Genomic DNA, 72089 nt, shown 5'->3' with positions numbered 1-72089 from the left:
TTTTTTGTTTATATGATATAAAGCTTTATATATAACAAATAAGCATTTTGTATGAGAATATATTGTATTGTATATTTGTGTGTGCCTTTAAGAACTCATCATGTAGGACAGTAGATGAGCAACTAACAGCACAATTACTGTTTGATGGGGTCTGAGTGAGTCAACAGCAGCAGTTGGGACAGAAGGGTCAAGATAAAGACAGTTGACCGTGCAAAACTCAGATGCTAAAGAGGAATTTAGTGCTGTTGCAAATAGAGTTGTGCCAAAAGGCCAGTGGCCAGGTGAACAGTCCGAGCCTGTAGTGCAAGTGCCCCTAACTATTCCAGATGTAACTGAAGAATATGGTCAAAGTGACAGTGATATCGAGGGACAAGTAGTCTGGAGATCAAAACAAAGGAGAGTACCTTGTCAAAAGTATGCAGTACCTGAACTGACTTATTTTGCAAGAAATGAATGGGAGAGGGAGTTTGGAAACCTTTGTTTTAACAGTTCACATGCTATTGAGAGTTCTTAAATTTATTATTTTGGCTGATCTTGACTTTGAACTACCATTGACACTTGATAGACTTAGACATTCTATCTTGGATGTGTTCATTACTGATTTTGAGCTGCTCATTTATTAGAGAGATTTGGGCATTTAGTAGTTAGAAACACTTGATTTACTTTGTAGGGAGTCAAAAGAGATTTCTGCAATTAACATCAGTACTTTGCTGAAAGACAATTCCTTTCTATTTGCTGTGCTTACAATGAAAAGACTGAAAGAGACAGATGCTATTTTTGCTGCCGCCATTTACAGCTTTGTATTTTTCCATTTTGAATACAAGTCTGAAATAAGAGAATTCATTGAGTCTAATAGAAACAGAAGCAGTACATATAGGTACATCTGTGTAGGAATGGTAGTTGCAATAGTTATCCTGATAATTACACACTTATTGGGTTGAGCTTACCTCCACCTTTTTGAACAAGAAACATTAGATCAACATGTGCCCCAAGTTCCACAGTTCCTGCAGATAGTAGAACGTATAAACTAGATGATAAGGAGCTGCATGTAGATAGTCCAAGAGAAGATCTTTCTTCAAATTCTTATTATAAATTGCTTTAGGAATACGCTGATACAATGGACACTAAGAACTGCTACTTCTGTAAACAAGTGCCTGCATCATTTAGTGTGGGACTTACATATCAAAGTCTTCCCTTATCATATGGAATTTCATCTAGTTTGTTGATGAGCCTTTTGTGTGAACAAAAACATGTCCAGTATTATTATTCTAATTATGATCTTGTATTTTCGGAAGTACCCATCATGAGACACCTGAATAAGGTTTCCAAAGGAAAAAAGTATAGAGACAGTAGAAGGATTCTTTGAGCCCACCTTGACATTTGGTACAGTTCATGCCTATAGAAATAATTTAACATGCATTCTTACCCCAGTAGAAAAATATTTTTTAGGAAAAGTTGAGGATAGAGAAAGAGGAATAAAAACAAAGGCAAAGAGAGGAGTAGTGTATAAAGGGTTAAAGGAGGAAAAAGTTGCAGGGAATCAAGCTATACTAACACTAGTTTGGCAACATGTAGGGAAATGATGTGTATATAGGCCCATGTTGAAAACTGACATGAAATTAGTAGGTACAAGTGATTGTAGACATGTATTTATATTTCAGAGAAGTTGGACATTTATGTTGAATGGGCAAGACCCAGCAATTCCAGAAGTTTATTTCATTAGTGGAAAACATGCTTATTTTAGATTGCTGGAAGGATGCTATGATACATTTTAATTAGGAATATTGTTTACAAAGATGTATCATGTGGAACATTTTGATGATTTTGTGTGGGATGAAAATTCAAAAGCTAGAATCAAGAGAGGTACCAGTGTTTCAGAGATTGTAGGAGATATATTTGGTACTATGAGTACATCCGTAGGAGTGATCCTAAATAATCTGAAGATAAGGAAGTTGTCAACTATTGTAGATAAGTTGTCTACAGATACAGTGGGTGCCTTCTTGTTAGTCAATATTGAAATGGTTGCCATAAGATCATTGGTTTTGCAAAATCATCTTCCTGTGAAAGAAGGTAGAGTTTTCAAGATACTTTTATTTCTGATTTGAGTTTTTCTTGTGTGGCCAAATTAGTCATACTGTAAATTTACTGTTGACAGATTGCGATGTTAACCTCTCTTACCCCCTGATTTGAAAAGATTTGTCAACCTTGTTTAGAGCATATCTAAATGTGCTCCACCATTACCAAGCCACACAAGGCCACCTTGCGTGGACATGCGTGACTTGGTAAATAAGGAGTAATGCATGGCAGCGCAAGTCACTGCTTTGCGATGCTATGCCCTGAAGAGGCATTTTATGGGTGAAGTGTGGGCGTTCCCATGCATCCACCCACAGATTTTGGCACATTCCAAGATTTACCGTTAGTGGTAAACCTGGGAATGCGTCCATATGCTATGCCTCCCCAGGTGAGGTATGAGGAGAAAAAATATGTTTATTCTCATCGTGTTTTTCTCTTTGGATGGGTGCTGCATTCTGAGGAAGAAGCCTAAGAGGATTGTTTTTGTGCAGAAGGTGTCCCCCAGCGCAAAAACAATCCTGCCTACAATGCAGGCACCTTTGCATCATTGAGCAGGGGTGGCTGCATTGGTGCTAGGAAGCAGTTTGTGCACCTGCACAGGCAGAGAGCAGGAATGTGCTGTATAATGTTAAACACTGCTCATTTCTGTCCTTTCATGCAGTGCAGCACCGCAAAGTGGCTTGTTGGTTTACATTGAATAAATATTTGCTAAAGATGCACCCGAGTGTATAGTAGATATTGGCACTTGCGTATCTGAGCCCTGATACTCATCAGTCTGTGGAGCATTTACAGGTATTTCCATCCAAGAATGTCAAGTGATTTTTATGTGTACAGAGAAGCTATTAAGGGAAGAAGACTCTCCTTCTACTACACCATTTCCAGCTTCCATGTATCTTAACCATCTTAATTATCAACATTTCCCTGCTAGCCAATGTGAAACCTAAAACAATGCCCATTAACCATCGTTTCATTCTAATAAAGTTCATGCTTTGGTTTAATCTACTGCGAAACAAAAAAATAATCTCATGTCAGACAGTACTTTCTGTGTGTTTACACTACTCAAAGCGTGAGCAATCCATCTGTTGGTTTCAAGTCATACATATGGATTTTGAAAAGTAGGGGGCACAAATAAAAGTATAAATTATGTGCGGGAGATTACCATTCACAACAGGGAGTTCTGCCACCCCTGGTGTATTTTTGTCAAGTTGAGGCCACTTTACGAATTAATTTCTAATCACAAGTGGATGGAGGAATCAGACTTGTGGTGAAGGGAAGGGTTTGCTTTTGCTTCAGATGTGTCATTGTGAAATAAAAAACTGGCCTAGTTGCCATTAGTGAAAAATCTCAGGCAGAACTTTGTACTACATCTGTTTAAATTGTCCGGAGCAACCATTACGTGCACCCAGGTATATTTGTAATTCATGCAATGAGTTCTTGCATCCAGAATTTCTTTAAAATAATTCATTGCCACATCAGTTGCTACCAACAACGTTTTTTGCTTGTTGGAAGAGATCACGTTAAAGCTTTGATGTCCGTGTTGGACTCAATTAAACTGATGAGTTGCAAGTGGCAGTCATAAAAGGTTAATTTCGAGTGGGGGTTACGATGGTGCAACTAACCTTTGGCTATTCTCCTCACCTAAACACTTAAGACAGGCACCATGCTCAATTTGGTCATGATATTGTGGAACATGCCTTAAATCGGTGACGTATAGTTCAAAATAGGGCTTTATTTGAAAGAGTTTACAACATTTATTTATTTTTAATGGGTGAAAAAATATACTATGGTTACAAAAACACAGATAAAACTAACCCTGCAGATTCGACACAACCACACAGAAGCATTACTCCGAAATCTCCGAGAAATTATAGTTGTTCATCACGCTGGTTGTTTTGTAGAGGAGGGGAGGCTTTGCATCGAAATTTGATGATTTGTAATTTTAAGGTGCATTGAAAGATGTTAGAATTAGTATTGATTGCATATTGCCGCATTTGTATAAAAAAAAACCTGTCTTATCGGTGTGAGATATTAAGGGTGCTAAGGTAAAATTGATTAACTGACATTATTTAGCTTTTGATAAATTAAATGTAAGAAAAGTAATTTAGCTTCAATCTTAGCTTTTGTACTATGAAAGGGGATTTTAATTTATTTCCCTTGTTTTCAGTTGTGTTGCATAGAGGGCCATGTTTCATTAGAAGATGCAAGCATGGACAGTCTTACCTTGTATCTGGATGAGGGATCGTGGGTACAGAGACCTTATAGACCTTTTAAGCAACATCATATTTTATTAGAATTATGTATTTTTATTTTTAGACCTTGTCATGCTAGTTGTGCCATCAGGCGCTCTGTGATGATACACATAGCTACAAAGGTCACAAGCTGTGGTTTAGTGGTTAATATATTTGGTTTCGATGCATGGTAAAAGGTTGGCATGGTGTTCATATAAGCTTTGTGTTAATGAAAATATCTTTACTTCTATTTGCTTTTTTTCATTGAAGAAGCTGAGGGTTGCTATTGGCTCTCTGCAAATTGTGTGACTCTCTAAGAAAGCTACGACTGTGTGTCTGGTTAAAAATGGGCGGACATGGCATTTACAGCTTTTTTGCACAAACATCATTTAGAAGCTGAGTGCAATTTTGAGTCATTCGCTTTGTTGCTCTTGCTATTACGACGGGCATCTTCATGAGACAAATTTAAACAAAAGCCATTTAAAATTGGGTAGTACTGTACAAAAGGGTTGCAAAAACCCCGTGTAATAATACGTTCCCATTTTTGGCACATTTGGTGAATTGGGTGCAGAAACTGATCACATCATTTGCAGAACCTGACAGCGCTTCAGAAGTGTTTTTTCAAAGGGGCGTTTGTACTTTCTACATTAACAATCCGATACAAAAACACCAATAGCATGTGGGTTTTCAATAAAAGAGTTGACTGATTGAAATGCTGCTATGAGTAACATTATAGCGCCTAAATATGTCATGTTTTAATGCAATACACATGGGTACTCCATGAATCAATTAAAATATTGACCAAATATAAGTTTCGCCCCATTGCTCAAATGCCTGTACTGAATGCTGCTTCTGCATGCTTACTTAAGCTAAATTTACAATAAGATAAAGTTTATTTAAAAAATCTGAGCCTGATTGTATATTGAAAGGGGCAAACACTTTTGAATCACAGTGCGATGCAGTGATAAAGCGAGACATACGGTTAGACTTATTAAGTACTAATTAATATAAATGTGAAAAGATGAAAACACGCAGAGACTGCAAAATGTGGTAATTGCAGATGTTCTTTATGCAAATAAGTAGGAAGTTTATATTTTAAAAGATGAACAGACGTGTGGCCACATTCAGGCAATGGTCCGTGGCATTCTTGCACTATTATCTAAATCACATATGGAGCAAACATGAACGTAACATTCTAATTGGCAGGTAGATGCAATACATTTTGAATGTGGACAATGATTAGCATAGTAAAGGGCATAGCTCACACATGTATAGTTTTCTTTAAATCATGAAATAGCCACTGATACTTGTACTGATTTTCAAATGACATATGGAGCAACCTTGAACATATAATTCTAATTAACATGTAGATACAGTGCATACTGAAAAAGGACAATGATCAACGTAGTCAAAGGTATTTAGCAAATTAAGGGTGCAGTACTCCAAAATTAAAATTGTCATTCCAGCACACGTATGTTTCAACCACTCTTTTTTGCTTCAATTTGCGTCCAAGTCCTGGTCCTGAGTTTCTTCAATTCAACAAAAGTTCATTCACACCAGGAGAGTATTTTTATAAAATGTTTTTCTATTTATTCTATAATTAAAACTGAGTCAACTAATAGACAATGGGCCTCACTATGATCTTGAAGGTTTTTAGGCAAGACCGCTGCAGTGGCAGCCGTCAAAAGACCGCCATGTTGGTAGTCACCCGACCCCCGTATTACCACCCATACTGTGAAGACAGCCAAAAATCTGAAACCGTCAGGACACTGGTGGGCGGGAAAGAGGCGGTCGCACCACCAGCACCGCCAGCCTGACACAAATCCACCCACAAGATTACGAATCACAAATTAGCACAGCGTTTTTTCCGTTGTGGTAAAACATTGGCGGTACGAGCTGCCACAGTCACAATCCACCACTGACAGAACACACCACCACATTAGACAGTTTAAATACCCGACACCTGACACACATCCACACACCTGACACACCTACGCACACCACTACATAACACACCCCCACACAACCCACAATCCTTTGCAGCAAAAAAGGCCATATAGAGACAATGAGAGCAGGCACATATAATTCAAGAGAGAGCGCCATAACAATATAGGCACACACACATCACACATCAAATAAACAAACACAACACACACAAAATGACCACACACATTCTGCTACAACCATCTATCCCTCACAACGACCCACCCACACCTCATCAATCACACAACACTGCACCCTTTCATACACAACACCTGCCCAAACCATAAACACAATCCCAAACATGTCCCCAAAAAAGCACCCATGATTCACTGACGATGAGTTGAGGGCCATGGTGGATGAAATTGTCAGGGTACAGCCACAACTTTTTGGAACACAGGTCCAGCTAACGTCACTTGCCAGGAAATAGAGTTATGGCAGAGAATAGTTGACAAGGTCAACTCAGTGGGCAGCCATCCATGCACAAGGAACGACATAAGGAAGAGTTGGAACTACCTATAGGGGAAGGTGTGTTCCATGGCATTGAGACACCAAATAGCTGTGCAGAAGACTGGCGGTGGGCCTCCACTTCCTCCCCCAAGGTTCACATCTTGGGAGGTGAAGGTCTGGGAGATACTGCATCCTTAGGGCCTGACTGGAATACTTTGGGGACTGGAGTCTGATAAGTACCCCCTACATACATGTTACACAATTTACATGTCCTGCATGCTTCCTTACAACCCAAATACCCTATATTCACTGAATGTTCCACTACACCTACCCGCCAATCACCCAATGCCACTCTCCTGCATGGCACAACCCCACACAGTCCTACTGCCCACACAGCCCTTGCCAAGGGCAGGGATACTACAGCCTAATGCTATCACTAAGACTCCAACAATGCACCAACTCACCAATGGGAATACCTGCAATGTGCACATAATGTCACATTTCGTGCATGTATGACTACTGCACTGTTACACCAACTAGAATGTATGACTGAGGACCAGTACATGGCAGTGGCTGCAATGCATTGGCACACCACAATGGTAAGGAATGCAAAACACAGCTACAGCCCAGTAACTATTCCAAATGGACACTGACCCCTATCCCCAAGCCTGTAATGGAATGACCATGGGTAGGAAAGTAAGATGCCAGACTCCATGCACATTTACAAGATCCAGAGGCAGGAATATTAACCTTGCATATCCATATACTCGGTTCCCTATGGGACATCAAGGTGCAATTTACAGCCATATTGTGTGACAACAACCAAGCCTGACTACTCACCAGGCAGCATAGTCAATTAGTCATGTCAAGTATCAGATAGTAACAGAAACCCATCAGCAGTGCCATATGTACCAATCATTGATGACAGCACACAGCATGGAGTATGGCACTCCTGTCATAGACTTCTTTGTAACACCAAGCTATGCCGTTCAGCAACTGTCATTGTCATTGCTGGGAATCATTCTAAGCCATTGCCTGTATCACACAAAGAGAGTACCAAACACACTTTCTAAACTGCACTCTGTGTCTCACTCCATCCACAGGTAACCCTGTCATTGCCACCATGAAGAGGACGCCAGACACTGTCAGCCCTCTTTAAGATGAAGGCCCCAGTGAGGACAACATGCTTGGATATCTGGACAGTGATGACATACCTAGCCCATCCAGGACATCTGGTCAGTCGATGAATCCCATCCTCACCCTGCCCATTTCTTTCCCCCTACTACAGTTGCTCAGAGATCCCAGCCAAGCAAGTGGCCCAAAACCTGTGTCCTAAGGACTGTTCAATCTATAGTGTGCCCCACAATACAGGGTCCTGGGTTGGACCTTTACACCCTAGACAATGATGGTTCTGCTAACAATGGGAGTGGACACACCATGCCAGGGGCACAGGCTCCTGGGGGTAGGGGGCATGCGAGCTGTGCTGTGGGCCAAAGGATATGTCCTCAAAGGGACTCCACTGACCAGGAAACCATCTCCCAAGTCCTCGGAGCATACCAAACTTCCCAGGGCAGGATGGGCCAGATCATCATCATGTTGGGAGAAAATCAAAGGCTGCAGAGGGAATACCTCCAGGAGGCCATGCAGCAGTGGCAGCCACACAGTGCCACCATGGCCTCCATAGTAGGGGTGCTGAGGGACATCAACACCACCCTGCATGATATAGCTACTCACCATCAGGCCCCTTCCATCAGCAATGTTACATCTGCCCCCTCTACATCAGTGGCAGCTAGTGGAATGGAGGCCCTGCCATGGGAATCCCAAGCCTCAGACACCGCTCCCTCTGTAGCACAAGAACCCCACCGCAAATGTGGACTTCCATCCAGACATCTGGCTGCAGCAGATGCCAAGACCAAACCCACTGCCAGGAAGTGAACCTCTCCTGCTTTGTCACGCTTGTGTGCCACTGAGACACCCTGTTAACTGTTCTGAATCCTAACTCCATTTTCCCATTGTACAAGGACACAGGACCTGTGAGACCAAATGTTGTAGCAGCTACTCTGATCAATCTATCTACCATGACTCCAGTCATCACCTGTTTGTTAGGTTGTTCACTTTTATTTACCTTCTCACACAACCGATATGCACAATAAATCACTTATGGACACAGCTAGTGTACATGTGTGTTTAATGGTAAAACAACACATTTCCTTCATCCCAAATGTGGTCTGTTAATGCCCCCCTGATTCCAACTGGTAGTGTATTGACCATCAGACAGAGGCCCCCTCAGCAGGACACACATAACAACAATAATGTCACTGGACAGATGTCACAGTATGATTTTGAAATCCACAGTAACACCAGGGTCTAGACCGTTGAGCCATCTGCAATTAGAGCAAGACAGAGAGTACCATCAGGATGCAAGGCACGATCACACAATATACACATATACAGTTAACCGACTGCGTGCTTATTGTAGTATGATTCAAATTTATGGGTACCCAGAAAGGACCTATACAGCACAAGGCGCACGGCCTTCTAAATATCATTTATACAAGCTGTCTGCCATGAACACCTCTCAGAACTGTACACTTTTGGGGTATACTGACAATGTATACCCCTAGGTAGTAGACCCACTGATGATATACACATCCTGTCAGTGGGAGGAGCTGGCAATAGGAGAATGCAGGAAATCCAGCTCTAAACTGGTCAGTCCATGAGAGAAGTGAATGTTGGAATCAGTAGCTACAACACATGTTAAGGCTGAATCTCTACTACTGTATGCTTCACATTCCTACTGTCTGCTACCACAACTCACACACAGGCATTGGATATCATTACACCATCACATATGCTAAAGGTCAGGAGTTGTAATGTCAGCTACCCACTTCTGATTGTGCACTGATAAGACATGAAATGGTCCACCTCACATACCTGTACATCACTGGAAGTACTGATTGATGAGCTCAGTTCCACAGTCAGCTGCTTCTTCTTCCTCTGGCTCTTCATCACTTTCCCTATCACCATTTGCAGGCACAGGTGCCGCTGCCTCTCCCTCATCAGCTAGCAATGGTATCCAACGTCTCAGGGCTAGATTGTGTGGCATGCTGCAGGCAGCGATGATTTGGCAAACGTTGTGGTATGACTAGAGGAGGGCACCTTCAGATAGGTTCAGGCACCTGAATCTTGCCTTCAGGAGGCCGAAAGTACGCTCTATTACATGCCTTGTCCCTCCGTGGTCCTCATTGAAACGAAGTTCCCCTGGCAAGTCTGGGTACCTCACAGGTGTCAACAGCCAAGGAGGGTTTGGATAGCCTGTGAACACAATGGTAGAGTAAATCAATTCAGATACTGCAAGTGTGCAGATTGTGATGACAGGTCACATTACATTCAAAGACATGACAATGCACACTCACCAACCAGCGAGACCCTCTCTGTGTGGAGTCATGCCATCATGGCTGTGACATTACTTTTCCGCATAATGTAGGAGTTATGCACTGATCCAGGAAATTTGTCAGTCACCTGAATGATATACTGGTCTGCCAGACACACCACCTGCTCATTGATGGAGTGGTAGTTCTTCCTGTTCCTATACACATATTTCTTGACAGTAGGAGGAACAAGGGATACATGGGTGCCATCAATGGCCCCTACCACATGAGGAATCAGAACCATCTGATAAAAGTTACTCTTCACATTGGCCATATCAGCTCTTTGGGGAAACCTGATATAACTGTCCAGGATTTGCAAGAAAGCACACATTACATCCCTCAAAACCTGACTGATAATGGACTGAGATATCTCTGTTGTTAAGGTGACAGTATTCTGGAATGAGCATGTGGCCAAGAAGAGTAGCACTGACAATACTTGAATGATGGGAGGTGTGCAATAAGGATTGCTATTGCCTGGCTTCAGATCTGGCTCCAACTGTCTACATAGATCCATGATGGTCTGGCGATTCAGATGGTAGGTCTGTATGACATGGCGTCCTCCATGGTTGCCAGGTCTACCAGTGGTCGGTACACTGGTAGGTGTCTCATTTCCTCATGGCAGGATATCTAATTTGAGAGGAGAAAATGTACAATAAGTAATGCTGTTGGCACACGTCACCAGCACATGGTATACTTGTAGACACTTACACATGTGTAGGGGATGCGTAGCAGTGCTGATATAAACATTCCAGAGGTTAGGAATGCACGTCATACACTGACATTACAGCACATTTGCTGGAATGTCAGTTGGATAGGACATATGACACATATGTATGTGAAAATGTGTGAGTGACTTGAAGTCCTGCACTGATGACACATATGTAACTAACTAAACCTATATTTATCCAATGCCTGTGTACCCCAGAGTAGCTAAATAGAGCTATTCACATAGATGTAGGCTCAACACCTCATATTCTCATGATTGTCCCACTATGTGGCACAGTCATGAAGTCATAACATTGGGTGACATAGATTTGTGGTCACTCAGGTGTCTGACACACTTATTTAAGCAGATGCAGTGAGTACATGTGCCCAAAATGGCAGGCGACTAACCTACTGTTCTGGACAGTTGGAAGTGACCTAAGTCTGCTGGCGGAAATCATCATGGCGATAGGCGGTCGCAACCGACGTGAAACTTGTCACAGGTTAACATTGCTGCCTATGGAGGACTAGGGCCAATGGAGATGACCGCTGGTGGTGACGGTCTTGTACGTGGTGGTCGTGACTACCATTTTCTGCAGTCTTGTTCACTTGACTCCTGGCACTGTTGCTAGCAAGTACGTCACTACATGAACTACTGTGTACTGCCTCTGGGAGCCATCATTCAATGTTTTGCAGGTGACGGGCCCCTGTCTTCACATAGGAAGAGCTGGAGAAGCTGGTGGAGGAGGTCCTACCCCTGTATGAACAGTTATATAATGCATCAGAGGAACAGGTGAGCCCAATGCCCCAGCCATGTGTGATTGGTGTTGTGTGTGACGGTGACTTGCCCATGTGAAATGTTGTTGGTGTAGATGCATGCATGTAGCATACCGTACAAGTGTGTGGTCAGGGATGATGGGTATGTGTGCTCACTTGCAGTTACAGTTGTGTTCTGTCAACTACTGTTGGTATGGTGCATGTGTACATGACTTTCTCTTTTTATTTATGTCATCCATGGAGGTGAATGCCCATCAGAAGAAAGGGCTCTGGCATGCCATTGCCAACGAAGTGCGGACCCTGGGGGTCCACAGCCTGTGGAGCACCCATTGTCGCAAGCGGTGGGAGGACCTGAGACGCTGGGCCCGGAAGACCACGGATGCCCAGCTGGGATGTCCTCCCAATGAAGGAGGGGTGCCCATCGGACACTGAACCCCCAAATGGCCTGCATTTTGGTCTTGGCCTACCCTGAGGTGGATGGGCATTTGAGGGCAGCACAGCGGCCACAAGGGGGTGAGTACTGACTGTTACTTGGTATTTGGCTGTGGGTGTTTGCTGTGTGCTGTCTCACTGTACCTTCTTTGACAATGTAGTAGCTAACTAATGTTTCTAGACTAGTGGTAATCAGTTGGAACCACCATGCCAGTGTAGGAGATGTGGAGCTGGAATCATGGTTTGCTAAGTGTAAGTTTTGGAATCATGTATCAAGACATCATTCTGACTGCATGTGGAGATGCCCTAATGTCAATGGCACTTATGTTCCACATCCTGCCATTCCTATGCATGTGAGCTGGTGTTTCACCATACCCTTTTACACTATCCCAGTCCATTCCTCTGCATATGTGCATCAGTGGCTCTAAGATGTCTGACCACACCCATCTGTGCTCATCACCTGTTGTAGCAACAGTTAGAGTTCCTTGTTTGGTACAGGCTCCAAACATAACTTATACTGGTACAGGTCTGGACTCCATGCGAGGCTGCCATCTCATGTACAACACAGATCTGGCAACCACAGAGGACGCCATGTCATCCAGACCTACCATCTGAATCGCCAGACCATCATGGATCTATGTAGACAGTTGGAGCCAGATCTGAAGCCAGGCAATGTAGGTGGCAGAACCATCAGGGACCACACCAGCACCATCTTTGTCTGCCACCCGCTTACTACCACTGCCCTCCCTGCAGCTCGCCACCCAATTGTCCATGCCCGCTCACCCAGGAGGGTGGGTGTCTCCTTCTCCACAGGCATCTCTGCCTCTAGCCTTGTCAGCCCTACTGTCCTCTATGAGGAGGCTATTGACCCCCTGATGTCAATCTCTGTGGGTCAGGCTACCATTGTGAATGCCATCCAGGGACTTGCACCTCAATTCCAACAGAGTGATGCATTCCTGGAGGGCATTCACGGTGCACTGGCTGGACTAGCAAGATCCTTTCAGGCTCTGGCCTCTGCACTGATGGCAGCCAGTCACCCTTTGTTTTCCGCCCCGTCCATCTTCCTCTACCCATTCCCCCTCCCAGCCAGAGCACAGAGACAGACAAGAATGCATCCATCTCAACAGACAAGGATACAGCGGTCAAACACAAGCACTACAAGACGCACAACTGGTATGCACACAAACAACACTCACCTACAGACACACCCACTACCTGCACTGACGCCTCCTCCACCACCACCCCCACCCTCCACCTTCACATACACTACACCTGACACACCAGCAGACACCACACCAACATTCACCAATCCAGCCACAACTCCAATCATACCCACAGTCAGCACAATAGCAGACCCTCAGATATCCACCCCAGTCACCACATCCACAGCTACCACAGACACACCCACATGCAGAATGGCATCTCCCAGCCCCTCCACCCCCCTTCCTCCAAAGACAAATAAACGCCCACACTCACCCACCCAACAGACACACAGCGCACACTCAAGCATTCCTCACACACACACCTACACCCAAAACACCCACTAAGATACCTCCTACAATCACTCCCTCTCCCTCCACTCCCAAACCCTTTTGTCATGATCGTCCCTGTGTGTCTAAAAAGTTTTTCCTCTTGCAGTTGAACCTTTTCCCTACTCCGCTCCCATCCCGTGTGACCCCCAAAAGATCTGTTTTCCTCCCCAAGTCCAGCCCTACCACCTCCAGGTCCTCCCCTGCCTCCCTGCAAGTTCTCATGCCCCTCTCCATCAAGAAGTCGACCCCTCCTAAGTCTTCCCCACCCTCCTCTATGCCACTTCTGCAGCCCCCACCTCCCAAGCCCAAAGACCCCCTCCGAAACCTAGGTCAAACCCCAACCTCTGCCCCCCATTCCCTAAAGTGCCTGCCCACCCCCTTTATGGCCATACCCGTGGAGGTAATTTAGTAGTCAGGAGTCAAGTTGGGGCAGTCTGGCATGCCAGCTATGCATTTTGCACTTTTGGTTTTGGGACTAACCTAAGGCCTTTTATGGTTGTAAATACTGATAGCTAATCTGTTCTTTTCATTATTTATTGACATACATCTGGGCCAACCAGTTGATGGTTGCAACGTTCTCATCTTTGTACTACCTTTTATTCCTCATGGCTGTTATGGTCTTGCCTGCTTCATATTGTGTGTGAGTGAGTTATGTGTGTGTGGTGGTTTTGCTATCTGTTGTGTCAGAGCTGCTTGTGTGGATGTGTGCTTTTCATTTCTCCTGCAGTGATGGCTGGGTATGGTGTGTTGGGCATGTATGTGTGTGGGACATACATTTAGGTTTATATTGTGTGCATTAAATGTGTTGGCTATTGTTATTTGGAGTGTGGTGTGCCTTTGTGTGGTTGTACTGTGTGCATGTGTGTGTGTGTGTGTGTGTGTGTGGTGATTGGTATGTCTGAAACGCTGTGTGGTGTGTTTGCGTGGTGTGACGTATGCCTCGTATGGCTGTGTGATTGTGTGTCTTGATACAATGGTGTTGTTACATTGTGTTGTATGTATGTATTGTCAGGTGGGGTGTGTGTTGTGGAGTTTGTGGTGTTGTGGTTGTTGTATAGTTGTGGAGTTTGGTGGTTCTGGGTGTTGTTGTGTTTGACAGTGCCGGTGCTGTGTGTCTGCAGCTCGTATGTGGTTTTGGTAGTGTGTTTTGGTTGTGGTGTCCTGAGTCTGTGCGTGTGTCTATATGGCTGTGTGTGAATGTGTATGTAAGTGTAGGAGTACATGTATGTGTCACCCCCGCCACCCGAGGAGGCACCTACCTTCTGGAGGTGTATGTTGTGTGTGCGTCGCAACCTTGCCATTCTGCAACAGTGACAGGTAAGTGTGTGTGTACTCATGGTTGCTGCTGTTGTTGTTGTGACTGGATCCGGAGTCGTTGGGTGAGCAGGAGCAGTGGGAAGATGTGTAGTTCACGTTCCATGGTTGCTCCAGACGGGTGTGGCTTCCTGAAGGTGGGTGTCTCCTTTTATACTGTTAGCTTCTGCCAGGGTTTCTGTGGTGGTGTGACCACGGCAGAACCTTGGTGGTGTACAACTTCGTAGTCTGTCTGGCGGTAATATGGTCTCCACTAGTCTGAAGGTGCCTCCCGCCGTCTGTGGAGGCCTGATCACTCTGGCGGTGCCGGAGGTGGATTGGCTGTAATCTGTTGTGAATTTCGACAGGGTCATAATTTGGCGGTCCTCTTTGCCAGCCTGTTGGTATATGCAGATCAATAATCAATAATTAATCAATATCATCAATAATCAATGATAATCAATACCATTAATAACCAATGGAGTTAGTAATTGTCACACACCATGACTTCAGTCATGAATAACCACACCTTTGGTAAAAGTAAGAACGTTTATTTCCCTATATTAACAATGCTAATGTCACATAAATTAATCTCAAAATCAGTTGGTAGACATTAAGAAACAATACTGGATGTCCAAAGCGAAGAAAGAAACGTAATCTAATCAAAGCTGGAACTATTACACAGTCTAATGTTACAGTGAAAATCAATAACAAGAATAATTGTGCAAACAATAGCACATACATTTAGATTCAGCAAAGAAATACATCAATGTTATTTCCGATGGCAAATTCTCATTAGTAAGGATTCCTTAACTAACACCTGATTGGCATCAGCATGTTGGGCTTCATGCAAAACAATTTAGCAAACACAAATTTGGAAAACATCTAACTACGGCTCTATCAAAACAGTGCAGTTGGTACCTATAAAGAAAAAGCAAATAGACATAACAAAAACATGGGTACAAGAATACCTCTCCTCAATAGGGTCAGAAAGCTAAGATAGTCTTCGTCATGAGGACATCAGTCAGTCAGCAAGGCATCAGGATTCAGCATCAAAATTCAGAAACGCAAAGTCTCTAAGCGTTAAAGTTAAGCACTTCTCTCATCAAGATGCATAAGAAATTATGACCTTTCGACCAGCAAGAAAGTAAGCAATGAGCTAAAAGGCTGCTTCTTCTTAGTGCAGTCCCATTAAGTTAAATTCCCTAAAACTATTTTCCAAGTACCTATTGGTCAAGGGTTCACATGTTCACACCTTGTCCGATAAAACTAAAACTTCAAATCAATGAATTCTACCACTACTCTGTTCACATGTCGCTGTTTGGCTTCTCCTGTAATATCCTCATCATCCGGGTTGTCAGGTAACAATATTGTTGCAGCTTATACTCCAGTCAGTGTCTCAATTGTTCTCATCCTGAGAAAGTCAGTCTTAAACACATTACATTCATAATGTTACATTTTAGCAAGAACAGCATCTTCTAGCAGTCGGTTCTCATGAGAAAGACTTTTAGCTTCGAGCACATTTAGACAGTACAATGGAAAATCACAGTTTAATTCTCTAGACAGCCATTTTATTAAACGTTAAGAAGTACATCTTGACATGAGACTGTGCAACTAGGCCAAGACATCCACTAAGTTAAGGCCTTCAACTAATAAAGCTAATATATTATGCACAACCCTTAATATAATGTATTACTATGTTAATCAAACATATACTCCACATTTCATATTAACAAGCCATTAATAAGTATAGTTCATGAATTTTGGCGGCCGCTCATGGTGATCATATTTTCAAATGCGTGCATTATTTTTTTACGTTATTACATTTTCTACACAAATCCATTACTCAGAATACATGATTACTCATTAATATTTTGATTTAAACACATGCACTGTCATCCCTTCATAAGCAAATTTTGATACAGCCTGTGGTAAGACCAGAATTGACTTGGTTATACAAATGGATGTGTGTCATTGCGATACCATTAAGAAATGGCACCCAATTTACCAGTTTATAGTACAATGTGAAAATAGACTCAAATATCTACAACAACATTTTGCATGTGTATAATTTTCCTCAACTTTATTTCTGACCACACCCTACGTTTAGGTCAAAACTTCACACCGAATAAAGTCAAACACATCCTATTGACAGCTCATGGTCCCTTAGGCCCTAATTATGACCTCGGCGAATGGCGTTAATATGGAGGAAAGCACTGCCAACAGTCTGGCAGTGCTTTCCTCCATATTTATACATTGGCGGGTTTGCTAAAGCCAAACCGCCAATGTACCACACCGACCTTCACGGCGGTAATGAACGCCAGGCTGGTGACTTCACTCTCTCGCCCGACGGCCGTCACTTGCCAGCCTGCAGGATTATGACCCCCCCTACCACCATGGTTTTAGTGGCAACCTTACTGCCACGAAAACCATGGCGGTAGGCACTATCAGTGACAGGGAATCCCTTCCCTGTCACTGATATGGGTCTTCCCTGCCCCTCCCTCCACAGGTTCCCCCCCACTCCCCCTTCCTCTCCAGACCCCCTTTCATACACGCACCTTCATTCACACACGAATACACACACCCATTCCCACTTTCAACAACGCATGCATACATCCATTCACACACACATCCACACACACTTCCATACATACAAGCACACACACATTCACACGACACAACATACACGCACTCACACGTCCATACATGCACACACATACAACATGCAACACACACCCGCATACACGCACACACAGACATTCACACCCCCCCATACACACAGAACACCCCCTACCCTTCTCCCCTGTTGGAGCACCTGACTTACCTGTTGTCAGGGGGTCCTCTGGCAGGAGACGGGACGGGGAGCTGCTGCCAGCAACAGCGTCCACCAGCAGAACACTGCCAGGCCGTATCATGTGTCATGATATAGTCGGCGGCGGTCTACTGGTGTGGCGCTGCTGCTGGCAGCGGCGCAGACTTACTGCCATCCACCAGCATTGTTACAGCCGGATTTCTGCCATCCTTCTGGCAGAAATCCAGCTGTGGTCATGATCCGACGGACTAATGGTAGCCGCGACAATGGCCTTTTGGTGGCTGTCATCGAGGGGGTAGGCGGTATTTACCGCCATTGTTGTAATAAGGGCCTTAATGTGCTTGTTTAATTGTTGGTGCCATCTTACAGTGACCCAGTGCTATTTTGATTTTAACATGTAGACAAATCCATAAAGGCCAAAATCAGTTATTTCTCAAATATGATAAAGGTACCCTGGTGCCTTTGGCAGCGGGTCACATAGACTGCTGTATCAAAATAAATGTAACTTTACTCTTACTTATAACCAGCAACATTCACATTTTACCCCAGGCACAAAATTATAATAGCCCAAATATCAAAGCCCAAATTAGCCCAAGGAGCTTCGCCTGCACTGTGTGTTGTATAAGGTAACAGAAGTAAGACAAGACCGTGGTGTGCTAAACAGCTGCCATGTTAAGCTAACCCTGCTTTATAGATGCAGGTACAATCTAACCAGGAAGTCTATTACTTGGTCTGTCTTTTTTGCTTGGGTGTTAAAACTGCTCAGGTTGCCATAGTTCAGCAGTGTTAAGAACCAATATTTGAGTCAAAACTGAAAAGCAGCACTTATGTTGGTTTCTATAATTCGTATCCAGATCATGTATTAACACCCAGCCTAATTGTATTCATAATGAATAATATTTGCAAGTGACCCATGTGATATATATTTAGACTGCATTAAGTGAGAAATATGGCACATTAGAAATGGTCGGCGTCTCAAAGTAGAGGTATTGTACTGGAAAGAAGCAAGAAGACCCTATCAGTCAAGCAATTTTTCCATGAGTGAGTGCACAAGAACTACAACAATCAAACCGATATATCATGTATGTATTGTTTTAAAAGAGAACAGGACAATTATTATTATTATTATTATTATTAAACATAGTACCCTCCTTGCATCAGATGCACATCAACTAATGAGACACATTTTGTTGTGTATTGACATTTTAAAATAAACAACCATAAAGGTATACACATTCAATGGGGAGCTGAAAGGCCTTAATGATAAAAGTTTGATTTCCACTATGGCTGTAAAACTTCTTTATGCACTTGTCAAGGTGTAGCTAAGGTGGGCGCCATCTTTAAATTGTGATACATTAATATAGGCAAACTAGATCAAACCAGAGCTTATTAGTTATAGCACCAAATCAGATTCACTTAGACTAAAACAACAGAACCAAAAACCCACCCATTAGCATATGGAGTTCATGGAATAGGTGAAAATAGCTGAAAGGAACTGTTTAATTTTCACTATGGCATTTCTATATGCACTGGCCAGGCTATAGCTGTAGTAGATTCCACCTTTAAATGGTAATACCAGCACTTATTAGATCAGACCAGAGCTTAATTATAGCCAGTGATTGCCTGTGGCAGCCACCAGCATAGATATTTGGGGACTATAACTTATTCATCCTCCTCTGACATTTCCTGAGTGCAATAGGGGAAAACACACAAAGGGGAAAAATGGAGGAAGAGAAAGATGGAAAACCCATCAGAAAGGGGGAAAGCAAGAACCTGAAAGAGTGAGATAAAAAAATAAAGTGCGTATGGCAGTGCTTTAAAGAAGCATGAGGTGGACTACACAGCCTTGTTATTTGGGGCACTGACATTTAGGAGCACTGGCCACAGTCTTCTGAGCAGGGCTTTGGGAACCAGCACTAGTTAGTTTTCAAATTATGCACTGGATCAGATGTAATCAATACCTCAGACTGAGTTCACATCAACTGCATTAACTCAACCAAAACTCTTCTCTGCTATTATTTCTTAGATCCACACTGCTTAACAGACAAGATCAGTGTTTTTTATAGCTGTCCTTTTCAACTGAGCCCCTAACAACTGTGGTTCACTTAAAGCCTAACTTAGATGTTGGTGGTCTCACTGCCAAGCCGCGTTGGAGGTGGGCCTGAAAAGACCATCACGTTGGTAGTCTCCCATCCACCATATTTAGATGTATTACAGCTAAGCAAAAGACCGACATGATGGAGTTTACTCCCTCGCATCAGTTGCATTGCACAGCCGATGTGGTGGACTCCAATACTGACAATTAGCACTCCATCACCATCTCGAAGGCTGCTTCCCACAAACCCTATTTAGATCACATAGAGGTGCTGGCGGTGTGTCAGCAGCAGGCCGATGACGGCGGGAGTTCATGGTGGGAATCTGTTCACTATAGTACCATAGCTGTGGCCATTGGTTGAAGGCTAGTCGCCCACACCTGTTGCAAATTGGATAATTGTGAACACCTGAAAAACACACTATAAAACACACTCCATTTCAGACCATGATCCTTTGCCATTCTACTGCAGAAGACCAGACAGCCAGTCAAATCCCCAAAATAGGAGACAGGTTTTTTTTATTCTGTTTCCCTCTCCATCTGTGTTGTTTTTGTCAAATTCACTTATTTACAGTACCCTTCTTTTTTGTTGAGCACTAGCTTTTTAAGGAATAATTTCACAATGGCATGGAGAATAAATCCCCATTTCACAGAGGGATAATTGTCTGCATTGGTGGATGAAATCATTAGAGTAGAGCCACAATTGTTTGGAGCACAAGTCAAAAATACTACAATTTCCCAGAAAAGGCAAATGTGGTCCAGAAAAGTTGACAGGAGGAATGCAGTAGCTATCAACCTGTTCACACAGGTGGAGATTAGGAAGAGGTAGAATTACCTGTGGGGGAAGGTTTGTTCACTGGCCTCCAAGCGTCACCTGGAGAACCAGGGAACTGGTAGTGGTTCTCCTCTCACCTCATTACAACTCTTTCCCTCGGAGGAGAAGGTCTTGCAAATCCTCCATCCTGAAGGCTCGACTGGAATCCCTGGTTGAGTGCAGACTGGTAAGTCAGACCTATGTATGTCTCACTAATCACTGATGGAGCCCTACCTTTAAGGTAGACCATTAGAATGCTGCAACAACCTTAGCAACACAGATGTAGCTACTTGTGACTAAACAAAATATGTTTTGTCATACAAATTTCCAGCAGCTCTCCTCCTAGCAGAATGCTATATGGCTAGCAAGATTGTGTGTAGTACCCCATGGATCACCCCTTGCATGGGCTCTGCCCATTACTGTCTATCAATATATGTTGTTGTCCTATCAAAAACAGGCCCAAAACTACATCCATCTTCACAGGAGAGTACAGTGTCTCTAAATTGCATTGCCTTCCGGTCACATGGTATCCATATGTGTGTTCAGTTGCAAGCATGTTTTCATATCTAATGGAGTGATTGAAAGTGATCTGTGGAATCTATTTTTAAAGCAAATATTGTCCATGGTGTCAGCAGGTGACTTCAACTACCATGATGCTCTGTTACTGGATCTGGAACAATGCTAAAAAATGGGTGGCAACAGTTTTCTGATCATCAGGAGAGGATGGGAGGAGTCCAGCTGCTCTTCAAGTAAGCTCCAGTATGAGCATATGTGTTTTCACATCTTTTACCAGTGTGTGGAATGGAAGCTCTATGGAGTTATCGCTTCACAGTGCATCTGCCTCTCTCATTTAATTTTTTCAGCACTAGGCTACTCACAGGAAGGAAATTGGGCCCATGAGATGGAAGTAGTGGAATCCACTATAGGAACAAACAGAAGACAGGCTGACACACACTGATCGATTTATAGCCCACTTGTTTAATGTGCCCATGGCTAGAACAGCACTTCATCTCATGGCACAGAAAAGCCAACAGAACAGTTCCATCCTCGCCCATCTGAAAAACTATTAGCATATGGCATCTCCAGAACAGCAAGGAAGCAAGAATCAGGCAGACAGGGGTGTATCTTCCTTTGGTGATCCAGGTGTAGTGGCATCAGGAGTCAGAAGCCTGAAGGGGCAACTGAACTCTGATTATTGCTGTATTTTATAGCTGAAGCAGCAGTCAGAGTACCCAGTTCCTAACTTTCACCAGGGTGAGTGGCACACAGGCTACACTGCGACAGGCAGGCTGCTAGTGGACGCATGGGCGCCTGATCTAAGTGAAGTGCACCAACCAGGGTCATTGTTGTCCACTTGCTCTCTTCCCCTGTAACCTCCAGTGGACATCAGTGCTGCAGTGAGTTTAACTGCTGTGCCCACACACCTCCTAAAGGAGGTGGGACAAGTGTATCCTGGTGGCAGAGGACATCGTAGACTCCAATGTTACCCACTTATTGGAGTGCATGACCCTGGCATACAGGTAAACACATCTAAAGATATATTTTAGAGATGGAGGGCCAGATGGAAGAAACAGAAGGAACAAAGTGCAAGGGAGAATGCACCTCTCAAATAACCCTCCAGCCTTTCTCTGTGTAGTGTGCATCTCTTGTCCAATCATTTCTAATCTACTAGTGAATACTTTTTCCCCATTTCCATGATATATAGCCATAGGCCTTAATCAACAGTTCCACACACTACTAGTTTGCCTGCTTTAACCGCAGCTACAGAGGAAGGGGGAAGCGGGCCCTTAGAGGCGGTTAAAATGACTGAAAAAATTGCACAGTGAAATTTTGTAAATTTCACTGTGCCATTGTTTTTGGGCCTTCCTGCATGGGAACGCCCTGGCGTAGATATAACGTGGTGCAAGGAGTTACACAGTGGCACAATGCATGCATTGCGCCACTTTGTAACTATGGTGCACGTTTGGGGCCTCATAAACGCCTCCTTAGAGTAAAGAAAAATTATGCTAGGGCAGTGCAAGGAGGTGCAAGGGGCTTGCAAATATGCCCCAATGTGTAGTGTGTAAGGTGTCAGAAGTGTGGGTTCAGCATGTGGGAGGCAAGAGACTGTTTCCATGGCGGGTGGCAAGAGAATGTTTACATGGCTCTTCCGTAGCAAAAGTGCATATGTATGGCTCCTCAAAATGTAGGGCAGTTAGGGGTCAGAAGTGTGAGGTTAATGGACAAGTGTGTGCCAAAAGTTTGTGTTTTATGGCACATGAGTGGCAGAGGCATAAGTACATGCCTCTTAAGAAACAAGTAGCACAAGGTACAAAGTTGTCTGAAGTGTATATGGGTGTTCATGTGGTACATGCATGCCAAGAGAGTGTTTTGGCGGCACATGGATAGAAAAGGTGTGTGTGTGTGGGATACATGAGACCAAGGATTCTTTGCAGAGTTCAAAGGCAGAAGGAGGTCTTAAATATATCACATGTATAATGTATTCAAGGGATAAGAACCTACTGTAGTTGCTTGTGTGCTCCTTTTTTATTATCCCTTCAGATTCCCTTCTGGTTGTGTCTGCCTCACCTGCTCTTGTGTGATCGCTTTTTGGGGTTGTGCACTTCCATTGCTTAATCCCCCACTCTACACACCCACTCTCCCCCACTTCCTGCCCCCACACCTTTTGGATGTCTAATAGAATATCAATGTCAAAAATGTTGTGTGGACATAATATCATGTCAAAAATATCAAGGACCAACTATTCAGAAGGTAAGTATATTTACTGTTATTAACTCCACAACTATGCAACTTGAAGATACATATATATCATCATGATATGTATATGTGGAGCTAAGTATGATACAACTTTGCTTTCCTATAGAAACTTACCTCCTCAACATTTTTTGTCCTCAATATTCTTGGCACAATAATTTGTCTGTATCATATTTTTTCCTTGATATTTTTCTAAACTCCCACCTTTTTAAGTTTGGACTCACTTGCTGCACTTGCGTGTAAATTATACTTTGGTTTAACATTTCCACCCCATCACTTTTAAAATCCACCAGCCAACTTTGGCTATGTCTTTATCTGTGAAGGCCTTCTTTGGACATGACTACCTTCTAAAAGTTTGCAACACTTCTACCCTTACCATGTCCTTCTTTTGGATGGGTGATAATTATAATTGTTGGATAACACACTGGTGTTTTCCAGGGCCACTATCGGGTGCTAATACTGGTCTGATGAATCCTTAAAACAAATCCAGAACAAGGTGGTGACAAACACAAGTATACTGCTGGACAGCAAAAAGGACAATCAGGCAAAAAAACAATCTTGAGACAACATTAGCAACACCGAAAAACAATGAAACGATGAATGTGTTAGAATGGATGCAAAAGATTAGAACTACTACAAGGATAGTTCCTGCAGGTATTGCTATGTGGAGTCAAAAAAGAATACTTCGATAAAATATGCTTTCCATCTGACCCTTCTAGTACTTACTCAGAAGAAACCATTGAAATGGACACCTTTGCACAGATGACAGTAGTCATTTCTCTGTTTGCCCTATCATGGGTACCCCAGCCAGTGTTCTCCTTAGCTAGCTTTAGGTGAAAACATAGAGTTTATCAGATCTGTGCCACCCTACATCTGCCATATCTCTATTTATAATGTGGTGTAACATCCCCACATGCTGTGTCACCTTCAAGTCCATACCCAGTGAGCACCCTCTCAAATGGATGTGAGGAACGAAATATCACAGAAGCTATTCTTGCATGCTTACCTCACACATTGTCCTGAAGGAGTAAGTTGGAGCCTATGAACCAATGGTCAAAAAACACAAATACCGAAACACTTAAGATCTTGGTCAAGAAAGGCCTCCCAACACACAAGGTTGTGAGGTGAACAGGGCATATAGTCTGCATAAAAGCTAAAGGAGCGTAGTAATGGGTCGGTTCAGAGCTTTACTGGGAACTGGCAACAATTTTCAAACAAATTCTGCAAATTTCCTCTTCACTCTCTCCTCTCTGTCGCTCCTTCTCCTCCCTCTCGTGAAGCTACCACCGCCCCTTCACCTACTGTAACTACCTGAAGAAGCTGGAGAAAGTGACAGAGGCACCAGCAGTGCCCGCTCCTGGCCCTGAAAATGGGCCATGAAAGGCTCGAGTCTGGTGGAATGAATGGGCAGTCAGGGGCTTGGTCAGTTGTCCAGTGCTTGATTCTCCTTTTTGATAACTCAATTGTTCCCATTTGTCATATTCAGTTAATAGAGTGTTCAAGTCTTCCCAAAGGCACTATGAAAGTTTCACACACCTGTCTGTCTTCTGGTACCATTCCACTGGCTTTCTCTCCCAATCTGGGATAACCATTTGTAAATGACAGAATGTCCCTTCTGCTCCAAGGGACATGAACAAAATTACCTCCTGGAATCTCCCTCAATGGTAAAATTTTTACCGGATACTTTTCCTGCTGCACATTTGGGGATAACTCTGCAGAATCCCTTTTTCTCTTATCTCTTTTCTTTACCCATCAGCCTTCCCATTTGTCTAATGCTCCACAGGCCTCGGCACTTTAAAGTAACTCCCTAAGGTGTGCTTTCATTCCGGCAGATCTCATGTGTTCAAGATTTTTGGTCTCAAAGTCTAACCTGTAACTCCTTTTCAAATGTTTTGTTTTCTCTATTTTTATGCTATATTTCTCTGCGAGATCTGCTAGCTTTTGATGCACATTGCTCACTTCCCTCGTAAGCTTCGGGCACAGAAATCTCAACTCTGCTTCTGTGTAGGACTCTAACCTGTTCGTGCCCATAGTTCCCTCAGTGAGCTCACCCGCTTCCACTAGCAGTCTAGTGTAGTTCAAGTACTCCTCTCCCTTCGGAGCACTATGTGGGGTATTCAGCTGATCTAGCCATTCAGTAAATTGCTGGGCAGTCAAACCTTGCAACGAAATGTTGCTAGCCTGGCAGGTGGTACTTATCGCACAACTGCACTCGGGGACGGCGGTGTCAGTAATTTCAGACTCTGACTAATATTCAACTGTGTCATAGTATCTGGAGGAGCTCCTAATGGACTAGCAATGATCTAGATCTGTCAACGGTCTGTCCCACAGAAGAGACTACTCGGATATTCTCTTTAAGCCCTCCCGCCATTGAATTCTAACTTAGGACTCCCTGTCCATTCGCACTGGGTTTTTCTTGTGCAAACAATGGCACAATCGGATCTATAGTAACAGGTACAGACACAGCATCTGGGCTTGTTCTAGCACCTAGGTTCTCTGGTTGCGTAGTTCCCATATTTTGGCTCATCAGTACAGACATATCTGTCTGGGTCCCTGTCATCGGAGTATATCTCAGCATTATTTGCAGCTACACTGAGGCAGTAAAGGTTGAGTCAACTCTGTCTGAACCAACGTTGGTTTCAGGAAAAACTGTTCTATAGGCAGTATTAGATTCGTGGCAGTTTCCACAATGGGCACATCAGGGTAAATTCTATGGACATTTGGCTGTGGCACCTGAGCTTGTACTACTGGAGTAGTAGGCGTGTTAAGACTGCTCTGAATTGGGCTCTGTGTCAGGCTAGGATTAACCTGAACCGGACTCTTTGTCACATTAACCTGTGTCGGTGCTGAAGGATCAGCACTGGTACTCAGTCCACTCTAATGTGCTGCATATGGTGGTGGACGATTTCTCAATTACTGCAATATAAACTCATCACCGTCTGACTCTTCCTCCACTGTCACAGATCTTCTAGCCTCCCTACTCTTGGGAGGGCTTCTGTTAGTCTTTCTAGTAACTTTCCTCCCTTCTCTCTCACTGTCCTGTGAAATCACAGAAAACAACTTAATCCTCTGTAAAGTCTTGGTTCTCCAAAATGTCTGAGCATGGTCCCATCTAGCCTCCGCTAGTGTATTTTCTTCCTTTCCGTGTTTTCTACCTTTCTCATCCCCCTTTCAAGTTTCTCTTGCTGTCCGGCTACTAACTCCCAGATCGCTAATGCCTGGAACTGTGCTGGTCTCGGAGGGGGTTTCAGATCATACTGCACCCTCCTCGGATTCTCTAAACTCCTCAAATTGAATGCTCCATTGGCAGGAAACGTTAGGCTCCCATCCTTCTTTGTCACTTTGCACCATTGTTTTAGCCAAAAACATGGCGTAGCAGCCTTTTCTTTGAATACAATGTAAGCTGGTGTACCTTCTGGTGGTGCTATATCCCCTATACTCGTTGTAATGTACGTATCTCCCCTTAAAGCACTCTTTAAAGCTTTGAAATTTTTCATTTTTTCAACATTTTTGTTATTCAAAAATCAAATCAGGAAGTGACTTTTAATCCCAGAATTCTCCTCACCACCTTCTCAAACAATTGCGCTTCACGGATAGCTGCCAATCCGTCCGTGACCCTTCTCACTAACCAGCCTATCCCAGCGCGGCTCCAATGATGTCACTATCACAGATTGTGGCTGACAAAGTCTTGTGGCTTGTCCTCTCAAACCCAGATTCACACAAAACTATTCCAAAATTAGTGCGAACACTATAAAAAGCAAAACCCAATTTGTTCATTTACTACAGGTAGGGTAACATAATCGCTTCAGGAACTTTATGGATTCATCACTGACAGCGTTTCGCTCTAACAGCTACTCCTTCCTCATCAGTTTCCCTGATTTGCAAGCATAATTCAACTAAAAATGTCACTCTCAAGTGATCAGTGGGTCTGTCCTGGTGCACATAGGACTCACCAAATCTCAGTCAAAAAATTATTTCACTCACTTTGACTCACACTCTGACTTGTCGGCCACGCCCGATTGACCTATTAAAGCAGACAAGTTACAACAAAAACCAAGTGTCTCATACACTTTTCCAAAATACTCTGGAGTCTTAGACCATGTATGGTTCATATACCAACAACCACATGGTCAATTTTTGAGCACAAAGCGCCACACACATGTGAAGTTTGACGACTTCCCTACTCTTACATTTTGGATTATGCACACTCCTTCTACAACTTCATTTGGAGTACGCAAACTCCCTAAACCCTCACAAACATCACAATTCACCTGTGATTTGCATAAGCTGTGCAAGCGCCAAACCTATCTAATTCACACTGTCGCTAGAACGCCAAGAACATCCTCAAACAATCATTGGCAAGTTCCAAGATTCTGGGAAAGCCATCTTAAGGACTTAGGGTCACATTTTCTCTCCAATTAGTATAATCGAAAAAATAAATCCAAATCTCGGTGATGATGAGCTCTCAAAAGACAAGACCATCAAGCTACTACCATTTGTGGGAACACCTATTATTTCTTGCTTACAATCTCTGGGACTCAATACTCTACTATCTCTCTTTCTGGACTGTATGATGGTCTCTTAAGGAAACAAACCATCAGTCTCTGCTACCATCTCTGCTAGCGAGTCCGATCTTAATAAGTAAACTTACAAGGGGACGCGAATGGGTCAATGAACCTTTTGACTATCCTTAAGATGTTCCCACCTTATGTCCTGTACATGTAGATTAATAATCAATAACAATCAATAACATTAGTAATCAATAGGAGTCAGTAATTGCTTAATCTCCAGATCAATTTGTAAACACACAGAAACAATACTGGCTGTCCAAAGCGGCGAAAGAATCAAAGCTTCAGCTACTACACATTCCAAGGTTGCAGTACAAATTAACAACAAGAATCACTGCGCAAACAATATTACATACATTTAGAATTCAGCAAAGAAAAGACATCAGCTGTTATTTCATGATGTAAAACTTCATCAGTGAGCTACCTAACTAACATCAGATTGGAATTTGCATGTTGGGCTTCATGCAAAACTATTTAGTCAACACAAATTTGGAAAAACTTCTAACTATGGCTCTATCAAAATAACGCGGTTGGTTCCTTGAGACAAAAGCAAATAGACATAGAAAACAATGTCTTAGTCAATATACCTAACCTCAGTCTAGATCAGCAAGCTGTTACAGTCTTCATCATCAGGACATCAGTCTGGTCAGCAAGGCATCAGGATTCAGCATCAAAGTTCAGAAACAGCAAAGTCTTTTAAGCAATAAAGTTAAGCATGTCTCTTCTCAAGACGGTCAAGAAAGTAATGGCCTTTCAGCAAGGTAGAAAATGGGCAAATGAACTGTCTTCTCTATGTGCAGTCTGGGTAAGTTAGATTTCCTAAAACTACTTCCCAAGTCCCTATTGGTCAAGGGATCACATGTTCACACTTTGTCCAATTATACTAAAACATCAAATCTACATTTCTACTAGTACATGGTTCACAAATGAATGATTGGCTCCTTCTGTACTGTTCTCATCATCTGGTTCATCAGGTAACAATATTGTTGCAGCTAATACTCCAGTCAAGATGGTCATTGTTCTCTCCTGGGAAAGTCAATCTTACACACATTACATAAAACAATGTTGCATTAGCTAGTACAGCATCTTCTAGCAAGCGGTTCTCAGGAGAAAGATATTAGCTACAAGCACATTACGTCAGGACAGTGGAAAATCACAATTTAATTCTCTAAGCAGACATCTCATTAAACACCTAAGAAATACAGCTTGACATGAGTCCTTGCATCCAGGCCAGGACCTCCTCTAAGTTAAGGTCTACAATTAATAAAGCTTATACATAATGCATAACTCTCAATATGACATATTACTACATTAATCAAACATAAGCTCAACATTTCATATTAATGAGCCATTAATAAGTACACTTTGTGAACATTGGCGGCCACTCATGTGGTTACACTTGTAAATGCGTGCATTATTTTCCTCTAGGTTTATACAATTTCCACACAAATTCAAAACTCGAAATACATGAATATTCATAAGTAATTTCATGAAAACCTCTGCATTAACAATGCTTAGTTTAAATCCAAACTCAAGGGAACGTTGTGTACAAAACTTGATGTTTCTTTGATTGCCGGGATGATTTAAACCCAGGCATGTGTTCCACCAAGTCCACAGAGTAGATGGGACCATGCTTCCATCCAGTTTACAGCTGAAAGCCTTTATGGCTAACCATTGTTACTATGGTTGCATGATACGATTTCCATCTCCATGAAAAGGGACCACAATTAATGAGCGAGAGGAAGGAGATCTAACAGGTAACAATGTGACATGAGCCAATATTGCAATTGAAGGGTTCTTTTGACATCAAAAATTATTTGGCCAAAGGCCAGGTGGTGTGGAGATGCCACCAGATCTCCAATATGGCAATAGAAGACCATATTACGTTATTTGTACTGTATTTGCATATTGAATGGATAGTTTCTAAAAGCTGTCTTCTTCAAAGTGCAGTTGATAATGGTCGCTGATTGGAGAATGAAAGTTTAGGTTTTGTTTACCTTTCATTAGTAAAATGTTGATGGTCAAGTTCAGTGGGTTTATGAGATTGTGTGGCTACATAATTATGGATTATCTCAATTGCCAAATAATTTGTCACATAATCTGATTAAATTCTAGATTTCACAAAAATGTTTACTAAAAAGGATGAAAATAATACAACCATAGACTGTGCCACATATTTTGCATTTTTTTCTCACATAATTTAGGTAACCTTGTTGCATAGTTTAATCCTCCATGCCATATATTATTAGATGTGGACTTATAGGTAAGTAACAATGAGCTATGGAGGTGTTTGTCCCCAAGGTGTTCTGAGTCACATGAAATAGACTGTGAGAGTGAAGCTTGAGTTGTCTATGACATCACTCAAGACCTCGAGTTGAAAAACATCCAAGTAATTTGTGGTTTCCTCATCTATAATTTTACATTATTTAGAACACCCTCCCAAATCATCTGCCCCAGTTTTCCACTGCCATGCAGGAGCAGAGAGGTAATGGGGGAGTGATACATAGCACAGCCGGACTCTCCTACATGTCCCCAATTAAATACAAACCAAAATATTTGACCTCCTGTCAGCCACGTCCTTCATTCACTGTGCCATCACTTCCCTCTCCTTCCTTCAGAATCTGTGTTTACTACATTCCTGCACTGCTTTGCCAAGCTCTCACAGATCCCAACAAGAGTACCCTGGAATTCCTTTTTGACGTAGCAACAGTGAGCTTCGAGTTGTGCAACCCACTGTTGTCATGTCACAGCAGTGAATTCAGATTCAGAATCTGACCGTCAGAAAGAGGTGTGGGGCAAGGGTACATTCCTTCATCTTTCCTTTGTAAAATGTAAATAAAACATGTAACAGCTGGGCTGATGATGTGGATGCTGATCCACCCCAAAAAAGAATACACATTTAATCCTGCTTCACTATGTATACAACACTATACTTACATCTCACCCTAATGACCTGCAACACCTTGTCTTTAGAGATACCCAATTTATAGATTATTTTAGTCTTGAAACGAAACGGATTAAATCAAAGGTGGTGTTTATTGGAAATTGTGTCCGTCTTCATTGACAGTCACCACCTAGAAAGGGTGGAAATGTCCCCATACTTTGGGTAACTGTTTGAGAGCCCACATGAGGTAACTTTATTTAATTCGCTTAGTTATAAGATTGAGAAGTGAATGGTGAGAGTCCCAGCAATGTGAGAGAGTGGATATGTGATCAGTGATAAAGGCATAGAAGGTCAAAAGAGTTGTATATGCAACATATGGTGCTAGCATTTGATAGCATGTCAACTCACATCATCTGCAGGTCTCACAACACTTTTTTGTTTTTTAAATGTAGGGTTCTGAGTTACAAACTCTAGCTATGCCTATTATCCCGGTGATTGGAGTGCATTATTTAAAAAAAACACAGAGTCGGGCAGGCCCCTGTGGCTCTCTCACTATCTGTTTTAGCCAAACTTCTTACAATATTGATTAGAGAAATATTAACGGATATGTCCTGGATACAGAGCTCTCACTTAATTTCTTGCTTGGATTTTCTTCTAAAAGCTGATAACGAAGGTGAATTAATTCCTAAGGACAAAAGGCAAATTGTTAATGTCTAATGCGATGGTAATAGAATAGAAAGAGAAATTCTGGACCTGGGATAATCAAGAGTGAAGGTACCTGTTCTAATAAAGTCATGCAGTGGTCCAGAACCACACTTGACCTGGGTCCCAGGTTCATATTGACTGAAGTTACTGTCACAGTGTAAGTTGAGCCTAGTTGCAGGACACATCTTCTGACACTCTTTTTCCGAGATTAAAGCATCGGAAAATTACACAGCAGCTAGCTTTGTGGCCACGCATCTAATCAACCTAATCAACCGTGCATGTATTTTCCTTTGTTAACATTTTATAATTCCTCATCTCAAACGTTTGAGCCCTATTCTAATTTCGTCAGGAATCAAAAACTGTAGAGCTGTTTTTTGTGAGCCTGTTGACATTCAGTCCCTTTAACTATAGTTGATCGTTTCTACATTTCGAAGGTACAATGCTAGAGGAGGGTAGACGTACTTGCAAATTGAAAGTGATGCAGGCCAAAGAAATGAAAGCCATATCAACCAGTGTTCTAGTGTGGGTTTTTCTGATGGTGCAGCTGGTTGTAGCTCTGCCTTCAGAAACTTAGGGCAGATTTAACAGCCCTTGGCGCCACCAAAGCGTCCCATTTTCACCACTGCTCAGTATTTACAAGGAGGTGGAATGCCACTTTTTGTGGTGTTATGCCTCCTTGTAAATATGGGCCACTCCAACGCAGTTTTCTGCATCAGAGGGGCGTGCAATGGGTGTTGCAGTGGGCATTCCACCGCAACACACATTGCTTTTGACGTTGCCTCAGATCCTGCAGCACACATAGAAGAAGCAAAATGCCATGCATGATTGTTTATGTGCAGGAGGGTGTCCCTTCCTGCACATAAACTATCATTCCAAAAAGATGCTTTGGTACTTCCATGTGAGCTTCATTTTGCAGCACGCATAGAAGTGCCAAATCACCATAATAGATTGTTTATGTGGAAGAAGGGACACCTTCCTGCACATAAACAATCTATCCCCTCAACGGAGACACCCTTGCACTATGGTGCAAGGATGCCTGCGTTGGCGTAGGCAGTTTAATGTAGCACCTACGCAGGGGGAAATGCAGGACTGCACCATATTCCTGTAAATACGGTGGATCCCTGCATTTCAAAATTGGCACTGCTATTTTTGTCACAGCACTGCGCTGTGCTAGTTTGGCTTAAATCAGGGCCTTAGTACTTTCCACTCCTCTAAATGAGTTGGGTAAACCAAGACGATGGTGGACAGGAAATCTACCAATTTTTTTTAGATGCCTACTTACTGCCAACAATTCTACTCCAACTCGATTACTGGATGTAAAGTAGACACCTAGTGCCCGATGGAAGGGCAATTCATCACCCTGCTCACTTCTATGTACCCTGATGCTGCAACTGGACTGTTTGCACCTCTGAAATAGCAATTTTCGCTGTTTGCGACTTGCAAACTGCACTATGCAATGCAAAAAACCCGTTTCGCGATTCGGTAACCTGGTTACTGAATCGCAAAACAGGTTTGAGAGTCGCAATTAGGAAGGGGAGTCCCCTTCCTAATTGCGAGTCGCAGTGCAATGCATTCGCAAAAAGGAAGGGGTCCCCATGGGACCCCTTCCCCTTTGTGAATGGAACTGCAAACATGTTTTGAGAGCAGGCAGTGGACCTATGGACCACTGCCTGCTCTGAAAAAATGAAACAAAAACGTTTCATTTTTCGTTTTTGTAATGCATCTCGTTTTCCTTTAAGGAAAACGGGCTGCATTACAAAAAAAAAAATGCTTCATTAAACAGCAGTCACAGACATGGTGGTCTGCTGTTCGCAGAAGGCCACCATCCCTGTGAATGCCGCCACTCGCAAGGGTGTCCCAAATTGCGACCCACCTCATGAATATTAATGATCTTAAAGGTCTTTGCGACCCCCTTGCGAGTCGCAGATGGTGTCAGGGACACCGTCCTACATTCCAATTTGGTACTCGCAAATTGCGAGTCGCTCTGACTCGCAATTTTCAAATCGCAAATTGGAATCTTCCTACATCTGGCCCTTGGAATCATGCAGTACAGAATACTATGTCTGTGATGCATGTTTCTAGCAAAACTGATAGGTCCACATTGCATTTCAAACAATTTATTTACTCTTTGGAAACACATAAGATTGTCCTGAATGCAGATTACAATCCGACTGATTCTAAGGCAGCCACTCAGCGTGGAGTTTCGAACATAGCAGGACCCCTGTCCCATAAAGGGTCAAGTCGAAAAGAGGGTGCATCAAAAGGCAAGATCTGACAAAAAATTGTATTGCTCCATGGGAATGCTGTCTACTTCCCCAAATGCCTGCAGCTTCAACTCGCACAGCGGAAGCTGTCCGTGAAAGGGGAGCTGTCTCTTAACGGCAGCTTCCACTTTGTTAATAGTTATGTCTGACCAGTGCAATCAGTAAACATTGAGGGGCATATTTAAGACCTCTAGCGCTTCCTTGCGCCACATTAGCATCATTCTTTTTTACGCTAATGTGGCCCAATGATGTCAAGATCCCAGCACCATATTTACAAAGTGGCGCAATGTAGGCATTGTGCCACTTTGTAACCCTTAGCGCTACATTATGCCTGCACCAGGCATAATGTATGAAAAGGGGGCATTCTCCCGTTAGGGGGGGGGCTGAAAAAATGGCATAACGAAATCTAACAGATTTCTTTGCATAATTTTTTTCTGCACTTTTAATGCCTGCTCAGGGCAAAGCGCCGGACTAGTGTAAAAAATTCTGACGTTAGTCCCCTAACTACTGCCATGGTGTCCCATATTTTAAATACGGCACCCACATTGTGGCATTACGGGGGAGCTAAGGGGTGCGACAAAAGTGGCGCTGCACTGTGTGCAGCATCACTTTTCTAAAATGCCCCTCAGTGCTTTGCAACCACAGAAGTCATCCAAAATCATTGATACATTTCATGGGTTTTGTCTCCTAAATATTAAACCAGAATATTGAGGGCAATATATCACATCAAAAATATTTACAGGCCAGTAAGTATTGATTTTCTATTCCTAACGTCCAAAATATGTTTCTACTCAATATATTTGTCTACAAGGTACATATATGTGGAGTTAGGAATAGTAAATCTATCCTTCTTTATATGTATTTATCTTTCGGTATTTGCGCCTCAATATCCTCACCTTAACATTCCTGTATAAGGATATTCTGGGGATCCATATTTAGTAGTACAACCATTTTTTGTGAGTTGGAAAGAGTCTTTGACTGTGATGATTCGCAATGAACTTTATTACATTGCAATTTTCCTTACAAAGTCGGTCACACAGCACTGGTTTATGAAGGGAAAACATCTAGTACATGTTGTTCTACATAAAAGTGGTCTGTCAACAAAGAGAAGCCTCATAGACTCCGAGCAAAATGTACGTTTTCTGTAAAGGGTAAACGTCATTAAACTGACGGAAATATCTGATCTTTTGATTTAACAGTAAGTTCCGCCAAAAGGAACATCATTTTGAGGTGTTCTTTTTTATGAACAAACCGTTCATTTTACAGAGCAGAAATCCTTGTGTGGCAATTATTAAATTATGTTCTCCTAAAGTTAAAGTTTCATGCAACGCGTACACTTATTTTAATCACTAAGGAACATTTGTTCAGTTGACATTAGTTATGTCTTAAAATTAGTCTGGGTGTAATTTGATAAAGTTGCTGTGCGCACTTCAGACATTGTTTTGGGTTTGCTCAGATCATTAGTAGTGCTAATTTCACTTGCATGTACATATAGCAAAAAGCTGTTAACAGCTCTCATGCCTGGCATCCGTGGTGTTTCCACCTGGTAACAGCTGTCCTGTCTGCTGTCAGAGGACCACATGCATCCGTTCTAATTAGAAATTGTAATGTACTGTGTGTTGTAAGACAGAAATAGACCAAAACTGTATACAATATTCGACTGCAGGCTGTGCTGTCCATCAAATGCCGGTCTCGGTTAGGTAAGTAGAACTTCAGCAATATACTTGCTCTACTTATCCTTGTGTGGGGTGAGCTGTGTTAAGTCTAAGTTGCAAAGAAGAGAAAGATAGATTGACTCCAGAGTCTCAAGCAAAAGGAATCAGTGGTTAGTTTCCTAAGTAGTACCATGAACCGGATAAGGTTTCCAGATGGCACCATACTATGAGCAGCACCATTTTCCATTCCTGTACTTTCCCCAAATAACCAGAAGAATTCCGGGATTTCATTTCAGCTGAAAGAATGGTACCAACACACCTGAAAACAGTGATTTGTAAAAGGAATGGGAAAGGATAGATCATGGTGACCATTGTGGCATTCAGTCATCTAATAATGCTTCATTAAGAGTACCCACATTGTTCTTCCAGAGTTTAGTAACTTCTCTAATCCAACAATCTTGATTGTCTAGTCATTCAGTAGTATGTGGAACTGTTCTATATGGTCTCCATTATCTGGAGTAGAAGGTTTTCTGTCAAATGAATTACTATGAGAAATGGGCCAAAATTGCAGTAACAATGGCAAGACCAAATGGTGAAAGCTCTCTTATGCTTAAAATATATTGAGGCTTATTCACAATCTGCATTGTGTGGTATGGTTAGTGTAGAAGCCTAATTATTCAGCACCCATCCAGAATACAAACGGCCGTTAGCCAGCTCTTTCTAGATAAACACAAAGAATTTATTAGGGATAAAATAGAAAGACGTACATGGAGGATGCTCGGTACTAGTTGTACACAAACAGCCTGATTAAAGGAAGTAATACACGATCTTTTATAACATTAAACCACAAACATAATTTGATGTTCTATTGGTTCTTAGGCATTGACGTATGATTATTTCTACATTATGGCGGAAGGTGGTTCTTTCCTATCACACCATATATAGCAATGTAAAGCATAGACAAGGATTTTATACAAGGTGGCCTACGTGCCTAATATCACATGGTCCATCTTGTGACAGAACTTGAGAACATCACGTACTCAGACTGGTACTTTCCAGAAGGGAGATTGCTTCAGCTAGCATGCAATGACGATGATATTTCATGATGGCTGTTCAGAGAGCAAGCCTTGCAACATAATGCATTCCTAGCAGTAGCGAATTACATTTGTAGGCCTCTTTACTTAATGATAGGCCTGTGAAGAGATTGTCATTGTGTATCACAGGGGCCACTAGGCATAGCATACCTAAGAACTGTAAAATGCGATTCCACAGTTAGCAGCACTAGAGTAGTACTATTAGCGTACTACAAAATACTATTAAAAAACCTACTTGTGGAGGTTTTGTGTCTGCCTTTCTTATCTTTTTTTTGCAGGGATCTCCGCCCTGACTGCGTAGTCTCCGCACATATAAGTATCCATGTTTGAAATGGCCCTTTCTACAGGGTCATACCCAAACCTTTTGCCTTTCTCCTCCTATTTTTCTGACCCTCTTTTTGTTGGCTTTAGGACTCTGGGCACTTTACCATTGTTAATCAGTGCTGAAGTGCCTGAGCTCTCACCCCTGCAACGTGGTATAATTGGTTTACACCTGTGTGGCTTATATAATTTCCAGGAAGCCCCTGGTAAAGTGGTTAACCATATACACAGGGCCTGTAAGTTAAATGCTGCTAGAGGGCCTGCAGTGCAGATTGCGCCACCCACGGTAGTAGCCTTTCAAACATGTCTTAGGCCTGCCACGGCAGGACCTGAGTGCACACTTTGACTTGAGAAGTCAAACTCCTTGCCAATGCCTACACTCTCTTTTTACTGCACCTAACTCACCCCTAAGGTAGGCCCTAGCTAGCCCTGTGTGCAGGGTGCTGTGTATGTAAAAGGTAAGGTATACGTCCTTATGTACTACATGTTCAAGTGGTGACAAACAGCCTATTTAGTTTCTCACTACTGTGAGTGATGCTCCTCTCATAGGACTGCATTGGAAATGCCTAGATATCTGTCTAAGTGGTATCTATGAGGAATAGTATTAGCATGTTTAGTATGTCTGGAATAGTAGTGAGAAATCCTGTTAATGGTGTAGGTGGAATTTTCATTACATGATAGAATTGCCACTTTTAGAAAGTGGGCATTTCTCTACGCTTATAACTCTAGTATTTTTGCAGCCTGACCACAATTCACGTCCAGGGTAGAGTGACCGCTCTACTTTCCACCAACCCATCGCACAGAAGGGTCTGGCTGCGCAGAAGAGGCCTCTGCACACTGATTGTCTTCCTGGGCTGGGGAGAGGGAGGGTTGTTCATGCCTTACATGTGAATAGGCTGTGCCCTGCCCTCACACAATGGACTGATTACCCCCTACTGATGTCTGGAGGCAGGGCTGGGTTGAAGGGGTGTTGTGCTTGACTTGAAAGGACTCCTTTGAATTTACCCCCTGAACAAAGGCATTTTTGAGTATAAATAGAAGGGACTTACCCCCTGATTTTGAGAGCATTTCTGGAATTGGGAACGAACCTCTGCCAAAGGGACTGCTGGGCTGCACAAAAAGGCTCATCTGGACTTCTCTTCTTTTGTTGCCCTGCTGCCTCTTCTGGCTGGCCCAAAGGACTCATCTAGATTGCTTTTCTGTATGTTGCCCTGCTGCCAGCTGCCCTACTGACTTTGGCTCTACTAAGCACTCCAAGGACTGCCAGGAGGAACCACCACTACAATCCCTGGTTTATGTGAACTGGTCTGCCGGCACCTGTTGTGCCCTTTTTAAGTTCCCCCAAGGAGTCCAGAGTAGGGGGGAGCTCTGTCCTCTGCTCCTTGACTCAGGGGGGTGGTGAAGGATCAGGGCGTTGCCAGGAGGAACGGCTGTATGGATTGCCCACCTTACTGTCTACTCTGTGACCCCCAGAGTGTTCTCCTGGGACTTCTGGCTGCCCAGGCACTGACAGTGGAATTCTAAGACTGGCCTTTGCAGAATCTGCAAAGAGCGCACAAGGTGCGCTACACTTTTTCCTCACTAACCACTTGTGGTGAGTGCAACATCTTTTTCTCCTAGCTCCCTGAGAAGGAAGCGCATGATGAGCATTTGTGCCTTGCTATTGAGAAAGGGACCCCTGTGCTTGCCACCACAGAGCGCATAGTGAGTGCTGCTGATGACTTGGCCCCGGAGCAGTGTCAGTCCCCAGAAATCAGGCCCCAAATACCCCGCCCTCACAGATGCGCCCGGAGGAGCACCGGCAGTGGCCCGCTTACTTAAAGGATTACAGGAAGAGTGCCTGCCTCGTACTGTGAGGCCGTGTCCCTGGCACTCAAGAATCCGAATTAGCATTGGGTAGAGATACCCGTATTTCCTGGAATACGAGTGCAGTATACTCTGTCCAATGGCCGCTTCTGATACTCAGTGTGGCCCGACTATCAGCAGTTTTTTTTCTTCTCCCTCCCAGCCTCTAGTGACTAACCCAAGGGACCAAGGCTGCACACCTCAGGGATCCTGCGGTAGCCGCACACTTCCTCTGTCCTGAGGGGCCGGTGACAAATGGGTCACTCCGTGAGGGCACTGTAATATTTGAGGCATTTCCCTGTGCCAGTGAAGCCTCTAAGAGAGGTGGGTGTATGTTTGGACACCTTGGATTGTTTTGCACAAACTTACTACTGATAATAGGTGTGTGGCTGCTCCTGTACCCTACCTCAGAAACCGTGAGAGGCACACAACATCTGGAAGGAGCGCAACTGCACTGGGGTTGATGTGCGTATTGAAACCACTGGTGTCTAATGTCATTTCTGCCCCTATTGACAAGCTCGCATTACCTGCACTACTGTACATCACGTGTGCTTTTACCTTACATTATCCAGGACAACGAGTATGAAGGCAGCTTTTACATAATGTGCACAATTTTCAGAGTTCAGGATGTTTTGCCAGAAGGTCCAGTCACATGCATTTCCTGGTGTAGCCTAATGTATAACAACACAACCTTGCCATTATTATGATACTGAGCTTTACTACAGTAACTGTATTTGGTGTATCAGCTGCATGAGTTATGTCATGATGTAGAACTATGATATTTACAATATAAGCAAGTATTTTGTATAGAATCCTGTGTGGGGTCTCATTGATGGTGTATTTATTGTGTTGCTGGTGTGTGTGTGTTGTGCAAAAGCTTCACACATTGCCTCTGGGATAAGCCTGACTGCTCATGCCAAGCTACCAAAGGGGCAAGCAGCTCCCTTGTCCAGAGTGGTGGGTTCTGCCTGGCTGAGGTGCATACTCTAGCCAACAAGAAACAATCCATCTTAGTAGTAAAATGTGGGAGATATAGGGAGGAGTGTTTGGAGTATGGGGGATTCATAGTACTAAAAGAGAGGGGTTAAGGGAGGATTAGGAAGGGATTAGGGGCAAGGTAAGGAGTTACAGAGGGGTTTATGGAAGGATGTGGACTCTTCCATGTATGAGTAAACCCATCTCTATTTACAAACTGTGCTTCTAAAATTACTACAGACAAAAAGGACTCAAAGCAGTCAAAAATGTACTTCAGCTCACAGCTAAGGTAAGTCCTGCACTCCATTAGGCCAGCCACTGGTACTGCAACACCCTCCCTTGGAAAATAATGTATGAGGGATAATAAAACACCATAGGAAATAATGTTAAATTATATTCTTTTAAAAAGCTAACATATAAATAGTTCAATTTAAAGTTAAAACAATATCTAAAAATAAAACATTTTATTCTATGTTGACATTTTTCATAACCTTTTTTAGTTTAAAAATTACTGCAGCACTATTTTTTAGTAAAATATAATTACATTATTTCAAATTAATTTTACACATCACTTTTAACAATTATTAATAAATAATAAAATCTATGGGCCTAGTTCAGATTTTGGTGGATGGGTTACTCCGTCACGACGGTGAGGAATAGCCCATCGCCCGAAATATAAATCCAAAAGGATTTATATTTCAGCAGACGGGTTATCCATCACCGTTGTGATGGAGTAAACTGCCCACTGAAATATAATTAAGGCTCTTTATATTTTTACATAATGTGGGAATGTTTTTTAATTTAAAGTTAAGAAAAATAATATTAATTTCATCAATATATTAAAAAAAATGAAATATTAAATTTAAATTAAGCAAATTCTGCTGTAATATTAGGCATTTTTGTTCCATATTTAATATATTTTAAATATTTTACATTCATATTTAACATAAACACATTTGTGTTCTTTTTTTCCAAGTTTAATAAACGTACAGTTTTTTCCTCTAACCCACAGGAGATATGTGCCATCAGGGCGGTGATCTCCCTAAAACTGTATCATGAAGGGGTTTGAAATTAGTAAGAACCATGGTTTCTCCAACAGCGGCTGCCAGACCACTCAATACCAAGTCATGCCTGTGCCATTGCCTTTGCAAATCTACTCAAGGCTAATTTCAGCTGCCATCATCCCCAGCAAATGTATGGCAACCACACACATATGCTTGAATTACAGTTATTAGAAGGGCTTTACCTTGGTGTACTCACCAGCAGTCTGACAATTATAATACAGTCCAAGAAAATGAAGGGAAGTGGGCATCATTAGTACAGAAGGACCTGTGACACTGGGGACCAGGCCATGAGGGCTCTGCTGTACTCAAATTATCTTTATTTTTGCTCCCCAGTAAAATTTTAGGGAAGTTCATTTTCCTTATTTTTATTGGAGTTTATGCCACTGCTTGCAAGCGGTGACATAGTTGGAATGTTACTGTCCTGGGTACTTCGTCTTCCAGCACGCCTCAGCTGAAGGAGCGGGGGGAATACAGGAATGGAGTCCTGAAAGTGTGTTGGGACCTTGAGGGTCTCATGGGATCTGTCAGTGGATCTCCTGGTGTTTCCTGTGCTGCTGGAAACTGCAGAAATGGGAGGGATAGGCATGCAGGGAAGGTGGGGATCTTTGTCTATCAGTTCCTTGAAGTTCACGAGCATGGTGCCCCAGGTGGCTGATATCGAGTATCTGCAGATTCATCTGACCTTCTTCCAGTACAGAACCTTCCGCATCTCTTCACCAGAGTAGTGCCCTGTGCTATTAGAGAAGGGTCTGGGCATGTTGGGCTTGCCAAGGAGTGTTCAGTAGGCGTTTGGCCAATAAAAGGCCAAGGTTGGCAATGTGAGCCCGTATCTTGTGGTTTTTCCCCCTGTGGAAGATACTAAGGACCGTCGCTTCCCAGATGTTTAATGTTGTTAATTCGGTGACCACGGTTAGTGTACTGTGAACTGCTGTGCCAGTATTTATTGACATGAGGGCACGACCAAAGCATGTGTTTGAGGTCAGCCATCTGGGCGTGACATCTGTGACAGGTGTGCTTGGCTGCTGGGAGCATCCGATTCAGCTGAGAAGGTGTATGGTATGTTTTATGTAGGATCATGAATTGAGTATTTACAAATCGTGTGTTTCTGCAAATCTGCAAGATCTGGGGGGATTCTAAGGCACGGGACCATACAGTGTCATGTAGGGCCCTCACCAATTCTTCCTTCCAGAGGTGTCCCAGGTGTGTCATTGTGGTCCCAGTATGTGACCTGATGGCTTTGTTTAGCCATGATATTAGGTAGCAACAACCCTCCATGATGTATAATACGTGTATCACCACATCAGTAGGCGGTTCATTATTTATCATGCCCCTTAGTGATCGAAGTCTCACCGGCAGTTATCCGTACAGGAGGAATTGGCCTAGGGGAAAGTCGAAATCTTGGCACAGTTGGTTGCACAAGAGAAGCTGGGCATTGTGGAAGAGGTTACCCACCATATCCATGGAGTGGTCATACCACTACATAACTTGGTCTGCTGTGAACTGCCCCAAGGATCCCAGAAGACCTTGGAGGGGAGTTACAGGGGAGTCGGGAAGTATGTGTTTCGTCAGTTAGGAAATCCTGGTTAGTTACTTCCTAACGACCCACACATTGAGGGGCAAAGATCGACGCTTTTTAATGGTAGGGTGAAAAAGGTTGTTGTAATATGTGTTGGGAAGGGGGCCTTCCTCTGTGCTTGTCTCATATACGTTTCCCTTGCTAGCCATAAGGAAACCCACTAGAGCTGCACCGCTAGATAGTAGGATTCAAAGGATGGCGCTCCTAGCCCTCTCTGTCCTGTCAGTGGCTGAAGCAGGTTGAGGGCCATGCATTGCCTCCCTCCATGCCATAGCAGGTCCCCCATCAGCCTAAGTCCCAGAAGAATCGTTGGCAGTGGAAAACCGGTACACTGGCAAAGTAAAGTAGCCAGGGGAGTGCTATCATTTTAGAAAGGGTGACTTTTCCTGTCAGGGCGAGTGGTAGGCATTGCCAAAAGCACATTTAGGACTTGAGGGCTTGGAAGCCTTGCTGTAGGTTGCCGTGAAATAAGTCCCATTCAGTGCGTCATAATCTAACCCCCAAGTAATGTACTCCTACAACCATCTATGTAAGTGTCGAGCTGCCGGGGAGTATGTCCCATGGTGACATGTCATAATGGAACACATGCTTTCCCCCATAATGCTCAGCAGCTGGCTGCCTCTTTGAAGGTTGCTGAAATGGAAGCCAGGTCGGCTGTTACATTGCTGAGGTACAATAGTATGTCATCCTCATAGAGCTACGCCGTCAAGAACGATGCCCCATTGCCAGCCCTCTAGGCAGAGTCGATGGGCTAGCAGTTTCATTGCGATGGCAAAAATGATTGGGGAGAGGAGACAGCTTTGGTGTGTTCCTTGACCAATTGGGAAGGGGTTAAGATTAAGCAACCCATTCGCGTTCCAGAGGTCGGGTTAGTGTATAAACATATTGTGTATGCTTGTAGCCATGAGTCCAACCCTGCCATTCATAGGACATCACAAATGTAATCCCAGGACAGGGAATAAAAGTTATTCTTGGCGTCCAGCATAAGGCATGCTGCCTGTAGATAGCGCAATGGATGGTCCATGACATGAAAGAGGCATATGATATTGTTGGGCCCGTTTGGCCCCAGGACATATCCTTTCTGGTCAGAGTAGACTAATGTGAGCAATACCTGGGCATTACAGTGTGCCAGGATCTTACCTACTATCTTATATACTGCACCTAGTATGGCCACAGGTCTATAGGAGGCAAGGTGAGTGGGGTTCCTATCAGGTTTCAACAAAGAAATCAGGAGAGACTCTCAGAGGGAGGCAGGGATCACCGCAGCAGTGACCTAAACCAATTGAATTGGCAGTACATTATAGAGATCTTAGGGTGGAGGAAGACCCCAGTGATGTTTTTAGGGGATACAATAGGGTAATTGAGCTAATAGTAGATTGTCTGAAAGTTAAATTAAAAACAACACAGTAGAAAAAGATGAAGGGAGAAGTAAGCAAGGCCAATAAAAATACTCAGTATAATCTGGAGTGTAGGAGCCAGAAGTGGAAGTTGCGGAAACCAGAATGGTAGCTCAGAAAAAGACACACTATTGAAGTAGAACAGAAGCTCTACCTAGCAAAGTAACGTTACAAAACAATCCTAAGGCTGAGGATATGGGAGTATGTAAATAGGAACTGGGAGGTAATGGTAGATGTGATAAGAACACAAAACATTAGAGGGTTTTGGCAGTTGGTGAGGGAGAGTAAAGCCACAGGAATTATGTAGTGTTTGGTTGGTGAAGATGACTGGCATGAGCATCCATATAATGTATATAGAGGAAAGGATGCAGAGGGAGAATGTGGAATGGAATTGATATGAAGATAGGTAGGGGTGTAAGATCAGCTTTTTCCTTGCAAAAAATAAAAGAAACAATTGCAGCGCTTAAAGTAACTAAGGCAGCGGGCCCAGACAATCTTTCAGCGACGATAATAAAAAATAATATTGATTGGTGGGCCAAACTCTTTTATGTCACTTTTTGTAAAATGATTAATTCTGTTTGTTTTCCTGAGAATTGGAAGCGTGCCATAATTAGGCCGATCTATAAAAAAGATGACCCAACTCAACCAAAAAAGTATCATCTAATTAGTTTACTGGATGTAGGCGAAAAAGATTTTGTAAATTTATTGGTGGGTCAAATTAAATACTGGGCAGAGACAAATGACTTGATCCTGGTAGAGCAAGGCAGATTTAAAGAAGGTCACTCGACAATTGACCACTGTTTTAGTCTTTAGTCATTAGCAAAAAAGTCAATTGAAATGCAAGGTTGTCTATTCTGCTGCTTTGTTGTTTTTCCTGCTGCTTTTGATTTGGTGGATCGAAATTTGTAATGGGATATGTTAAAACATCTGGGTGTCGAACCGGATCTGTTTGTCCTTCGGGGTCTGCATTCAAATTATTGGGCCCAAATAATTATAGATATGAGTGGTTCGCTCTCAAAGAAGTTCCCTATAAGGAATGGATTCTGCCAAGGATGTGTTCTGGTCCCATTATTATTTGCTATATTTCTGTCAGACTTACCAGGTTTACTAAAGGAGGCTAAAGACATGTGCCCAACAATGGATGGTGTTCATATTATTTGTCTATTATACTCAGATGACCAGGTGATAGTTGATATGACGGAGTTGGGGCTGCAAAGAAGATTTAATGCTTTTAATTCTTACTGTCAAAGGAAAAAACTTACAGTAAATATGGATAATGCTAATAAGGAAAAAGAAGAGTGACTTATCCTGGTTTCTGGGAGGAGAAAAAGTAGAAATAGTAGAAAAAAACTATTTTTTACGCATGTGGTTTGAGTCTAAATTAAGATGGAAAGAACATGTTGAGGCTCTAAAAATCAGAGCTTTAACATCAGTATGGGGTTTAAAACAGTTTAGCAGGAAATATGGAGGACTGTTCTTTCGTCCTGTTGTTTCTGCTCAATGCTATGGGACGTCTTCAATTTCAATATGGGGTTGAAGTCCTAACACTTTCTGGGAAGTTAAGTTGGTAGGTGGAAGAAAGCAAATGTGTAAAACACTTGCTATCGCTTCCTCCCTCAAGTATGATATAAGCTATAAGGGAAGACTGCCAAATGATGTCATGGAGTTACAAGGGAACGCAAACCGCATTGAAATTCTGGTTGAGCCTGACAGATCTGGGAATTTCTAAGATTGCAGGATTATGTAAAACAGAAATAAAGACAAGTGAGTTGAACTGTGCATCCCAAGTGAGAGGGCGGTTAGGAAAGATTTGTGTCTGCTTAGGGTTAATCGTTAACCAGTGGCGTGGAGAACAAATTCTGAAGCAGGAGCTGTGTGCCATGGTGAATAAAAGTGCAAGAGAAGCAGATTTAGAGTACCTGGAGAGACAAATTTCCACCCAGTTTATGGTGGGTGGGTGGAGGTATGCTGAACGTTTCTCTTATATAGAGGCCCTACCTAACCTGAAATTAAGAGACGCAGTGTTAAAGTTCAGAGTCGGATTAACCCCCGGCTATACGGACCCCAAAGTAAAAGCCATAATTAGGGATGACCGGGGCCTATGCACATGCGGCCTACAACAAAAAGGTAGTGCCCAACATATTTTATTGGATTGTTTATGGTTTTTTGAAGTGGGTAAGTAGTTTTTGAAAACAATTTTTAAGGAATATGGGCGGTCATTCTGACCGCGCCGCCATGCGGTCACCGCCGAATGACCGCCCCACGGTCAAAAGACCGCAGCGGCTATTCCAACTTTCCCGCTGGGCCGGCCGGCGCCCTCCAAAAGAGCGCCCGCCGGCCCAGCGTGAAAGCCCCTGCAACAATGAAGCCGGCTCCGAATGGAGCCGGCGGAGTTCCAGGGGTGCGACGGGTGCAGTGGCACCCGTCGCGATTTTCACTGTCTGCTAAGCAGACAGTGAAAATCTTCGTGGGGCCCTGTTAGGGGGCCTCTGCACTGCCCAGGCCAGTGGCATGGGCAGTGCAGGGGCCCCCAGGGGCCCCACGACACCCGTTCCCGCCATCCTGTTCCTGGCGGTAATAACCGCCAGAAACAGGGTGGCGGGAAGGGGGTCGGAATCCCCATGGATGGAGGATTCCCTGGGCCAGGGGAAAACCGGCGGGAAACAGCCGGTTCCCCTTTTCTGACCCCGGCTTTACCACCGCGGTCAGAATAGCCCAGGAAGCACCGCCAGCCTGTTGGCGGTGCTTCCGCTGCCCTCCGCCCTGGCGGTCAGAGACCGCCAGGGTTGGAATGAGGGCCATGGTATAAATAACCGGGATCAAGAGCTTAAACTACTGGTAGATATGAGATTTATGAATGTGACTTGTGCGCTATGTCGTTTTTTAATTGAAATACGAGGAGTCTAAGCGGGGCTCATACTGCCCTCAGAAAATGAAGGTTTGTAGTATGTCAAATTTAAACTAGAGATGGCACTTTTTAAGGTAAATTACGATACTATAATTTGACTGCTTTTATATATATAATAAATGATTGTAAATTTTTTATAAGTTGTAGTTGTTATCCCCCCGAGCAATACAGGACAACTGTTTTATTATTACATGTAGGTTTGAAGTAAAAGCACCGCCACTCTATCTAGACTTGCACCATATGTAAATTATAAGAACTCTTATTTTATTAGGAATATAATCGGGTTAGGCTAGTATGCACAACATACTTTGTAAAATAGCAGGTAAATGAAACTTGAATATGGGGTTAGTAAAATAATACTGATCTACATTAGGAGGGCATTGTAGATATGAAATGTTATGAATTAAGAACATCTGTACAGGTATACACTATGTAACATATTAATTTTATGAACCATCATATTGTGTAGTTATGTTTTATGCTTTTATGATTTTAAGCCAAATAAAGAATTTATACAACAACCAACCTGTGGGTGAGATGAGTTGCGAAATGGCCATTGTATTATACTGGGAGACCATCTAACCCATGGGTTTTGTTATGGGCTAAGTTGTGTTTCGCTTTCTTCACCTTTGCAGTTGTTTCACCATTTGGAGTAAGGAGAGGGGAGCCAAGAGTTGCCAAATGGTGTCGGTGGGTGGGGCCAGGGATGCCCTATATAGGTTGACATAGTGGATACTGAGGGCCTGTCATATGTCTGATTGAGAATGCGGGGTGATGCCATTGTCTTGAACTATTTCCATGACTGGGGAAGAATGTGTTTCATGGTGTGCCAGCCATGCAAGGAGATGTCTGGTGTTCACCCATGGTATGGAGTCTGGCTTTGTATGTGGTGAAGTCGTAGCAGCAAAGGTGCTCTAGATCAGTAGCGTAGTTCACTTAGGCGTCAGTTGGAGCTTGTCTCTCTGTGTCATCTGGGAGGGGGCAATTATCTAGTGCTGCAGCCTCCTCTTCTGCTTTTGTAGGGCAGGAGCCCTGTGTGACTAGTTTAAAAATGTCCTACTTGACTGCATGTGTGGTAGCTGTGCCCTGGCTATCTTCAAAGTATTGGATGATGTGAGTGAGTTAGGCATCACAGAATACTGGGTCATCAAGCATATCTTTTGACAACCACCAGGTGGGAATTGGGGGATATGGTGTACCCTTAACCATATCTGCTATGTGGGCTGAGTGACCTAACAGTACTCAGCCTGGATAGGCTGAGTGTGAAAGTTGTGGGATTTATTTTGGGGAACACATGAATCGGTCCAGGCGGACATATAGATCATGAGGAACTGAGTAGTGTATGTGCAAGTGTGGGTTGTGTGTTCTCCACTGATCCAGGAGAGACCACTGTTGGGCACGGCCATCATGTGAATTATATTCAGTGTTGATGGACAGTGGCCTGGAGGAGTAGGGGGGTGGGAGCGGTCCCAGGAGAGGTCTGGTACGTTATTAAAGTCCTCCCCTTATATCCAAGGGATGCCAGCTCATCAGGCCAGGACTCTGGCAAATCAGCCCAGGATTTTGCCTATTCCATGTTAGGGGCATTAATGCATCCCAGGAAGACTAGGTCTCCATCTAGTCGGCCTTCTACCAACATCTTCCTTCATCATCAACCAAGGTGTCCTGGGTGTGAAATGCAGTACCTGGGCGGATTCAAATTAGGGCACCTCGGGCATACACTGAATATGTTGTGCCACAGACTGCGCCATGCTAGCATCTACTAAGCTGCTAGGAGTTCACTCTGATTGAGATGTCTCTCCTGTAGGAAACTGATGTGTGGCTGCTTTTGTTTGATATAGGCATAAACAGAATATTGGCGGCGTGCTGTGTGCATTCCCCACACATTCAGCGTGAGAGATCTAATGGACCATCTGTTAGCCATTTAATGGCATCAAATGTGTGTGAGGGAGGGGGGAGAGGCTTGAAGTGGCCACCTGTCCTATGTTCTCCCTCCTGTCCACCAAAAGGGAAAACATTCAATGCTAGTGCTGTGGAATACAAAACAATGAAATATAAACAACAAGACACACATGAGGACTTCCATTGTTCCGTGTGGGGGATAGTCCATGTGTCCCCTTCACTGCTCACTGAGCATTTCCACTATATCACTCTTGTGCCTACTGGGTGTTCACTGCTCCTGTCATGGGCCATTCGAGTTCAAGAGTAGCAGGTGAGGAAGAATGTTGCCCCTCTTTGACATCAGCATCTGACAGGGCCCATGTGTCACCTGCAGTCCTTACGGTGATGACAAGCGGCCATTTGTGTGTGGCCCTTGATGCTTGGTGATCTCTCGCTGGTGGTAGGCCTCTAGTAAATTATTCGGCCAGGTTCAGGGAAGAATTCCTCTCCAGTTACAGCAGGTGGCAGTCCACCAGAGCTCTATAAAATAAATCAGCCCCTCTATAGGGAGTGTTTGGACTGTTATGCAGGCCCTCTTTCCAAGTGGCTTTTTTCCATTGCGAAGGGTCAGCTGTTGATCCTGGGGTCCCCCGTCTCTCAGTGTGTTTTGTGGTGGGCTCGGTATGGGCCTTGCAGGGACAGTCTGGTGTTCCGGAAGGCTTCTTGGAGACATGCAGCCCATAGGCTGTCTGCACATCGATATGGGCTACTGCAAATTTTGGGAAGCCTTAGGCCCTTCCTATTAAAGGGCCCAGCCACAGCAGGTCAAGGTAGTCAGTTTGACCGCAGGATCTCACCAGCACGGCCCAGGGGTCCAGATCTGCTGATTGGCAGTGGCAGGTATGTCCGCACACTTGCTGACCGCATGTCGAACTTGGCCCCGTAATGCACCTTCCAAGCGGTCACTCTGGGGTGGAGACGAGAGACCCCCCCAATCCATTCACCCACATACCTGATGGGCACTGATCATCCTCATAGTGTCTCCCTGCTGGGCTACCGAAGGGGGTCTTGAAGTCCTGCTTAGCGGGTTGTGTGTCGGCAGGGACCTGCCCATCTCAGGGGCCATGAGGCTGGAGGGCCTCCTCACTCCTTTACTGCCTGCAGGTCAGCTCTCCGGTCTCGGTTCCAGAGCCCCAATGATGTTCTAGTGAAGGCTCCAAGCCCATGGCTCCCTTCTATGTTGGGCTTAGTCGCCGGGAAGCTTCAGCCAGCCAGGCATCTGTGACCACTGCACAGTCCTCAGGAAGAGAGCCAGGTCGCTCCCACATAGCACTTCCTTTCAATTCCACAACTATCTGAGGCATTGGACACTCAACTACTCCTCCTGTGTTCTTTGGCTGCTTGTGAGAGGCAGATGTTGCATGGCTCAACAGGATAACTGGAGATTGCGTGCCTGCCTGTTGGAGCCCTATTAACTGTCACCCATCATCCTCAGCGGTCAAGCCACACCCCCTCTCCAGGAGGGTGCCACTGCAATGCCACTGACACACCAACTTTTAAAATAATGGAATATCAATCTTTTTGTAAACATTTTAAAGCCTACGTGGTGAACCCATCAACATATTATTACATAGAAATATTGGCGCAAATTGTCAGTAGGCTACTCCTTGATCCCAATAAAATGATAGTACATTTGTGCTTAAACAAAGGTCAGAAACATCAGTCCTCTCACTGTTCTGCTGAACAACCTTGCATTTAAAAAATATTGTTCTCAATGTTTGTGGTTTGAAGTTCACAAGAAACCAAAATCCTTTTTAATTCAATGTTGATAGAAGGTTTCATCCATGGGCAAAGGTATTTATTGCATACATAAAGAGAGCTAATAGCTTCAGTAACAATCACAGTTTTGGTAGTCTTATGGTAGCATAGCGAGTGTTCCATGGGTTCAAGTACAAAAAAAGAACACACCCAATCCCTTCGCTTTTTTCACAGTGACACATAGCAATTATCCAGGTTCTGTGGGGCCTTGGACCTCTGGGCCCGGGTGTCGGTGTACCTGCTGCACCAAAGGAAGCTGCGTGCCTGCATTATTTTCAGGCATCTCCCCAGACCGTTTGCCTTAAATGAATGACACAGACAGGAGAAAGCAAAGCAGCAATTTCCATCGAGTATTTAAGTCATAGAGGAATTTGATCCACATAGTCAGAAAATGAACCAAATAATGTAAGTGGAATGTTGCCATTTTAATTTTAATATAAACTGTTTTATTAAAGGTGGCGAAACAATATCCTACGACATAACTCAATGTTTCTCATTCTAACAGGATTAAGCTCTAAATTGACATCTCTTTACTACCTTCTGTTTATAATTCCTTCTTATATACATGAGACGTGGTGTTAGTTTGTTATGTCATAGCAGCCTAATACCAGAGGATATTTTGCACAATTCACAGGCCCCTTCACAGCATAAAGGTAGATGTACAAGTATAAATGATTCCGGTTACCCCTGACAGATATAAATCCTTGCCAGGCATAAATGGTGTTATTACTGTGCAAAACTTCACCTCAAGAGAACTGAATTATGTAGTGGTAAACCCCACACAAGAGCTGGGGTGAGGGTGGAACAGGGTGTGGTTTGTGTTGTATCTGTGTCAACGTACACAAACCTGTGAGTTTTGGCCAATCATAAACTTCTATACCACCCTTTTCCACCTGGAGCTGTACTACAGCAAAGAGCTGTAGTAACTCCCATTCATGGTTTGGAATATTTTTTTTAGGAGGGGATAAAGCAAAAAGGGGTTTCCCACTTGCAAAGATGGAAAATTAGTTTTTTTAAAAATATGAATTTGCACATACAACAGCCTTTCAACGATGTGCAATGTTATATCATGTACAATTCCTCAATGGGGAAAGAGCAGCAGTTACAAACATAACATGACCCAATCAGTAGCAGGCCTGGAAAGCTGAGATTTCCAGGCATACCACTGCTGGGTTTTGTAAATAATAAATATGCATCCATCAAAAATAATATTTCTGTGAGGACAGATTTATAATACTTTTGTGAAAAAACCCTATTGCATTTGTATTCTAAACAATCATTTGCACCCTGACTTTGCACGCCAGAATATTGGGGCACAATATGAAAGACAATATAGTGAAAACAATATTGATAGGTAAGTAAGTCTGTGATTTGTATATCCAACTCCACATATATGTGCCTGTGCATGTTTCTAGGTCAGCACATAAATGTGCAGTTAGCAATAGTAAATCTATTCTTTCCAACATGCACTTTGTAGGATATTGGACTATTAGTTGTGTGGCTTGCACAAGTAATAAGTCCACAATTGTCCTTACAGGGAAACACACACCCAATTGTAGCGCTTGACTTTCGGAGTGGAGCAGTTCAAGGCATACTCAAGGGAGCTTGTGTGGTCTAGTAATCACCAAACACTGGTACGCAACAATAACACTCTATAAATAATCTTCAAGTCAGCACTTTTTCTTTAGAAAAAGAAGTATTAATTACACACACTACTAAATGCTACACAATAATATACAAATATGTACATTGGCAGATGAAAAATACCATAAATGACATGGTGTAATCTGTGGGCTTGTGACCTCCTAATCAGACAGGAGCAATGAGATCATCAAATCAAACAATGAGAGCCAATAACAATATGCAGTAATGAGTCAGTAATTTATACACACCATGAACTATGTGGTCATGAATCACCATACCAATTTACCAAAGTTTAAATATTTATTTACCTTAAATTGACAATGATAAGATCACGTAAATGATGCGTAAAACCAAATGAAAGCAATACAGAAAAAACACATGCTGTCCAAAGCGTCTGAAGAATGACATTTGAATACCTACTATCACTATTAAACACTCCAAAAGAATTATAAAGCAACATAATTCATTTAGTAGTGCAATTGAATCAATCACAATTATTTAATAAACATTTAAATTAATTGTTGGATCAGACATCCTAACTACCAAATTCTAATTTGAAAAGAATGTGTGGGCTGGGCTTAGTCACATGCAAAAATAAAAAATAAGACACAAAGGGCCAGATGTAGGAAAGGTTTTGCATGTCGCAATTCGCGATGCCCAATTCCCATTTTGCGAGTCGGTAACCTGGACTCCTTCCCCTTTTGTGAATGGCCTGAAAAACATTTTTTCAGAGCAGGCAGTGGTCCTATGAACCAATACCTGCTCTGAAAAAATGAAACTGAAAGTTTTCATTTTTTCATTTTGTAATGAATCTCATTTTCCTTTAAGGAAAACAGGCTGCATTACAAAAAAAAAAATGCTTTATTTAAAAGCAGTCACAGACATGGTGGTCTGCTGTCTCCAGCAGGCCACCATCCCTGTGAGTGCTGCGAGTCGCAAGGGGGTTAATATTAATGAGATGGGGCTTTGTGACCCCCTTACGAGTTGCAGATGGTGTCAGGGACACCATCCTGAATTGCGACTCGCAAATGGCGAGTCGCAATTCAGGACATCCGTACATGTGGCCCAAAATAATTTGAAAAACATCTAACTATGGCACTAACAAAAAATATGCGGCTGGATTTTTAAAGGGAAATAACGTGCAAAAGAAAAACGAATGCACATTGGTTATACCTCTCCTAAATGAGACAGCAGCTTGTAGAGTCCTCATCAGCTGAGCACAGGAACAGCAGGCCTTCAGAGATCAGCATCAGGAACATAATGTAACTGAACTGCTAAAATCATAAGTAGCTGGACAAGAACTGAACAGCAGAACTAAACTGAACAGAGACTAAACAGAGTCTAAATTGAACTACAAAGAGCTCAACAGAAACTGACTGAATGGAGCTGACAGGAAATTGACTTACATCACCTAAAGCTTTGCTAAATTAAAGTCCAAAAAGTTACTAACTATGCTACTATTGTGCAAGACTATGAGGTGTGTTAGTAGGCAGCCAATAAAATGTAATCTGGTCTTCAGCTGTGAGTTTCCTTGTTCTTTTTCCAAGATAGACTCATGTTCACGCTCCTCTCCGGATGGAAATTTCCTTAAAAAATATAACTTTTTTAAAACAGTAACACCAAAAACAACTTTTAGCTAATGGTGCTTCATTTTAGAAACTAAGGCTCATTGTTAAAACTTGCAATTTGCATCACAAGGAAGTACAGAAGGAACAGGACAGAGAAAGCAGTAGCTTTCCATTGTGAATAAACAATGATTTCAAAAGTGTTTCAATAGAGACAGCATAATATTTCAACATTGTGCTTCTGGAAAAATACTAAAACAGGCCTTTTCACTAATGCTAATACATGAAGAATAAAACATTTCTAATAATTTCAAAACATTTGTTTTGTAGTACAATATTATTATTCATGTTTTGTCAATGCATGTAATTATAATGAATCAAAATACATTTTCTCAGACATTTATTAATTCACATAGAACTCTAGGTGGCGGACACCATGTCAACCACGTTTAAACTGGCACGTTTTATTTCTCTAACACACTTTTCTCTATTTAGGCCTGTTAATGATCACATATTAGTGACACATATTTATTAATAATGTTTGCTCTGCAACATAACCACTGGTGACCCCTAGAGGGCTCACCCAAACATTTAAAGTGAGTGTAATCGTGTTTTGTAACAGACCACATTTAAAACCCTTTTGTTGATGTCATTATAATGATTGTAATAATCAATAAAACATTTTAAATCAGTGTGGTGATCAAGAAAACACTCACTAAGACTAAACCCTGTGTTTGTGTACTTCTTGATGTACTTGCTACCTAATTGCATTGATAAATCAGCCCCTACAGGACATCACATTGTGATAGCATTACATTGCAACCATACAGTTGCCCCTAGAGGGCGCAATAACACCAGCATTACACATAAGCACTTCTAGCCTTCCAAGCCCTCATGAATGTCACCATACACCTGGTCTATAGAGAGCATATAATCCCGCTGCAGAGCAAAAGCTCCAGCCATGGGAGTGCTTGAAAACATGAAGGAAATTCAGGAAAGGTGCTAACTCTGGAGCCCCCCTAAAGGAAATGCATTTAGGAGAAAGAAAGATATGATTCTACTGAGTTGATTGGTAGTGGTCCCACCATCTTGGGCCCACCACAAAGGGATGTATGGACCAAAATTCTGGCAAAACAACAAGGCCCTGCAAGGCATTGTGGGGCAATGTTGGTAGAGATCATGAATAATGTAGCAGTTGCTCATCCGCTGCACCAGGGTGAGCATTGTCAGGTTTCCTCTTTGTTTTTTCATTTGCTTGGCAGTCTCGTGCTGTGTCCTTGCTTTCTGGGGGTTGTGGGTGCGCAGTCACACTGGAGCAACCCATGAATGATTCCCTCATTGAAGAACAGTTCAGGGAGCCCACATCAAATGCCCATGCCGGATTCCCACCCTGGCAGCACTCCAGTATTCTGCCGCAGGAGCCCGCAACTTCATTCCTGTCTGCACTGTGTGGCTGGCCTTCCCGCTTCCCCCAGTCACAGGGGGGTGGGTCAAGCCAGCAACATGGGGGAGCCCAGTGGTGGTCCCCCTCCTCTACCTTTTCAATGGGGTCCTGGACCCCTTCTACCTTCTTGGGATAGGTACAATAGCACTCTCCACACCCTCCACAACTTTGGGGAAGTGCAACAGTGTTTCTCTGCATTAGGTGGCACTCAGGGGTCTGGTAATGGGGTTCCGGCCCCCCAATCAAGAATCCACCCTCAGGATGGGGTCCTCAGGCGAGATGAAGGAACAGGATGGGAGCTCCATCCACTCCTAATCCCCCTCAATAACTCATGCAGCTTCTGTGCACCATCCCCCGAGCCCTGGCTGAGCACACAGGGAATTTCGCCAGCCCTGCTGCTGAGGCACAAGTGCTCTGTGGCAGGAAGGGGTCAAAGGTTGGCAAATTGTTAAAATGCCATAACTTGGTCCATGTTAGGCTCATTTAAAAGATCCTGGGCTTATTATACTCCTGATGGTGAGCTCTATCCACCAGGGCAGTAACCCTCCTCATCGCTAGGGTGGTGGAAGTCTTCCTGGTTCCCTGCACAAGCTCTCCTCTTGATCTTTGCTTCTGGGTGCTGAAAAGTCCAGGGCTCTCCCCCAACTCATCCTCAGTGTGCATAAGGGGGCCAACCTCACTGGCCCTGAGGGAGACCCATTGCTCCTGGGGTCAACTGGCCAGGCAAAGTCCTTGGTCCTGAGTAAGAGTAAGGGGGTCCGCCTTCCTGCCCTCCATGGCGGTCCCAGGATCCAGCAGTGAAGCATGGAAAGGTCCACAGGCAAGAGTGAGTCTCCCCTTTGTGGAAATGTTTTTAAACGGGAGAAGAAGGTTCCAGAAGTCAGGCAACCATGGTCAATAGAGGGGTGCCACATCACCTCTTCATCTCTGTCCCAACTCTCCTGCAAAGCATGTTGGGACAGTCAAAAATGGCGTCATCCAGGAGCCACTTGTCACAACGGCTCTTGGGGTTTCAGCTCCACTCAGTTCCACCCCTCACTGACATCAGTGCCAGGGATTTGCACACTGGAATTTCAAAGAGAGCCTCCCGGTCTGTTGGCTCCAGTTGTCTGGGCACTCCCCTTTGTTCAGTGTGCTTCAAAAGGCCCATTCCTGATACAGTGTGACAGCTGTGTGATTGCTGCAGATCATCCCATCCCCAGAAGTACTGCCAGGAGTGCCTGCCTCTTCAGTTCGAGAACCAGGGCTTAGTTAGTAACTGACATACATAGCCCTGTTATGTGACAGTAGGAACCAACATTCATTGGCATGAATTGTAATGTAATTGTCCATCCAGGGCATCTGCAATATAGCCTCATAAGGGTAATACCTGAAGTGAAACACAGGGTGGAAGATAAGCCTCAGTTCGGTGTTTCTATCTTCAGCATCTTTATCTTGTGTGCTATCATCTTTTAGGCCACTGCTCCTTTTCTGGTGTAGTGAATAGGTCTCCTTAACAATCAAATAAATAATGTATGCCTCAATACCTAATTTTGTCCTAAATGGGTGTAATGTGTCCACTTTTGAGAACACCACATTTGGGGAATGATTCAGTTGATGCATTATTAGGTCATTACCTTCATATGACATCCACTTAGGAAGTCCACATGCAGATGAGAATTAGGTCTGATTATTCAAAAACAATCTCAACTGCCACCACCAATGCTCATAACAGAGCCGTCAGCAATGCTGTAGTGTGTAGGGTGAACCAGCACCTGTCACGATGTTCATGGTCTGCAAAGCAGACAGTGAACATCACCATGTGGCTGGAACATGGGGTCCCTGCCCTGCCCTTGCCAAGTGCATGGGTAGTGCAGGGGTCCCCCTGGACCCTGTCTCCGCCAGCAGCTACATGGCAGAGCTACATGCCATGTAACCATAGGTGGAGAAGGGACTCCTAATCCTCTGGGCATTCAGCGCTGCCCTGGCAGATTAGGCCTGCAAGTACTGCCAGTCCCTCCTGTGGGGAAAAACTGGCAGTGCTGGTCCATCAGGGTCGCAATGACCCCTATGTGTCTACATGTATTGAGTATTCTCTACTGTTCTGAAATGGAACAGAAAACCCTGGTGCTTCCCTCTCGTGAACAGATGGCAAGCTATTTTTTGCCATTTCCAAGGCAAGTGTTCCATATGAACATCCAAGTGCCACAAATGGAATGCATGTGTGTTGTAAAGTCGCACAAATTAGTGCATGGTGCTTTTAGGCAAAATTCCAATACAAAACAATAAAATCAACTGGAAGAAATCTCAGCGAATGTGCAAGTTTGTTGTCAGCTTGCATTCTCCATAGCAAATGGTAATTTGAAGTGTCCCAAGGAGAGGTGTGCCCACAGGCTTCATGGGAGAAAAAAACAGCAAACATTGAACTATGGGTATGGTATCTGAATATTGAGTTCTAAATATAGTGTGATCATAATGTCATGGTGAAACTATCATGGCTACAAAAATATTGTGAGACACACCACTGATGGTATGTTTATCTTTTTTATTTATCAAAATATTGCAGTTCAAATACTGTTTATTAAAATATTTTGGTATAAAATAGTTGGTCTTAATGTTGTAATTTGTCCCTTTCACCTCAGAGAACTTTTTTTATTACAATCCCGAAGACACGAACCATGAACTAGTTACCCATTCCCATTTGGAAATTACAGTTTTTCAGGTGTAATAACGCAACTCCTATGTTATCCTTTGGGAGAGGTAGGCCTTGCGGTAGAGGAAAATAAATTTAGGAGTTTTTCACTACCAGGACATGTAAAATGTAATGTACATGTTCAACTTTTTAAATACACTTCACTCTGCCCTTTGCGCTGTCAAAAACGTATGCTGGGGTGACGTATATATGTATTTAAAAGGAAGATTTGGCACTGACAAAAGGTTTAATTTCAAGAAAATCCTAGAAACCCCAAAGGTTACTGTTAGAAATGGGGTTTCTGGTTGGCTAGGGTATGCACCTCAGCCACGCAGAACCTACCCACTCTAGTCAGGGCAAGGGAGTTACACGTCCAAGATAACCCCTGCTCACCCCCTTGGTAGCTTGGCTCGAGCAGTCAGGCCTATCCCAGAGGCAATGTGTAAAGCGTTTATACAACACACACAACACACGTGACGCAATTTCCCACTAAAAAGGAAACACATCACCAGATTATATGAAAATATACTGTATTGTACACAACTCAATTATCAACCCAAACATCAGATATTAGTACTATCCTGCTACCTTAGCAGTTGTCAGAACATTACAAATTAGTTACTCTGCAAACTAGCAGTAGTCACACCTAACACACAGGTTAATCAGTATTCTACAACATAAGCAGTAGTCAGGAAAGCATGTTATTGCACCAAAGCACTTGTCATAAAATATCCTAAAATGCCCATAGTAGGAACATTAGAAAACATATGGCAAGTTAGAAAAACATATTAGCAAGCATGTCCATAAAAGGAACATTTGCACACATTTATAAAACCATCATAAAACAGGTAGGCAATATATAATGCAATAAAGTCTCTAATAAGAACTTTTGGTGTATATATATATTGTCACTTAGGAGTACCTGGTTGATAATAAAGGCACCTCCAGTGCCCAACAAACAAAGAAGGTGAAAAATGGAGCCCCCTGCGCTCCTCTGCGCAAAACGGGGACCTCCCTTGTCATAAAATATCATAAAATGCCCATAGTAGGAACATTAGAAAACATATGGCAAGTTAGAAAAACATATTAGCAAGCATGTCCATAAAAGGAACATTTGCACACATTTATAAAACCATCATAAAACAGGTAGGCAATTTATAATGCAATAAAGTCTCTAATAAGAACTTTTGGTGTATATATATTGTCACTTAGGAGTACCTGGTTGATGATAAAGGCACCTCCAGTGCCCAACAAACAAAGAAGGTGAAAAATGGGGCCCCCGGTGGGCATCTGCGCAAACGGGGACCTCCCTTATCTGTTAGACCCGAGGAGGGCTGCACACACCTTCTCTCTTTTGTGCACAGGCCCGTCCGGGGACCTGTGATTACTTAGGGCCCCCCCCCCCCCCCGGGCCTCTACCGGCCCTCAGGAGGGGGGGCAACATCCTTGCAATACTGGGGGAGTAAGGGGGTGTCACGCACCCCCTCCGACTTTGTTACGGCCCCTCCAGGGTCCAGTGATCTCCGAGGGTCTCCCCCGTGCCTGTCCTGGCCCTCCGCTGTGGAGAGGAGACCTCTACTGTGAAGGCTGGCCCTCGCAGGGGCCCTGGAGGATCTGTGGCACGGGCAAGCCACCGATGAGGCTGCTGCCCGCCCGCAGTTCAACCAACGCCTTCCCAGGCTTCAATAGGCGAGGGAGAGGCCTCCTCCTCTCCTCTCGTCCGGTTGACGCTCCGGCCCAAGGTAGGGCCTTCCAGTGCCCCGGGGGAGCTCTAAAGAGCGGACCTTGCCCCGGAGGCACCCATAGGAGCACATTTGATCTGTGTTTACTAACAGCAGAATTTTCTTCGTGCCCAGAGTGCACCAGTCAATCGCGTTCCCTCGTGCTTTGAGAACACAGCTTCCCCAGGTTGTGGCGGTGATCTCGGGCACCAGGACACGCTCTGTCAAGAGTGCTAGCACCACAAAGGAAACCGGGGTCGTGGCGTTAATCTTCGTCGGTAAAGCGCTTTCAAGAGCGAAAACGGGCGCAAGAGGAAGCGATCTTCCTGTGCACAGCACTATTTTAGAAAAGCGCCCTCCAGGTGCTATAAAGTGAAAGAAGGAACACTCCTCACACTGTAGATGGATGCAGTGGTCAGGGGCCACAGTACCCTGCCCCAGGGGGGCAGAGTCTTAAGAAAAGTCCTCAGGTGGAGGGCCCAGCAACAGGCCAGCACAAGGGAAAGGCAGCAAGTGGCAAGTCCTTCACAGTGACCAGGCAGGTCACAGGTCAGCACAGCAGGAGCAGTCCATGGCGGTTCCTGGTGAGTCCCTTCAGCCTTTGGTGTCCAGTTCCAAGATGATTCCAAGAGTCTCCAAATTGTGGGGAAAATTCCCCTATACTTATACTCAGTTGTTACAATGTTTTGCAATGGAAGGGAGAGGAGGTTCCAGCCAGTTACAACTGGTTCTGGGAATGCCCCCTCTCTCCTTTCAGCACAGGCTCCAAACATCAGTGGGGGATTAACGACCCTATTGTGTGAGGCCAGGGCACAGCATTTACAAATGTAGGTGTGCCCCGCCTCTCCCTTCTCTCAGCCCAGGAAGACTATTCATAATGCAGATGCACCTCTGTGACACCTCCACCCTCCCTGTGTACAGGCTGTCTGAAAAGTATGCACTAAGCCCCAACTGTCACTCTGCCCAGATGTGGATTGGAGTCAAGCTGCAAAACACCAGTCATAAGCACAGATAAATGCGCACTTTCTAGAAGTAGCATTTTTGTGATAGTAACAAAAAATACACCCACACCAGTAAGCAGCATTTATTATCACCATCACAACCATACCAAACACGCCTACGCTACCCTTCATAAATCAGACAATACCCCTTACACAGAAGGTAGGGCATTTCTAATGCAATCCTATGAGAAGGCAGCACTCACAGCAGTGAGACACCAAGTTAGGCTGTTTGTCACTACCAGGACAGGCCACGTAACCTGGCACATGTCCTGCCTTTCTACATACATGGCACCCTGCCCTTAGGGTTAGCTAGGGCGTACTTTAGGGGTGACTTACATGTAGTAAAAGGGGAGTTCTGGGCCTGGCAAGTAAATTTAGATGTCAGGTCCCTGTGGCAGAAAACTGCGCACACAGGCCCTACGCTGGCAGGCCTGAGACAGGTTTGAAAGTCTACTTCAGTGGGTGGCGCAAGCAGCGCTGCAGGCCCACTAGTAGTATTTAATTTACAGGCCCTGGGTATAGAAATACCACCGTACAAGGGACTTATAGGTATATTAAATATGCCAAATAGGTATAAGCCAATCATACCAACTTTAGATGGGAGAGCACCTGCACTTTAGCACTGGTCAGCAGTGATAAAGTGCTCAGAGTCCTAGAGCCAACAGCAACAGGTCAGAAAAACCAGGAGGAAGGAGGCAAAAAGACTGAGGATGACCCTGCGTCAGGAAAAAAGTCCAACAGTTACCTTGAACTAGAGCGCACAACCAGAAGCCCAAGGGGTGGAGTTTAAACACAATATTCAAAATTCTGACAGAATAGACAATAATTTCAACAGAATATACACAATTTTCTTGAACAAATGTCTAGATAACTGTTGACATGTGCAGATTACTTAAATCATGTTAGCAGATTTCTAAACATGACTATTCCTCTGATTGAAATAACAAGTAAATGTTAAATCACATTTGATGCTCAATCAGTACATGATAAAGAAGATGAATGTTTCTAACACGGTCTTGCCATTGTGCCCCGATGCATTTTGGGTGCATCCACCATTCGTCAGGGGTAACTGTGAATAAACAAAACAGCATAATCATCCTTTACTTATAGAAACAGTTCTGTTACTTCACCAGTATAACATTCTTTGTCCACAGGGTGCATAGAGCAACCCACAAATTACCCCACTGACTCTGTGGTGCGCTGAACAAAAGGAAAGGAACATGCCTCCAAACTCATGAAAACTGCTTTAGCAGAACCATTCCCAAATGTGTGGTAAGACCGCAATCCCCAATATGCATCATAATGTGCACAGTAGAAGCAGCGTAGATACGCTTCACACGCTGCAATCTATTGATCAACAAAATGTTGCTGGTACTTAGATGATATTCGCAAACAAGAATTGACTGTCAACGTCTTCCTAAGAAACAGTATTATGAGGTGAGCGCAGGTGTCTTAAAAAAGATTAGCGCCCCCACTCTACCATATACCAGCAAACTGACCAAATTTACTTTGGGAGGCCGTAGGGAACCTGTTGCCCATATATCCAAGCTTGACAGAGAAATAACTGTTCGGTCTACAATGGGACCCATAAACAGCCTGACGTGTAACAGAGAAAAGGACTTAAAACCCACCTTTAGCCAAGTGTGATACAAACAGTGAAAATCCCACATTACCTGAATGAAGTTAAAGCCACTCAATGTAGAATACTTCCACGCAGGTGAAAGAAGCGGAAACAAGGTGCAAGGTGTGTGAGCCTTTTTAACAATCAATGTGTGTGTCCGTCACATCTACGTGACAGACATTGAAGACAGACCCGTGGTTGTGGTTTAGTTATGTCAAGAAATGAACGAACGCAATATATTGGACAAAAAAAACTAATGAATGCTGAAAATCGTGCAAAACATAATGTGCACATAAATTGTTTGTTTAGAACATGACATGAAAACCTAACACAGTAAAGTAGCAAAGGGCATGAATGACAGCCAAGTTAAAAAAAAAACTATTGATACTTATGAAAGTTAAAACATTAAACAATATGACAAAATCACATTTGTGGTGCATGTTTCTGATGATAAAACTACCCGCACAGCATATTCCCACTTAAACTAAAGTGTGTGTGATTGGTAACTCAAGGATGTGTGCTGATAATGGTGGTGATGAATATATATGACCCAAATGACTCTGGCTGCAAAAACAGAAATGAACACAAGTGAGTAGAGAAAGCAGAATGCTTGTTGTGTGCTCCAGCGTATGCAGATAAACTCTTCAAATGGTGGTGACCTGATAATGTCCTTGCAAATATTAAAGAAAACCTGCCATTTCCAGCTTGTTGTTGAGACAACGAGGAAAAAGAGTGTTGGCATATTTAATCGAAATTTTTTCCTTGTGGGCAAAAACCCTTTCCACTTTAGTGTCTGGATTGACCATGATTTTCTCCACAATAGTAAAATGGAGTTGAGCTATGTTTTGATTGTGGTCCAACCAATGGACCACAAGACTTGAATTTCTATTCCTGCTTCTGATCATACGTTTGTGTTCTGTCATGCAGATCTTCACTTTTCTCTCCATCTTGCCCATCTACATTAAACCAAGAAGGCATTCAATCAAGTATATCACATTTTGAGAATTACAATCTGAAGAGTGATGAAGTTTCATGGATTTACCTGTTTTGGCATGTGATACTGTGTTGCCAATGATCACATTGCTACCTACAATGAACACAGTTATGGCATTTTTGCATGCCCTTTCGATTGTTTGAGTACGGATCCTGAGTGGAGGAAAGAATTCCTTTCAAATTCTTGGGTTGCAGATGTGCAAAGATGTGGTTGCTCCGAAAAAGACCTCTAAAATTGGGTTCCGTCTGCAGAAAATCCCAACATTTATAAATATTTCATTTGATGGCAAATGACTTAGTAGAAAACTTCATTGTGATGACTTCTCTTGGAGGTTTGACCCCTGGAGAGTCCTGAAGTAATGATGCACGATCCATGGTGGCTACACGTGGTAAAGCAGTATACACAACTCGATCAGGATGTTCTCATTTATCCACCCCAAATCCAGGGCCCTATCTAAGATCTGTTTAAGAGTTGCCAAAAGTTCCAATGTGGGGTCTTTATTCAGCAGAATATACATGTCCTGATCCCTCACATGAGTTGTAACTTATTCTTCATAGTACACCCCATCATGACCAGAGCTCCATCCTTGTCAGCCGATTGAAAAACAAGATGCTTATCACAAACCAGTTTTATGAGAATGTTTCATTCTTTATCTGTGATGTTTCTGGTGCGCGTAGATTTAAAATTCATCTGTTGAAAACTTTTCTTGACAAGAGCTTTGAAAATGTCTAAAGTCTTCAGTGAAGTCAGAGCTATGAACAGGCTCTTTGGTTTAAATTCCTCATATGCCTGTTCTTCTGCACTGGCATCTCTAGGTGGTAAATTATCAAAAATTAGAATAGCCAGAGTTTGCGCATAAACTTGAACAGAGCTATTTCACACTCCAACAAATTGGTTTGATAAGTAGGAACAAAGGTTTACTTTGCCAGGTCAAAATAGCAGTATAAAACTGCACACACAGACTGCAATGGTAGACCTGAGACATGTTTAAAGGGCTACTTAAGTGGGTGGCACAATCAGTGGTGCAGGCCTACTAGTAGCATTTAATTTACAGACCCTGGACAGAGGTAGTGCCACTTTACTAGGAACTTACAAATAAATTAAACAAGCCAATTGGATGAAAGCCAATTCAACCATGCTTTAAGGAGAGAGCATGCACGCTTTAGACCTAGTTATCAGTGGTAAATTGTGCAGGGTCCTAAAAGACAACAAAAACGGATTCAGAAAACAGGAGAGTGAAAGCAAACATTTTGGGGTGACCCTGCAGAAAGGGCCAAGTCTAAAAATAATCTAACAGAACATACCATAAAATGACATAACATAACATAACATAACATAACATAACATAACAAAACATAACAAAACATACACATTAGCATGACATGGCATAGCATGACATAACATAACATAACATAACATACCATAACATAACATTAGCATGACATGGCATAGCATGACATAATATAACATAACAATAGCATGACATGGCATAGCATTACATAACATAACTGTGTTTTAAGTTTATTTTATTTGAATAATATGACTTTTTTAGGTGTTTAGCAGTTTATTTTTTTATCCCTTTTAATGTTACTTTAACTTTAATTCAAATTTTAGATGTATGTGTGTCTCTGGTTCATAATTTAATAAATAGCAGATTGAGGGCCCGATTCACAAAGGTAAATATGCACATGTATATTTGCTAATTTGTATATTTACTCCTACACCTAATTCTGCTCTTCTCTTTTTTGGTAAATATATTTTCTTAGCAGAGATTTACACCTACATATTGACTTGTAACTTTTTGTCTGTTAGTGGAGATCTTCACACCAGTGGTGACATGGAGGTACATTTGAGACTGTTTTGACACCTTTAAGGATGCATAACTTTAGAAGTCTATTTTTTGAATTGCAATTACCTTAATCTTTTTGCACCTGTGTTTTTGAATTAGCATGCCCTTACAAAACATCTCCGTACATTTCCCTAAATCCTATCCAATTAGTTTCAAATACTCCCCATTTTTTCCAACACTCCGACCATCCCTTCCACGTTTACTGTTATTTATATACATTGGTGTGTGGAGATCCTCCAGACAAAACAGATAGGAGAGGCAGAAACTGAAGTCTCTGGCCGGAGCTTTGTGATTTTGATTGTGTAGTGTGTGAGTAGTATTACTGTAGAATACTAAAAAAATCAGTTTGTGCCTCACCCACTTATTGTTTGTGTTAGAAAAAAAACGATTTTAAACACAGAACGCGTTTAAAAAAAATACATTTCACATATTTTTATTTACAAAGGATGTGTTTGACCTTCCTATAATTTTTTCTACAGCCAAAAAAAATTGTTCACACTCTAGTTATAATACTAATTATGATCCCACCTGACTTTTTGCACTTTCTACAATCTTTGGCCCATATTCATGGACAGTTAGCATTGCTTTAGCATTATTTATTTTGATGCTAAAGTGGCGCTAACTTAACTCCATATTAGAATTTTGGATTTAGCGACATTTCCAGGAAGCGCCAACCCATCTTGCGTCAATGAGATGCAAGGTAGTTTTTCCCCTCGTAAAAATGACACTAGCCCCCCAGCGCCGTTTTTTATGGCTAAAATTAAGACAGGATAAATTCTGCCCCAGTATTCTGTGAGGTAACACAGTCGCTTTAGATGGACTCCGTTCTGTACCTTTCAACAAATAGCAAAGTTTCAATTCACTTCAAGATTGAAAAGTACAAAAAGTGATCAGTGGAATGCTTGAATTACTCTTTCATATTCTTGACTATTTTAGAGTCCATTTTGTAGCACTTCCTAGTAGAAACTGAGAAAGTCTATTCTGACATTAAACTAGTTCCCCTTCCACTATCTTCAGCTTTGTATCAGAGTTTGTGTTAGTGCTCAGTCTCCCTGCATCCTTTGCTACTTTGCAAAAGGCCTCACCCCTTTCACATATTCAGTCCTCCAAACTCTAAATCAGGCCCTTTATCACTAACACCACTGAATCAAAGGCAATGTAATCTACTCTGAACAGAGTAAATGTTACACCTTGTGAAGAGAATTTAAGTTTACAAAACCAACCTGTCATTCTCTCACTCAATATTGAATCAAAACTAAGGAATATACAGAAAATACCCCCGAGCCTCAACTATGCAGTACATACACAATGGCATATCCCCTGCCCACTCCTTTCCCTCCGAGATGGACAACCTCTCAGCCGCAGAGACTTCACCTCTCTCACACCCTCAATACCATTAACCAGCCATGCTCCCCGGCCTCATTACTGCCCCTGCCTCCACACTCGCCCCCTCTACCTTTTCCTAGTCTTTTTTCCATTTTCTTTATCCTTCACAGCAGAGCTCAAACCTGTTACTGGAAAGCTTCCAATAGTGACTCGCTTTCATAGTTCTTTTGGAACAATGATTAAAACTCTTGTGAAGTTTGCTGCAGTTGTGAACTATTCGATGCTTCCCAACCAATATATTGTATAATGCCACTGGAAGTATGTAGTGGCTCATGCTGTACTCTAAAGCTGTATTTCATTGTTGAAAATCCTTAAAAAACACTTGGAAATAAATAAAAAAAATACACTGAATCCAATGGGACCCTCACAGCTGTCCAGAGGACTTGAATCCAATGTTTGAGATGTAAATAGGTATTGTCACAAGTCTAAAACACCAAAAAACAGGTAGGTTTTGTGCTGGGTGGGGCTGTTCTTGATCGATGGTCAATAAACATCTTATCTGAACCTGTTTGATCATACAGATAAGTAAACTGGTGAACTCAAGTGCACAAATGAATGTGTCTCTCTGATACAAAATATTTTAGAAGGAAGAACACAGATTTTCTCTATTGTGTGCTTCACAAGCTGATTTTTCTGTTGCTCTTACAAATAAAATGCAACATGTCCTGGCATTTGTAATGTCAAATATAGATGACACACCTGACATGTATCAGAGAATTCTAAAAGTACGTCATTCACCAATTCCAGGAAATCCAGAATTCTAGTGCTCACATTTTATGTCTGAACCAAATATACACTGGCCCAAATTTACACCCGACGCTAATATGACACGCACTTTCGGAGGCATGCTTAAATAATGGCGCAAAGCCCGAATAGTGTCATTATTTAATGCTAGGTCAGACCAGGCGTAAATGTGCTGGTAGGCCCATTTCCATGGGGAAACCCCATGGAATGGGCACAAAGATGCCCACCCTTCCCCCCAGCATCACCAGGACCCACACCACTGTGGGACACTGTGGGACACTACAGGAGGAGGAAGCCCACCCCAGGTGAGTTGCAGGTAAGTGTGTGCGTATGTGTGTAGTGTACCCCTTACATGGGGCCCCCTGGCTGGAACTGGGTATGTTGGGCTTGCTCTGGGGACACTGATCCCCTGTGGTGTGCATTGGGACGGTGGTGATGACACCTGTATATACTTAGACAGGAGTCATTTTTTGGCTGCTTGTGCGTCAAAAAATGGCGGTAGGCTGACTAGAGGCAGATATTTTGCTGCTAATCAGCCTAACATCATTTTTGACCCACCAGTGCCTTTTCCCCTAACGCCATCCGTCACCGGCTAGCGTCTTCTTTTGAGACGCTAGCCATTTTTTAGCGCCATTGTGCATTATTTTATAAATATGTAATACGGATGGCATTAGCTTGCGTTAAAAAAAATTATGCACAACTGCGCTAGCGCAGTTGTATGCCATTTTCCATAAGTATGGGCCTTTGCACTCCAGAGTGCATAAATAAAAAGAGTGCTATTTACCAGGCTAACTACAAAAAACAAAGTTGAACTGGAGTTGGAATTGTAATTGCATTCCTTTTATCTATACACTTTCTCCCATCCTTTTAAAACTGAAGATTGAAAAGTAAACATTGCCCTCTTGCACTTCTTACAATGTTAGTGGTATTTGAGTTTATATAAACTGTATTGTCGCGTAGATTCTCATTATGCTAATGAGGCTACTGGATTTGGAGACAGGATCATATGGATTGTGGCTACAAGGTAGAATTCCACACCATATTAAGCCTGTCAGCCTAATCCTGGTTCTTTGGCTAACTAGCAGTTCCTCATCTCTGTCTGAGATGATTGTGACAACCGGGCACATGACAGGAAGACTCCTCAGGAAATCGTGGGCAATCAGATCCTTTCCCTTTCTCTCAGTTACCAATGGGTCTCATACAGGCAAAGACAACAGAGGCAGAATATGGTTCAATAAGGATTTATTGAAATAGCTGACTCTTAGATAAAAAGGCATGTATTGCAATAACTAGGATGATAAAACACAATAAAACAAACAGGTGACTAACAGAGTAAAACACAAGAATAGTCCTACCATACTGTCACTAGGAGTGATGTATATATTTATCCTACCTATACACTATGTCGGAGCACAGCGTAATAGGCCTAATCTGACCCTTGGGTTTCCCCCCTCGGGGTAGACCATCCCTCATACCTGGAGGAAGAAGCCTTTAGTCTAGAGAGACACCGTCCCCATGTGGATCCGGGGTCCGACTGTCTAAGCAAGTAGCTGCAGCGAAGCAATCAGCAATCAGCATGCAGTCGTGGTCATCTTGCTGGAATCTCCCTCTAATGTGTCTGGGACAAAGGTTTTTTTTTAAATAATAAAACAGCTGACATTCTTAGAAATGGTCCCCACGTATGAGTGTGTGTTTTCTGTGAATGTTGGGGATGCAGCATACCATGTTTATCGGCAACTCTATCTTACTGTAGCCTTGGAGAACGCACATAGTGAAATACATGTCCTATTAAGAACGTAATGCTTTCTTAGGTGAAAGTACAATAAGATAAAGAAAATAAAACAGCACCACAAATATTGCTAGTGCTAGAAAAATAAAGCAATGCTAAATAAAATGTAACAGGGTTAAAGTGCACAACAGCAGGCCTAGTTTGCACAAACAACGTGTCTAAAACATGGCTTAAATAGCTATACAACATTATGCTCTTCATTTTTGCACTTCCCTAAATGGCCAGCACCCTCACAATGTTCTACTTTGCAGGAGTGTTGGTGCATCCTGCATCCTACAGCATTGCCGCTGGCTCGATTACGAGCCGGAGACAATGCTGTATGGTGTTTTCCGATAGGCCAGCAGGCAGAAAGTCAGGTTACTGCCTGCTGACCTAGCAGGAAAGCTCGTAATGGCCCAGCGGGGAGGTAGCCACTATAGGCAAAACCGTCAGCCGAACTTGTAATCAGGCCCATCGTTTTGATCCTTAATATTTCAAAAACTACTGAGCGTATTTACACTAAACCACAATAAAGAACACTTTCTGGATCAGGTTCTAGTTTCCTGCCAAATGTGGTGTAATTCCACTCAGCATATTTTAGAGGTAGCGCGGTTTCAAGATATGTATGGGAAATACATGGGAAAATTTGTCTTTGAGACACCCTTTTTTCAGCCCCTGCTTGACAAAACACTCCCAAGCTTCCAGGAAGGAGCTGAGGTGGACAAACTTTTTTTGGGAGGTTTTGTGAAGATTTGTTATATGACACCCGTGCTATAAGCACACTAAAAGATTCACTTCCTAATGAAATGCAGACCTAGCTAAAACGAACCAGTGGTGACTGGCACCTCTTAATACATATATATATATCCTAATGCATTGCACACTAAACTTTGTAGAAATACCATATCTGACAGTGCAGCCCTACTTGGTGTTAGTAGCCATAACAAATATCTGATCAAATCATCCTGAATGAGAAACTATGGTGAATCAAAAGACACTGTAGAGAGGATTAAATATTTAAACAAAAAGTAATGGAATCAATTGACCTGGTCTTGTACCAAGGTTATACTAGGCAACGCATTACCCAAGCAATAAAAAATGCAACATAGTGGAACAGAATCCTGCTACTTAAAAATAAGAATGAAAAGACCAAGAAAGCCCTATATGATGCATGTCCAGATTTGATGAGGGACACAACCATGTTCAGAAATGTCTTAATAAACATTCCTACTTGCTAAAAGCTATTAAACAACTCTACAACTAAAACACATCTCTACAACTAAAAAGCAAGTCTACTCCAATAGATGCCATATGAAGCAAATCAATTATTTTCTTTAAAAGGTGAATACACCTAAAGAACATGTTTTGCCCTTCTGGAGTCAGGGACTAACATATTACACATACAAATTTCTTCAAATAACACAAAGTTTTTTTCAGGTGAAAACTCTGTTTAATCTCTGAAATAAGAGAGATTAAGATAAGCAATTTCACCTCTAGAAAATGATTTGCTTTCAAAATTTGTGACTGGCTAAACCAAAAAAGCATGTGTGGTGCTCATGCCACGAGGTGTATAACAATTTTTTTTAAATCAGAGTCCAGGATCACTAAAGGAATACAGGCAGTCAGACTGCAACCTGCCCCCCAGTCTTCCTCACAAATGTGACTTAATAATTATTAAAATAATGTAGGGTTCTGGCAAACCCGAGAATATGCTTATAATGCCAGTCACTGTTTATCCATGTCTGTACTTGGTTTTATTATGTCCTAAAAATTCATATCAACATCATTGATACACACGGTGTGCCAAGCTTTGTAAATCCTATATGACCAATGGGAAAGAATTGTACTGTGAAAAATGAACACACTGTATTTGCTTAACATTTCAAGAAATATCATTTGGTAAGCCACATGTAATATTGTACTAGAGGTTGTCTTCAATACTTCATGACAGAGTAATATGGAAAATGTTTACAACCCATGTGTAACTATATATACATGCACACTTTCTTATGCGCCTCTGATGGCCTGAACAATAGCTCTGTCGAAGCCCTCGATCGAAAATATTGCATTGTGCAACTTTTATTAAGCAATATAACATACATATTACCAAAAAGGTCATTCAGTTTGGGCACCCTGTCCTGTCATTCCAACTGCAACAACTTTCAGATGCATGACTGATGTTTATGATGTAACATAATGCCGTGATGTACAAAGATTCAATTTAGAGAACTGTAAATTATGACAAATAATGATTCTGAGTTTGCAAGCCCTTCAATGCAGTGGAATGTTAGAAGGGGTCCCAATTTGCATACCAACCTCTAATAAATGAATTGGCATTTTGGAACCGACCTATTTATTAATAGGTTTTCATAATACCAATTAGTAGTGGGATGCAACTCGACCTACCTCACTAATATGCATGAGGTAGGTTGTACATTGTGACTTACTAAAATTGGGTACATTCACAGGCATTGTATCCTGCTGGGGTCAGCAGACCACCATTTCTGTGACTGTTTTTAATTAAAGCAATCTTTTTTTCTGAAAACAAATACAGCCCATTTTCATTTAAGGATAATGGGATGCGTAATAAAACAAAAACAAAAAATACACAAACCTCTTTTATGAGCAGGCAGTGGTCTCATGTACCAGTGCCTTCTGATAAGAACATTTTTGTAAACATTCAAAAGGGGGGAGGGGTCCCTTATGGGCCCCTTCCCATTTGGGAAAGGCTTACCACCTCATTGATGAGGTGGTAAAATATTAATGTTTTCCGACCGGATTTTGCAAAATATGAATACGTACCTTAAATTCAGTATCCAGATATTGGATTCAGTATCTGGAAGAGACACCGTTTAACTCGCTCCTTCCAAATACCAAACTGTTATTCATTTCCATTAGTGAGTCGATAGGATTCAGTAACATCTTACTAAATAGCAAATTGGGTATGGTGAATACAAAATATGCCACTTAACGGTCAGAAAGGTTCTGGTTTTATGAATCGGAGCCTTATTGACCATGAAATGGTTTTCACGTGGGGGCCCAAAGTGTAGCAGAGGGACATCGTCTGTTAAAATTTCATATTCTATACCCATTCCAATATGCCGGCACTATTTTGTGTACGCAAACAGGCAGTCAGAGGCATGCACTGATCTTCAAATCAGCACGCTTATTGCCTCAATGGTACCTACTTATAAACTCCTTGTTTACATAAGACTCCTCACAGTCTGCAACTATCTAATGACAGTTACAGAACACAAGTGGTAATTTCTTTAATATAAATGTGCAAGCGATTTTCTCGAGCTCGTGACTTTTAGGCAAACTTTTGTTATTTACAGTAGGATTTTCTAACCTCGTTT

The sequence above is a fragment of the Pleurodeles waltl genome, chromosome 10 (genome assembly GCF_031143425.1).
Source record: "Pleurodeles waltl isolate 20211129_DDA chromosome 10, aPleWal1.hap1.20221129, whole genome shotgun sequence".
Taxonomy (NCBI): domain Eukaryota; kingdom Metazoa; phylum Chordata; class Amphibia; order Caudata; family Salamandridae; genus Pleurodeles; species Pleurodeles waltl.
Note: the sequence above shows the minus strand (reverse complement) of the source record.